Raw genomic sequence first — 72089 nt, forward strand, 5'->3', positions numbered from 1 at the left:
TCTGCAGTGATTTTGGACCACCAGGGAACTCCCCCAATAGGTTAATTTTTGCAGTTTTAATTTTGCAATTTTTCATTCAAAACACAAGAGAAACTCTAAATTGCTTTCAAAAGTATACTGGGTTTAAATCAATGGCAATGGAGAATTGAAAGGAGTATGACAAGTGTCAAAAAAAATATGTAAAAGGGCTTCCCTGGTGGTCCAGTGCTTAAGAATCTGCCTTGTAATGCAAGGGACACTGGTTTGATCCCTGGTCCAAGAGGATCTCACATGCCTCAGAGCCACTAAGCGCATAAGCCACAAGTACTGAGCCTGTGCTCTAGAGTCTGGGAGTCGCACCTACTCAGCCCCTGAGCTGCAACTACTGAAGCCTGTGCACCTGGAGCCCCTGCTCCTCAACTAGAGAAGCTGCTGCAATGAGAAGCCCAAGCACCACAACTAGAGAAAGCCCGCACAGCAACAGAGACCCAGCAAAACCAGATAAATAATAAAACAAATTAATTCAGTAGCTTTAAGAAAACGTAAAAGTAATATTAACAGTAAAGCAGATATCAATGCACTTAAGACCCAAATATACAGCACTCAAGATAATAAATACAAGCTACTTATGAATGAAAACATCTGTTGATTGCTTTAAGCATAAACCCCACTGTTACCTTGAAGAGGAAGAAAAGCCTAAATTCAAATAATACTAAATACTTATTAATACTAAAACTACAACAACAAAAAAGATGGGCATATACAGAGCAAGAAGATATAATGAAGGATGTAATTAGAGGTGGCAATGTTAACATCAATGAGATCTTGATAAAGAATTAATATCAATATTAATGTCATTAACATCCAGGACAATTCAATAAAAACACGTTACATTTGAGAAACAAGGTCAATATACATGGAAATGCAATTGGATCTATAATTAAAATTTAAGAGCATGGAACTAAATTTCAAATATTATAGGAGGTTTAGCGGGGAAAATGCAGCATATGTAGTAACGCAAACAGAAACATGGTAGCAGTGACATTTAGTCCAGTGCTGTAAGCTGGTAAAAAATACAGAAAAATAATAGAGAAAAGAAGGCCTGAAATATGATGTAAAAGACTATAAACCAGAGGTTTATATACAGGGCCACTATCACCCAGACTAGGAAATACAACTTCTATCAAATATTTATAAATCACCCATGAAAGTTATCATATATTAGACTACCCAGAAAATATCTATAATTCCTCCAGAGCAAACATATTATAAGTTGCATGCTCACATCAGAATGCCTGCAATTAATATTTAAAAAGGTAGCATAGTGGTAAAGAGTCAGACACGACTGAAGCGACTTAGCAGCAGCAGTAGCAGTGGCAAAGAACCTGCCTACCAATGCAGATAGACATAAAAGACCTGGATTCCATCCCTAGGTCGGGAAGATCCCCTGGAGGAGGGCACAGCAACCCACTCCTGTATTCTTCCCTGGAGAATCCCTTGGACAAAGAAGCCTGGCGGTCCATCGGTCGCAAAGAGTCAGACACACTGGAAGCAACTTAGCACAAAAGCAATCATTTAGAGATTTTAAATCGTCCTGATAAATTATGGTCAAGTCAGAATTAAAAAATGAGAAATTTAGTAAGTAATGGAAATTCAATCACTATTCTTCAAATTTGCAGAAGCAAAGTTGCAAATTCACAGCCTTGAGTGTGTGCATGCTAAGTTTCTTCAGCTGTGTTTGACTCTTTTGTGATCCCATGGACTATAGCCTGCCAGTCTAGCTAGTCCTTGCCACTAGCGCCATCAGGGAAGCCCAAATTGGCAGCTTTCGGAAACATGAATTGAAAATAGATTCACCTCACTCATTAAAGGGCTTCCCAGGTGACTCATTAGTAAAGAACTAGCCTGACAATACAGGAGATACAGGAGATGCCAGTTCCATCCCTGGGTCGGGAAAATCCCCTGGAGGAGGAAATGGCAACCCATTTCAGTATTCTTGCCTGGACAATTCCATGGACAGAGGAGCCTGGCAAACTACAGTCCATGGGGTTGCAAAGAGTAGGACACTACTGAGCAACTGAGCAGACATGCACATGCTCGTTCAGTCAATAAGAGAATTCAAAAAACAGTAAAAGAAATAGGAAAAGGTAACATTAAACGTTCCCGCTGCACCTGGGACTGTGCTAAACACTTTACAGGAAGTATTTCTATCTTCTGAACAACCCTCCCAAGCCATTAAACAATAACTGGTTCTCTTTAGCATGTCCTTTGATACCCTCATTTACTGAGTACCTACTATGTGCAAGAACAACAGACCATAGGTGCTATGAAGCAGTAGAAATGTGATTCAATTACAGCCAGAACTTTCCCAAATCCATACACATTCCAGTGTGACAGAATTCAAAATCAGATTAATAAACTAATTCATCATGATTAAAAGCAAGAGAGTTCCAGAAAAACATCTATTTCCCAGAAAAACATCTATTTCTGCTTTATTGACTATGCCAAAGCCTTTGACTGTGTGGATCACAATAAACTGGAAAATCTGAAAGAGATGGGAAAACCAGACCACCTGATCTGCCTCCTGAGAAATCTGTATGCAGGTCAGGAAGCAACAGTTAGAACTGGACATGGAACAACAGACTGGTTCCAAATAGGAAAAGGAGTACATCTAGGCTATATATTGTCACCCTGCTTATTTAACTTCTATGCAGAGTACATCATGAGAAACACTGGGCTGGAAGAAGCACAAGCTGGAATCAAGATTGCCAGGAGAAATATCAATAACCTCAGATATGCAGATGACACCACCCTTATGGCAGAAAATGAAGAACTAAAGAGCCTCTTGATGAAAGTGAAAGAGGAGAGTGAAAAAGTTGACTTAAAGCTGAACATTCAGAAAACAAAGATCATGGCATCCAGTCCCATCACTTCATGGGAAATAGATGGGGAAACAGTGGAAGCAGTGTCAGACTTTATTTTGGGGGGGCGGCAAAATCACTGCAGATGGTGATTGCAGCCATGAAATTAAAAGACACTTACTGCTTGGAAGGAAAGTTATGACCTACCTAGATAGCATATTCAAAAGCAGAGATATTGCTTTGCCAACAAAGGTCCGTCTAGTCAAGGCTATGGCTTTTCCAGTGGTCATGTATGGATGTGAGAGTTGGACTGTGAAGAAAGCTGAGTGCCAAAGAATTGATGCTTTTGAACTGTGATGTTGGAGAAGACTCTTGAGAGTCCCTTGGACTGCAAGGAGATGCAACCACTCCATCCTAAAGGAGACCAATCCTGGCTGTTCATTGGAGGACTGATGCTGAGGGGAAAACTCCAATACTTTGGCTACCTCTTGCGAAGAGTTGACTCACTGGATAAGACCCTGATGCTGGGAGGGATTGGGGTCAGGAGGAGAAGGGGACGACAGAGGATGAGATGGCTGGATGGCATCACCAACTCGATGCACATGAATTTCAGCGAACTCCGGGAGTTGGTGATGGACAGGGAGGCCTGGCATGCTGCGATTCATGGGGTCACAAAGAGTCAGACACAACTGAGTAACTGAACTGAACTAATCTGGATCTTACTTCCTGATAAGAGCAACTTTGAAGGAAGCTTTGCTAGGCTTCTTTTAAAAGGTCTTCTTGGAATTGAGCTGCATAAGTTGCTTGTATATTTTTGAGATTAGTTGTTTGTCAGTTGCTTCATTTGCTATTATTTTCTCCCATTCAGAAGGCTGTCTTTTCACCTTGCTTATATTTTCCTTTGTTGTGCAGAAGCTTTTAATTTTAATTAGATCAAAAAATGGGCCAAAGAACTAAATAGACATTTCTCCAAAGAAGACATACGGACGGCTAACAAACACATGAAAAGATGCTCAACATCACTCATTATTAGAGAAATGCAAATCAAAACCACAATGAGGTACCACTTCACACCAGTCAGAATGGCTGCGATCCAAAAATCTGCAAGCAATAAATGCTGGAGAGGGTGTGGAGAAAAGGGAACCCTCCTACACTGTTGGTGGGAATGCAAACTAGTACAGCCACTATGGAGAACAGTGTGGAGATTCCTTAAAAAATTGCAAATAGAACTACCTTATGACCCAGCAATCCCACTGCTGGGCATACACACCGAGGAAACCAGAATTGAAAGAGACACATGTACCCCAATGTTCATCGCAGCACTGTTTATAATAGCCAGGACATGGAAACAACCTAGATGTCCATCAGCAGATGAATGGATAAGCAAGCTGTGGTACATATACACAATGGAGTATTACTCAGCCATAAAAAAGAATTCATTTGAATCAGTTCTGATGAGATGGATGAAACTGGAGCCGATTATACAGAGTGAAGTAAGCCAGAAAGAAAAACACCAATACAGTATACTAACATATATATATGGAATTTAGGAAGATGGCAATGACGACCCTGTATGCAAGACAGGGAAAGAGACACAGATGTGTATAACGGACTTCTGGACCCAGAGGGAGAGGGAGAGGGTGGGATGATTTGGGAGAATGACATTCTAACATGTATACTATCATGTAAGAATTGAATCGCCAGTCTATGTCTGACGCAGGATGCAGCATGCTTGGGGCTGGTGCATGGGGATGACCCAGAGAGATGTTATGGGGAGGGAGGTGGGAGGGGGGTTCATGTTTGGGAACGCATGTAAGAATTAAATATATTAAAATTTAAAAAAGAAAAAACTAAAAAAAAAAAAAAAAAAAACGGTCTTCTTTCTCCTGCCTCTAGATACTCTCTTGGAAGAGCTAATTAGGCGTGAAAGATACCTGAGCTTTATATGCATGGATCTCGCCTTTGGCTCTGCTGCAGAAATTAATAATTTGTCAAATTTGGTTTCATTTGCCCTCTTCAATTGAGAAAATTTCTGAGCACTTACTCGGTGCCAATCATTATGCTGAACTCAGGCTATATCAAGATGATTAAACCTCCAATGTTACCCTCAAGAAGAGTAAAGTGTAGCCACCACTCCTGTCCAGGTGTTCAAGTGGTTAGAATGGCTTGCTGCTTTTGGGGAACCTCTTTGTCTTAGCCAGTACCCTTGTCCTAGCTGTGTCCATGCAATGGTTGTTGCTGTCTTTCAGTCACTAAGTCGTGTCCGACTCCTTGGGATCCCATGGACTGCAGTCTGCCAGGCTCCTCTGTCCACAGGCCTCTCCCAGCAACAGTACTGGAGTGGATTGTCATTTCATTCTCCAGGGGATCTTTCCAATGGTTAAGCAGCCATTTTTTCATGTACTACATTTATATAATTTTCATATTGTTAACTCTTGCTTGGCATTTGTAGTTTCAATTTGTAAAAGGATCCTAAGGATCCTGCAATCTTTTCTATTTCCACTTTGAGGTTTGTTGACAAAAAAAGGGAAGAGAAAATGTAAGTGAAAAGAAGAGGTAGTATATTTCCTCTCCGATTTTTCAAGATATCAGATCTTTCCTCCTTCATTGAACATTGCTGGAAAGTAAAATTAAGTTGTGATCAAATTGCCAACATCCGATGGATCATGGAAAAAGCAAGAGAGTTCCAGAAGGACATCTATGTCTTCTTTCTTGACTATGCCAAAGCCAAGTGGTGACTGTGTGGATCACAATAAACTGTGGAAAATTATGAAAGAGATGGTCACCTGATCTGCCTCTTGAAAAATCTGTATACAGGTCAGGAAGCAACAGTTAGAACTGGACGTGGAACAACAGACTGGTTCCAAATAGGAAAAGGAGGACGTCAAGGCTATATATTGTCATCCTGTTTATTTAACTTATATGCAGAGTACACCATGAGAAATGCTGGACTGGAAGAAACACAAGCTGGAATCAAGATGGCAAGGAGAAATATCAATAACCTCAGATATGCAGATGACACCACCCTTATGGCAGAGAGTGAAGAGGAACTAAAAAGCCTCTTGATGAGAGTGAAAGAGGAGAGTGAAAAAGTTGGCTTAAAGCTCAACATTCAGAAAACTAAGATCATGGCATCCGGTCCCATCACTTCATGACAGATAGATGGGGAAACAGTGGAAGAGTATCAGACTTTATTTTTCTGGGCTGCAAAATCACTGCAGATGGTGACTGCAGCCATGAAATTAAAAGACGTTTACTCCTTGGAAGGAAAAGTATGACCAACCTAGACAGCATATTCAAAAGCAGAGACATTACTTTGCCAACAAAGGTCCATCTAGTCAAGGCTATGGTTTATTTCAGTGGTCATGTATGGATGTGAGAGTTGGACTGTGAAGAAAGCTGAGCACCGAAGAATTGATGCTTTTGAACTGTGGTGTTGGAGAAGACTCTTGAGAGTCCCTTGGACTACAAGGATATCCAACCAGTCCATCCTAAAGGAGATCAGTCCTTGGTGTTCATTGGAAGCATTGATGTTGAAGCTGAAACTCCAATACTTTGGCCACCTGATGTGAAGAACTGACTCACTGGAAAAGATCCTGATGCTGGGTAAGATTGAGGGTAGGAGGAGAGGGGACGACAGAGGATAAGATGGTTGGATGCCATCATCAGCTCGATGGACATGGGTTTGGGTGGACTCTGGGAATTGGTGATGGACAGGGAGGCCTGGTGTGCTGCAGTTTATGGGGTCACAAAGAGTCGGACACAACTGAGCGACTGAACTGAATGCACAAAGGCAAATGGAAAGTTAACACTGACATTGGGGGGAAAAGTGATATAGTCTTCTCCGTGCAAATGACAAAATGTCACTTAACTACAAATCAGGGATGAAGAGCTCTACAGTGTGACAGATTTTAGACCACCCCATGTTGTCATGGTCTTTGTAGACCGGGACCTGGGGACTGGACTCAACGAGAAGAGGGATGCAGGGGACCCAAGTCTCGAGTGAAACAAGGATGCCTTATTTGCAGAAATGCATGTTTATATATCTTCATACAAGGCAGCTTTAGGCAGTAAAAAAATTGAGCAAAAACAAAGTCAAGCAAATAACAATCTTCAAAGGGCCAGAAAGCATTCAATATCTTGAGGAAGAGGGGCATAACTGAATAGATTACACTTAATTAAGGTCACTGAAGGGAGTCACTGAAGGGATCCAAGCAGGTGCCTGCTCTCATGATCTCAGTCGTGAGAACTGCACGCAGCTCTGCTCGCTCCTGTTTTCCAGGAATTAACAAGAAACAGAGAATCCTTGAGAAATGGCACACAAAACAAAAGAATAACATATTGGATCCCTTAAAGCTGAACATCCCCCGACACCAAGTGAGACTGTTTAGCTGCAGACAGAGCCAGAGCAGGGCAGCAGGCTCCAAGGCAGAGTGTTCACCTAAAAGGCTAGTTGTCAGCTTTGCTGAATCTAAGCATCTATTTATTTGTCTCTGGTTTTCACTCCCTATGGAGGCTATCAGATTCTGAGGATGTAGTCCTATTAACTCACACTGAAAAGAGACTGGGGTACAGCCTGGACAGCCACTTCATTCATGTGTGAGAGGTCAGCTGTTATCTGGAAACTACTAGATGTTAGTCGTTTGGACAGGGCGCCAGGTTCGCATAAGAGATGAGATCAGATGTGAACTGAGAATTAAAGGAAGGGAAGAGGTCATCTCAGGGAAATTCTATCCAGTGCCCATAGCTGGATGTGTGAATTTTGCCCACACAGGAACGGCTAAGATGCCTGCTTATTTGTCCAGGCATTGTTAGAAATACGTGAGGCCATCCAATCATCACGACAAGCCAGTGGAATAGACAGGATTATCACTTCCATGTAACTGGGGAGAAAGCTGAGGTGCTGAAGGTCATAGAACCAATGCAGACTGACGCTGGGACATCACCCAGGCAGTCCTGCCCCCGTGCCCACTGTCTCAAGCCCTGGATCCAGCCCTCTCCTCTGACAATGTGCCTCCTGTCTTAGAGAAATACTCAGCAAGTTCTTACTTCCCAATTCCCATTCTTCTCTATCACAAAAGTGCCATTCACCATTCCAAAGACATTACAATCATTACAACAGTACAATTGAAGAGGATGCAGTTCCCCTTACACTTGCTTACTTCCAGTCTTGTCTTTTAGATGGTGTTGTGTTGAGCTCTACACAATCTGTAGAGCTCCTGGTCTGTAGGAGCTCTGGATGTAGGAGATCCTGGTTTGATTCCAAGGTCGGGAACACCTGCTGGAGAAGGGATAGGCTACCCATTCCATTATTCTTGGGCTTCCCTGGTGGCTCAGCTGGTAAAGAATCTGTCTGCAATGCAGGAGACCTGGGTTTGATCCCTGGGCTGGAAGGATCCCCTGGAGAAGGGAAAGGCTACCCACTCCAGTACTCTAGCCTGGAGCATTCCACGGACTGTATATATAGTCCATGGGGTCCCAAGCAGTAAGACACAACTGAGCAGTTTTCACTTTCACTTAAACTGGACCTTTGGTCACTTTCACTGGACCTGTTCCCACCCGAGATATTATTTCTAGAAACTATCCTGAAGGATAAAGCTTCCATTTAAACTTACTCTTACTATCTTTTTTTGAGAAGATGATCATTTTCAGACGCAGTCTTCAAATTCTACATCTACTCACTCTTAGAACTGGCTCTGGGACAGAGGGAGGACTTCCCTGGAGGCTCAGTGATAAAGAATCCTCCTGCCAATGCAGGAGACATGGCTTTGATCCCTGATTTCGGAAGATCCCTTGGAGAAGGAAATGGCAACCTACTCCAGTATTCTTGCCTGGAAATTCCCGTGGACAAAGGAGCCTGGTAGGCTACAACAGTCCATGGGGTCGCAAAGAGTTGGACATGACTTAGTGACCGAACAACAACTTGCTGGACACTCCAGATGTGGCATTACTGCCTTATAGTCTATCAGGGCAATCAGGTGTCACATAATTAAATAAGTTACTTAATTCCATTGTACAGAGTATAGCTAAAGGAGATGCTTAAGATTAATGAGAAGTAACAAGGACACGGAACAGTACAGTGGTAAAATACCACTTATATAATTAATCATGACTTAGTAAATTAGGTAACCTCTCTGAGTTTTCAGTTTCCTTATTTGCAAGTAAGTCCATCAGTTGTGTCCAACTCTTTGCAACCCCATGTACTGTCTGTCTCCTGACAGGCCCCTTGGTCCATGGAATTCTCCAGGCAAGAATACTAGACTGGGTAGCCATTTCCTTCTCCAGGGTATCTTCCCAAATCAGGGATTAAACTCGGGTCTCTTGCATCGCAGGCAGATTATTTCCCATCTGAGCCACTAGGGAAGCCCTCCTTATTTGCAATCATATTAATAGTTACAGCAATTATCTCAAAGGGAAGTTGTAGAGATGAAATGAAGTGTCTGTAAAACTTCCCTGAGAGGTGTGTATAATTAAATGTTGCTACCATTAATATTATTAAAAAAATCTATATCTTACAGATTCAATAAAGATGTATCATTACAAGGTTCGAAAATCATTGCAGCCTCATTCTCCCTGAATATGTGGCAGGATACCACCTCTCAGGGAATATATAAGGAGATGAGATTGTATTGCACAATGACGGAGGCAACTGTAGTTGGTAGAGAAGAGTGAGACTCACATACACAGGCAAACTCAAAAATTTTAGGGAACCAGCACCTAAATGAGTGGCCAGAAGATTATAGGTGCACCATACTTTCCTTTTAACAGATCATCTCAGTGATATTGTTCTCCAACAACGTCTGCAGTGAACTTTAGAACAATTCAGTTGATACTTTTTAAGGTATATACATAATAAACATTTTTAAAGAAGGGACAAAAGGGTCAATAAGGAAAAATAAGAAAAATCAAAGTCTTTTATATTGAATATTTCCTCCTGACCCGGAAAATCCACCCTATATTGTACGAATGTTTCTCCTTTCTCTGACCTTAACTAGACTCTCCTCTCCAGGAACAACACAGGAGGTGGGAGAAAAGTGTTACACTGCTGTGTAGATATCTCAGTGATTTGGAGTCCCGCACCTAGGCACTCATGGCAATAAATGCACATTTTTCATTGGCTTCATAAAAAAAGAGTAGAAAAGGGGAAAAAATGGCAAAACACAGAAAATCAAAGTTTCAATACTCGATGTTTAAAATGCACCCATCTCCCAAAGTCCTCAGAACTTGCTGATACCTCTCCTTCAGGCAATCCTGCAGAGGCCCCCAACTTCCCAATGGTCCTCCCAGTTTCTGTGCTTTAATTACAGAACGTGCTCAGAATGGTACCAGACACTTCTTAACTGCTCCTTACGTATTAGCTCTTCATTTGAATCTGGTTAGGAGATTATTTTCCGATGTGGTCAGGAAGATGAGGCAGTTCCCAAAGAGCTATTCAGACACAGCTTCATGCCGGTTACCCATCACACAGTGAGAGGAGAAATAGCCATTCACTGGGATGAGGAGGCCAAGCCTGTTGCAACAATACCGAGTTCTAGACGGAAACATTCCTACATGGCACACAGGCCAGCTGTCCACAAGGACTCACCCCCATCCTCACTGGATTCTTGGTTCTCCTGGACTTTATGAGTTCAGAGTTTCAGCCAGGAAGATACAGGCGTCTGGCAGGCAGTCAGGAGGATCCTCTGCTCTGAGCACTCAACTCAGCCAGGAGGCCAGGCCAGAGGGGATTCCCAGGCTGGATCCTGAAATCCCCTTTGGCAGCTTGCATTTAGTCTCCTTTTCACTTGTTGCATCAACTTCGTTGCTATTTTTGCCTTCTGGGGTTCATTACGAAATCTCTGATGATGTAACAAAATTCAAGTCACTTGTCAGTTTTAAAGTATGTAGAGGCCTTTGCTTTGGGCTATTTCACTTTAAAGAAGATTCAGAAACTGCCTCAGAGACAGGAAACTCACCCAGAACCCACACCAGGAGACCTGCCCTCATGTCAGCAGCGTGGGGCAGGGGCCCAAGGCTTGTTCAGCAGCTGCAGCCAATGTTGTCCTTTTAACTCTCTTCTCAACCTTAGGTTGGCCAGACTCAATGCAGCCCTGACAATGATTGTGAGAATTAAATGAGTCCAGCTCATAGGACGGCCTGGGATCTGAAGGGAAAAGTAAATGCAGGCTTGATGCAGACGGGCAGGTTGCGAAAGGGCCAGTCTGAGTGTCCAGCAGCAGCGGGTCTAGCAGCAAATAGTGAGAGACAAGGTGTGGGCTGCTCCTGCCTGTTCTGGGCCGTTGACCCTCTGATGGGAGCATTCTGAGGGTGACGGGATGCAGAGTGTAGGATCCTCTGGTTGGTTATGTTCTGGAGGAGTTAGAAGAGCTAGGCAGAGAGGGTCCCCAGCAAAGTACCTAGTTCCAGCTTGATCCTCACGTGAGAAGGACAAACACTGGGCAAAGAGTCTAGTCCAAGGCATATGAAAGACGTGCAGAGCGTGAGGAGGGAGGCCTAAAGGGAAGGGAGAAGAGGCTGCAACCAGAGGCACTTAGATCCCTCTGCATGCTGTCCCTCTCCACACCAGGTGGGAGGCCTGAGGAGGGGCTCTGGGCCCACCAGCTGTTGGCTGTGAGCACAGGGCAACCCCCGCCTGGGCAGAGTCAGCCTCAGGTGCTGAGAGAGGGCGAGAGCGAGGCCGCAGCTGGAAGGCAGGAAGACACGCTCTTCCCTTAAGCTGGAGACAGACTTTCCATCATGGTCCTGAAGCTTCACAGGAGCTCTCTAGGTTGCCAAGCAAAATGTCTCAGTCCAGTTTGGCCTATTTTTAAATTTGTATAAATGATTTATGTTTTTTTTTTTTTGAGTTGAGGTTCTTTTCCTCACTTCTATGTTTGTGCATTTAGTTGTGTTTCTTACATTTTATTGTTAGTAACAACTGTAGTGTAAGCATAGGTAACGTATTTATTCACACAATTTTAAGGGATATTCGGGTTGTTTCTAGTTTGCCATTGTTATGAATATTGTTGGTCTGAATATTCTTTACTTATATCCTGATGCAGATTTACGTGATTCTTTTTAGGTTAATTAAAAGTGGATTTACTGGGTCATAGGCCATGCATATTTTCAGCTTTCCTAGATAATGTTTTTGAAAGTTGTTCAAATTAACACACCAAACAGCAGTTGCTCCATATAGTCATTACACTTGATATTTTAGGTCCTTTAACTTTTTTATTTACAGGCAATGTATTTGTTTATCTAAAAATTTGAAAAATCAACCCAAAATGTTTACATAGTGTTTGTAAAACTGGCCAGAGGGGGGGAAAAAAACCCCAAATTAGTTATTTTCATATGTGTGTGTGTATGAAAATGCAAGGAAAACTTAATAGCAAAGTTTTCTATCTATACTTTCTATTTAAAGTTGCTATTTAAAAAGTAGCAAACATCATGAAAAAATTTCATTAATACTTGCAACAATAATAAAGCATAAATATATTGGAATAAACCTCAGAAAGAATGTACAAGACACATAATCAAACTAGCAGCAAAATTTTATTGGGAGACAGTTTTAAAATAGTTCAAGAAAATGGAAATATTTGTTTTTCTTTATGACATGGTTAAGAAATGTTTGCTAAGTAAAACTTGTTCACTAAATGACTGTTGTTTCTCAGGAGGAGGTGGCCTTGGCAGTCTCCTATTGCACGCTCTGATTTCCCTCCTCACTGAGGGAAGATATGAATAAATAGCTGCTTTCCACCTCATCACATGCTGACATGCCCCCTGCTCCCTTACAAAAAGAGAAGTTGCTTAATCCTCATTAGTGATCAAGATACTGTCTCACTGTAAAAGGAAAAACTGTTATATTTTTCACTGGCTTCTGGCCATCTAATATGAATCACAAATGAAATTATGGACTTTGTCAGTTCAGTTCCTCACTCATGTCCTAGTCTTTGTGACCCCATGGACTGCAGCACACAGGCTTCCCTGTCCATCATCAACTCCCGGAGCTTGCTCAAACTCATGTCCATCGAGTCGGTGATGCCATCCAACCACCTCATCCTCTGTTGTCCCCTTCTCCTCCTGCCTTCAAACTTTCCCAGCATCAGGGTGTTTCCAATGAGTCAGTTCTTTGCATCAAGTGGCCAAAGTATTGGAATTTCAGCTGAGGTTAAATATGAAGATAAAGTGACCTGTCAAAGCTACTTTAAAAAAACCCTGAAATCTACACTTTATTAAGATGTCCTTATTCCACTACCTACCCATTCACCCCCGCTGGTTGGAGTAACTTCATTTTATTTTATTTATTTATTTAAGGCTATGAGAACTGTGGGATCTTATTAAATAGATTCTCAACCAGAGATCCAACCTGGGTGCCCTGCAGTGAAAGCATGGAGTTCCAGCCACTGAAACTCAAGGGAATTCCCAGATCGCCTTAGTTTCTACCGAATATTGTTTTTCTGCTTTGGGATGCTAGTTAGAATAGCACATTTTATTAATTTCCATGTTTCCTTAGGCACCTCCAGGCTGTGACAATTTCTCAGTAATAGACTTTTTATGTTCTTATCAGTGGTATCATTTTGAAATGTCAATTTCCAAGTTTTTATTGCTAGTGTAAAAAGAGGTGATTGATTTTAAAGTTGAACTTCTTTTTGGTGACTTGTTAAATTTATTTTAAAATTCTAATAGTTTATATATTCTTTTGTATTTTTGTATATACACAATTATATCATCTTTAGATAGCAAAAAATTACCTGAGACAGTCAGGAAGGTATTTGAACAGGCCTCTCACAAAGAAAATATCCAAAATGGTCAAACATATGAAAATTGTATGAAACCTTAGAAACAATTAGGCAATATGAGTTACATGATATCTTGATGTAATAAGACATCACTATGCTTCACTAGAATGGCTAAAAGTAAGAAGACAGGCAACACCAAGTGTTGAAAAGAAAGTAATGCAACTAACATCCCATTCTCAGATACTGAGACTGTAAGTTGGGGCAAACATTTGGAAAATATGTTTGTACATCTACTAACTCTGAACATATGCACACTCTCTTACCCAGTTACTTCATCCTAGGCCATATACCCAACAGAAGGCTATAAAAATGTGCACCAAAGGAGAGAAACAAGGATTTTCACCGCAAAATTAATTATACTGACAAAAATCAATATAAACTCCATGAAGGCAATTGAAAGGTGATATAAACTCCATAAAGGCAATTGAAAGAGACTGATTAAGAAGCAGTTCATAAACACAATAGCAGGGCATGGGAGGAGGACAAAGGGAAGAAAGCAGAAAAGAGAATTCTTGTTTACAATTCTGCACCCATCCCCTTCTTCCAGTTCCTCACTCTGGTCTTTCTTTTCAGTCTCCAAGAGATGAGAGCACCTGGGCAGGATTTCTCCCTGCTTCAGTTCCCAACAACATCTGTGCCCATTCTTCTGTCCAGGGCACAACCGAGCATGGCCTACCCTCTTCTCGAATTAACTACAAAGCTACCCTCCGGCATCAAGATTGTTCCTAATACATTCTGAGCTGATTTTCCACCATTGATCCCCTTGATTCTTAGCACATAACTTGTCCACAATTTGAAGCTCCTTCTGTGTGGTCCCTGCAAACTTGGAAATTCTCCTGGCTCTCTGATCAAGCTCCTCCCTCCATCTTGAGCTGTGCTGGCCACCACGACATCAACCACAAGAGGCCAAATGACCACTTGACTAGTCCAATCTCAGCTGTACTATGACTGTAAAAGTATGTACTATATTTTGAAGGAACTATGAAAAAGATGAATGTAGCTATCTCATTATTAATTTTATATTGGTATGTGTTGAAACGATAACATTTGGATATTTCATGTTCAATAAAATACATTGTTAAAATTAACCTCACTTGTTTCTTTTTCCTGTTTTGATGTGGCTACTAGAAAATTTTAACTTAAGAAATTTAAAATTTCTTTAAACTTTGAGGAAATTATATTTCTTCTGAGCAGTGCTGAATACATTCTCTGGCAGCATATTGGAAAATCACATAAAGGATAAAAATAATGTTATCCTTAGTTTCACAAGTCAAACTTAATTCCTATTAAAATGTTAGTATATTTCCTTTAGTTTATTTTTTTCCTATATACTTTTACATAGTTGCAGTGTATCTACAATTTTATGCCCTGCTTTTGAATATAACCAGGTGCTTTTTATTTTCTAATAATACCAAAAAATAAATTCCTTATAGAAAAAATGTAAATGTGAGAAAAGAAAGAGTAAAAATTACAGGAACATTTATTCAGTTCTTTCAAACTAAATTATGAAAATCCCTAAGAATCCTATCTCAGAAATATTCTTTCATTATGAGGAAAAGTTCATGTACAAGCAGTTCCAAAGGTACAAAGTGAAGAGCAAAGAATTTTCCTGCTTGCTGCATCCTTACCCTAGCGTGCAACATCAGATATTTAGATTATTTTGAAGTATGTACAAAATAAATATGCATCGGGCCTCAGCAATTGTCACAAAGGATCCCTATAAGAGGAATCATGGACTTTAAGGCATGGTCTGTGTAACATTCATTTGCCTGCATAGAGATATTCCTTAATCTTTACTTTTTACTTATACCTGGACTAGTTTGAGATTGTCAATAAAGCAATAAATTTTGGTTGATAAAGTTATGCAATATCTTGCTGCTTATGGCTGAGGCCTACAAAATATTTCATCAACTTAGCTTATATCATTCTATTTTAGATATAAAAAATATATATTTTTCTAAAATCTTAAACTTTTAGAAATAAAGCACTTTCACAGAATCTAATAATATGAAAAAACAAAGACAAAATCTTTTCTCAATGAAAGAACCCTGCTGTAATTCAAATTGATTAGGCTACTTTTTTTTTTTTTAGCATTTATCAATTCACTGAAAATCTACAGAAACATTAGAAATTCCTCCAGACTGTATGAAAAGCTAGGAGCTTAAAAGAACAAGAGTTTTAGAGGTAACTAATCATTTAAATGACACGGGGGGAAAAAAGGAGAACTGAAAGTGGGAAATTCCTCTCAAGAAGAAAGGAGAGCCATCCTGTATAAGTAGCCCACACTCAAGGAGGAAGGACATTCACTCCGCAAACTCTTGAAGACTCAGCTTCAGCACCTACTAGCAGAACAGGCAGCCCTGGGCCTGATTTCACCATGACCTACCGGTGCCTCCTCCAGATGGTTCTCCTGCTGTGTCTCTCCACCACAGCTCTTTCCAGGAGCTACAGCTTGCTTCGATTCCAACAAAGGCGGAGCACTGCGGTGTGTGAGAAACTTCTGCAGCAGTTACCTGCAACTCCTCAACATTGCCTGGAGGCCAGGATGGACTTCCAGGTCCCCGAGGAGATGAAGCAAGCACAGCAGTTCCGGAAGGAAGATGCCGTATTGGTCATGTATGAGATGCTCCAGCAGATCTTCAATATTCTCACCAGAGACTTCTCCAGCACTGGCTGGTCTGACGCCATCATTGAGCACCTCCTTGAGGAACTCTATGGGCAGATGAGTCGTCTGGAACCAATCCAGAAGGAAATAATGCAGAAGCAAAGCTCCACTATGGGAGACACGACCGATCTTCACCTGCAGAAATATTACTTCAACCTCGGGCAGTACCTCAAGTCCAAGGAGCACAACAGGTGTGCCTGGGCAGTCGTGCAAATGCAATTGCTCAGGATCTTTTCTTTCCTGAAGAGCCTAACAGGTTACCTCCGTGACTGAACATCTCCCACCTGTGGCTCTGGGAAGGGACAATGTGACTTTGAGGTGAGACTCTTCAGCAGCAGAGGCTCTTGAAGTAAATGACTATGCAAGGCACTGATTTCAATGGACAGTTAAAAACTGTAAGCAATTTTTAAATTGATTTATGCATTATGTATTTATTTAAACTTTTATATGAGAAATAAATTATGAAACAAAAGTCAATGTGGCCGTTTCAATGTCAACTTGATTTTTGTGACAACACATATTAAAAATTGCAGAGCACTTTGGAGACATTCATTGCAAAACAAGCCTGCAGAGTAGTAGAGTTTCTGGCCCCTGCCTTTGAGGAATTTAAAATACAAGGGAGCTGTGTGGGATGCCCGAGTTATATGCATGCTCTCCATGTATCCATACAGCCTACCTGCACTTGTCTTGTTCACGTCTTTAAATGTACCAGACAGCTCATGCTGGAGGGCCCCTCTATATGATGTGGGGTTTTGGTCTCTCTCTTTTTTTAATTGGGGTAAAATGTACACCACCTTACATTTGAGAGTCTTACAAGGTAAGCCTTCTTTATGCCAATAAAATTTAGCAAATTCCACTTAATTTATAAAATACTTACTAAAGTAAATGAAAAATTCTGACCTTCTAAATGTCCTCAGTTGTTTGTACACTCCAACCCTTATTTCCAACAACGTAGTCCTCAGAAAGAGGTTTCAGGAACATCAGTCGAAAATTACTTAAGACTGTCTTGGGAGTCGTTAGGAATTGTCAAAGATGGTAATTCACTCAATTAAAAATAAGAGAAAAGTAATCATGAAAATATTGTTTACTTCCGTGAAGGATAGAAAAGTAAAACGATATTAAATACTTGTTTCAGTACACAGAAAATATAGTTTAAAGCTTCATAAAATGCTACTGTTATATACAAAATATATTTTAATATTCTATGCTTAATAGTTAAAATATCTTCTATAGATTTATTATAAAATGGGAAACGTGAAATAGTTCATTTACAGTAAGTATATAATTCAATATAAAATTAATTCAAAAAAATAAAGTGCTGCGCTTTTTAAAATATTCCTAGTTTTCAGCTATTCGACACTTATTCCCGCCACTTCAACGCCCAATCCTTGAAAGACCCTGACAATTCCAGAGCATTCCAGGGGCGCACACTTCTTTGGTCCCTGACCCAGGTGGTGGCAGCGTTCCTTCTCACCCCCAGAAATTCCCCCAAACCGTCCCATGCTTGTCTCCTGGCCACCGCTGACTTCTCCTCTGGCTGCAACGCACTCCCAGGGTCCCATGGCCAGTCTCATCGCCTTGGCTGTTTCTCACGTTGTCCAAAATGGCTCTAAGCCTATAGCCTCACTGACTCCCCCTGGCTCTGCTTTGTGCTCAAGGTCCTCCCATCGTCCCATCTCTCACAGTCTCACCCCCACCGCCCGGTTTAACTTGGTCCACGCCGCGGTGCCACCGCCCCAAGCCGATTGTCTCATCACCTGTGCTCGCTTTCACTTTGTCTGCAAAGCCCTCCCATCAACTCAAAGCCAAAAGCCTCAGCGCTGCCACCGTGTTTCATTGTGTGCCCAACGCCTTTCCATCCTGCCACAGCGAATAGTCTCGTCGCCACTTCCAGGGTCCCCTGTGTGGACCACACCCATCCGTCGTCCGGTGGTCTCATCCCTCCGCAGGGTTTGACTTTGTCTCAAAGCTGTCCATAGTCCCACCACCAGCAGTTTTTCGCCACAGTCATGTTTCACTTTGTCCAAAACGCGGACTCCTCGTCTCAGAGCCAAGCAGGGCTCCCCTGTGTGAGAAACGCCCGCCCGTCGCCCCACAGCCAATAGTCTCATCGCTTCCGCTGTGCTTCGCTTTCAGCGCAAAGCCCTCCCATCGTCCGACCGCGAATAATCTTACCCACCGCGGCATCTAAAGTGAGGCAACGCCGCCCCCAGTGCCCACAGCCTCTTGTCTCTTCGCGACGTCAGCCTTCACTCTGTCCGCAACACTTTCCAACCGTCTTATCTGCAACAGACTCACCCACCGCCCACCGCCGCCGGATTTCACTTGTTGCAGGACTCTGTCCCAGCGTCCTATCGCCAATATTCTCATCGCCTCCGCTGTTTTACAGAAGCCGCAAGGCCTCCGACTTCTCAGGGCAAACACCGATAGTTTCATCGTCATCTCAGGGTCCTCCTTTGTCCGGAACGCCGTCCGACGGTCCCATCGCCCAAGGTCTCAACTCCCCTGCGGGGCTGAAATGCACTCTGTTCGCAACGCCTTCCCATCCTGCCATAGGAATGCTCTGCTAGCCACCAACGAGTTCTCTTTTGTCTGCGATGTTCTGACAAGGTCTCATCGCCCATAGGCATCGTCCCAAAGCCAATAGTCTCAAAGCTGTCTATCTCAACGCCCCTGCTGGCTTTCGTTTTGTCCCCAACGCTATCTATCCTCTGAAAACCAAGACTCCTTGCCACCGCCGACTTCCCCTTTTTGCCCAACGACCTCCCATGGTCCCAGCGCCGATAGGCTCATCGGCAAAGCGGTGTTTCACTTCAACTCCAAGGACATCGCCCAAGGTCTCATCCCACCGCCCTGTTTCACTTTGTCCATAACGCCCTTCCATCGTGCCATAGGGAAGAGTCTCCTGGCCAGCGCCAGGCTCCCTTACATGAGCAACGCCCTCGCATAGTCCCCGTAGACAAATGTCTCATCGCCGATGCTGGCTTTCACTTTGTCCGCAACGCCGTCCACTCTTCTCAGAGCTACCGCCACTTTCCCCTTTATGCCCAAGGTCCGCCCGTGGTGCCATCGCCTGTAGGCTCACCGCCGCCCCCGGTTTCTCCTTTGTGCACCACATCGCTGTCCTGCCTTCCCATCGCCAAGAATCCCATCTCCACCGCGGTGGTTCACTTTTCCTCAAAGCTGTCCCATACGCAGATCACCCAAGGCCTCATCCCCACCGCCGGGTTTAAATCTGACCTCAACTCTTGACACTGTCCCATAGCAAATGGGCTCATCGCCACCGCCAGGTACCGCCCCGTAGCCGATACTGTCATTGTAGCCACTGTGTTTCATTTTGTTCCGAACTCCCTCCCACAGTCCCACAGGAAATAGTCTTCGCTCCACCGCGGGATTCGACCGTCCTACCCCTACTCCGCCCCCCAGTCGTGGTAAAGCCAATAGTCTCATCGCGGCCACTGTGTTCCACTTGGTGCCGAACGCTCTCCCATCGACCCACAGCAGAGCGCCTCCTAGCCACCGCGGGATTCGACCGTGTGAGCAACGCCCCAGCAGGTCCCACAGCGAATAGTCTCTGAGCCGCCGCGCTCCGTGTGCGCAACGCCCACTCCCCCGTGTTTCACCTGGTGCACGACCCCCTCCCATCCTTCCTCAGCTTATCCTCTTTAAGCCAACGCGGGATTCCAGCGTGTTCGCCGCGCTCCCTCCCCCCCCCGCCCCCACCCCAGACACTGTGTTTCACTAGGTCACCAAGGGCTCATATGAGCCGGCACCAGTAGTCTCTTGCTCACCCTCTAGTTTCACTTGGGGCACAGCGCTGTCCATCCTCGCATCGCCAATAATCCCATCACCGCTGCCGGTCCCTTTGAGCTGTGGGTTCCCTCGCGCCTGAAGCGAGCGCCAATTTATAAAATCAGCCTCATCTCACTCGAACCCCTGCCTTGGGGGTTCATTTCCTCAAACATGGCCAGTTCGGGTTGACATGTGGAAAGAAAGCCCACTACGCAGGCGATCTCTCCGAAAATGCAATATTTTGCTTCCCTACTCGGGACAGCGGAAACCAGGCCTTTTCCACAAAAGGGCTAACGATATGCGCACTCCTGAATCAGTGCTCCTATTAAAAGCTCTGTGGAACGTTTGTGTTCTGTCTCTCCAGCAGCCCCACTAGAGTCAACTGCAAACTCTCCCACCACTGCTATTCGAAAGCCGAAATGATCGAACCGCTTCGTGCCTGCTCTCGCGGTCGCCTGGAGAAGCAGGCGGTCTGCGGGTCCATCTCCTCGCTCTTTCTCATCGTTTCGCGGTGCTCGCGCGCCCCCTGCCGGCCGTCAGCAGAAGCACTGACATTCTCTATGGCCCACATCCACTTGCTGGTGGAAGGAGCTGCTGCATCCCTGCTTGCTCTCTTCGCTGGAACGAGCCTGGGATCCACTGCCAGAAACACAAGGAAATCTTCAAACACCTGAAATAGATACAAAGGATTCGCTCTCAGTCGCGCCCAATGGACAGAGCCACTTCAGATTTCCTCGGAAAAGAGAGATGATCACTCCAGTGCAGATGACTCAGGGCCCCTGAACCACTATCTGATGCTCCAGCAGAGCTTTCAACTCTTCACCACGGAGGACAGCCGTGCTACCCTGCAGCCAGGATCAGAGCCTGAAACAACTGGAGCCGATGGAAGGAGACAGTCTGTGCTGTTCTCACGGGACTTCCTGCCCGGGAGTATTTCCAGGGCATCCATCTCTACCTCAGGAAGCTGGAATACAGCCACTTTGCCTGAGAGGCTGTCAGAGTGGAAATGAAAAGTGCCTTTCCCTCATGTAGGAATCCTCAAAGAAATGGCAACAATAAGAGTGCTTATATTTGTAACACTCGCTAATGGATTCCATTATTGTTTGCTTCCTGATCCAAAGCAATTGCAGCTCATACTTCCTCAGGCACTAAAACGGAAATGAAAATCATGATTTTCCAGAAGCAGGTGTGGACAGCAGAACAGAATGTCTTTTCTTGGATAAAGATCTTGTGATCATCATTGAAAAGATCTCTTGATGTCTGTGGGGCTGGTATTTTCTATACTCAGTGTTCAGAGTTTCTTCTCATGGACAGGTTTTCAGGATCCTCTGTTCTTAAATATCTTTTTCAGTTAAGTCTCGGTGCTACAGAGATAAAGAATAAACTGTGTGGATTTTCATCATCATAGAAACTTATCTTTCCTTCTCTGAAGAGCACAATGCCCACCTTCCCTATCAGATGAACCTTCTGGTTTGCTCTCATTCAAAGGGTGATTCAGGGACATGGGTACCTTCTGTTCTCTGGCTTTTTCCATCATCAATATGTCACTCCAAGTTTGTCTCTGCTACTTCGATCTAGTACACTCGGCAGTAAAGGGATGAAATCTGGTGGCTCACAGGGGATGCTTCCAAGCACCAGGACTATACAGGGTGAGAGCACTTCCTGTCACGTTCCACTGCCTGGATTTATCCTCATGGGAATCTCACTGCAAGCAAGTTGGGAAACTATTGGGTGATGAATGGATGAAGAGATAAGTTCAGGGTGCTGACTTTCAAAACTGCAAAATTGAAAGTTAAGTGTCTGGGGGGCAAAATGAGGACTGCAGCCCAGGAGACAGCACCTCAGATAGCTCTGAGAAGCTGCTCCAAAGACACACAGAGGGATATCTGTGATTTTGGTGAAGGGGCAATACATGCAATCAGGTGCCTAGTTTTTGTGCAAGTTTTCTGCCAGTGTCGTGAAGGTTTCTTGCAGTCACAAGAAGCAGTCATCAGTCACCATGAAGGGTTTCCATGCTTCTCTAGATGTGAGAAGACAGAAGAACAATTGAGTTAAAATGGGCCCCTGAAAACAGCTCACCTTCTGAAGACTTGTTCTGCCAGTTTTCCCTGCACACAGAATGCCTCACTTCTGCTTTCCACCCGAGATTCCTTTCCAGGGGTGTTGAAACGCAGCTGCAAGAGCACATGATTTAATCCTTGTAGGGAGATGGCAAGTGCCAATGGCACATGCTAGTTTGTACTTGACAGGGCACGAGACCAGGTTTCACCTTTGCACTATTTGTTCAAATGAAGTTCTGGGTAGGGGTCGAGGGGAACAAGGATTGTTCTTGCTTGCACACACTTCCTTAAAATACAGTCTGACCCAGATCTTTTCTCCAAGTTCAGCTTTGGGAGAATGACAAGAATGCCTGTCATAGTTCACAGTATCATCGGTTGTTTGGAAGAAACGTCCAAGCTGATCCCCGAAGGCGTTGCCTGCAGGGAAATATCCACAGTGTAGACACATTACAGGCTGTTTCCTTGCTACTTGAGGGAGACAAGAAAAGGATAATCAGGCAGTTCCTTGCAACTAGGTGAGGATGACTGAAGAAAAAGTGATGAGTGAGTCATTCATTTGGGTCCAGGCCCAAGAGCCTCATCCTGATCTTCTAAATATTGGAAATGGAAAGTGGAAGACAGTCTTTCTAAAAATGATCTTCGAAAAATATCTCATACATGCTGTGTGTGAGGTCAAATAAACAAAAACAAGTTTTTGTATCCACAAAGAGTTAAGAGATAAAATTAATCGCAATTGATGAAATACTACATAAAGTATTTGACACTTTACTATGGTTAGTCTATTAATACCACTAACAGTCATTGTATTAGTCTTGCTGTTATCCTGCTGATGAGGTAACATGGTGCAGGAAAATAAATAATAGAGGATAAGATAGCAGTTCAATAAACATTTGCTCTTCACCCCTTTATGTTAAAAAGACTTCCTGGGTGGCTCAGATGGTAAAGCATCTGTGTACAATGCGGGAGACCTGGGTTCGATCCCTGGGTCAGGAAGATTCCCTGGAGAAGGAAATGGCAACCCACTCCAGTATTCTTGCCTAGAAAATCCCATGGATGAAGGAGCCTGGTACAGGCTACTGCCCATGGGGTCGCAAAGAGTTGGACACGACTTTCACTTTCACTTACATGTTAAACTAGCAGCACACATGTGTATATTTATTTAATATATATTGTACAAGTGTGTGTATTTATATATGTGTATATATTTTTGTTCAGTCGCTTAGTTATATCCGACTGTCTGTGACCCCATGAACTGTAGCATGCCAGGTGTCCCCGTACTTCACTATCTCCCAAGTTTGCTCAAACTCATGTCCGTTGAGTCAGTGATGCCAAGCAACCATCTCATCCTCTGTTGCCCCCTTCTCCTCCTGCCCTCAGGCTTGCACAGCATCAGGGTCATTTTCAAAGGGTCGGTTTCTTCTCAGCAGATGACCAAAGTACTAGAGCTTCAGCTTCAACTCCAGAACTTTCAATGCATATTCAGGGTTGATGTTCTTAAGGAGTGACTGGTTTGATCTCCTTGCAGTCCAAGGGACTCTCAAGACTCTTCTTCAGTACCACAGTTCAAAAACATGAATTCTTCGGCGCTCACTTTCTTTATGGTCCAAATCGCATCCGTACATGACCACTGGGAAAACCATAGCCTCGACTACATGGCCCCTTGTTGGCAACGCGGCATCTCTGCTGTCTAGCACGCGGTCTAGGTTTCTCACATAATTTCTTCCAGGAGAAGAGCCTTTAATTTTGTGGCTGCAGGCACCATCCGTGGTAAGTTTGGACCCCAAGAAAATGAAATCTGACAGGGTTGCCACTTCTTCCCCATCTATTTGCCATGAAGAGATGGGACTGTGTGCCATGATCTTCTTTTTTTTGAATGCTGATGCAACTATATATGTATATGTACAAGTATTTTTGGGGGGGGGGGTCTGGTTTAGCTGTGCCTCAAATTGGTTCTCTAAAAAGGTGGTTAATTTAGGTCAGGGAAACAATAGATGTTATAGAGAGTCTGTTTTACACGATGGCTGAAGATTTTCAAAATTTGAATTTTTGAAATTGCTATTATAATGGAAAATTTATTTACTGAGGTTGGCATATTCATTCCAAAGAATCCTCTCTGTTTTGTTTTCCATGCATGCAATCTGAATCGTGATACACAGAACGAAATAGTCTAAATACAAAAGAAATGTTTCAACAATTAGAACATTTAAATAGAATTTGGGACTACAACATTTCCACGTTAAATCCTGATGCTTTTCTAAGTTCAAATTAATGAAACTCTCTGTGAACTTCCAATTTAACAGATGAGATGGCACTAGTGGTAAAGAATCTGCCTGCCACTGCAGGAGACAGGGATGCGGGCTCCATCCCTAGGTTGGGAAGATCCCCTCTACAAGGAAATGACAACCCACTCCAGGATTCTTGCCAGAGGACCCTGAGTCAGAAACGACTGATGGACTAAACAACAACAACCCTGCAGAAAACCATAAAACTAGAGAAACACAAAGGAACGTTTGTGTGTGATTTTAGATGTTATTATGTTTCACATAAGAAAACAGTATACCTCTTGGAGTTCACAAGTTATCACTGGAAGTCCCAATGCTGGAATGTTTCTACATTTAGTTAAAATATAACGATGAAAATGATTCAGTGTCTTATATGTGTAATAAAACTCAAAGAATGTATACTCCTGCGTGGAAACCATGTTAGATCTGAAATACTGTCAAGAACATGAGAAAAGTACTTTATTTTTTACATTGTACATCATTTGTGGCTCATCAGAAACAAATATATGAGTCAAGTATGTTTCATCAAGAAAAATAATAAAACAATAGAGAAATAATGAATTCACTATATGGAAGTGAAAAATGGATAGGTTTAATGTATGAAATTGATACATTGGAAAAAATGATATGGCCATAAAATGTCCATGGCTAAGGATATAAAAATAGAGGAAAAAGGCAAATGCATGTAATAATGAAAATCCATTTTTTCCCATTATTGAAAAAGAAGATGAATATGTGCATCTAAGAACGTACATTTCACGTTACTAGAATCACCACTGTGAATGAGAATTGTGTTTTCTTCACTTCTGTATTTGCTGCTTTGTGTTTAAATTTGCAGGACAGCTAACTGTTTCTGATTTCTAATTTCCTGCTTTCTTCCCAGCTGGAGTTCAGAGGAAACAAATATAGCCAATCTCTAAGCTCAATATGGGACGGGGGAGCCTGGTGGGCTGCTGTCTATGGGGTCGCACAGAGTCAGACACGACTGAAGCAACTTAGCAGCAACAGCAGCAAGCTCAATATGCCAGGAAATTTGGAAAACACAGCAGTGGCCACAGGACTGGAAAAGGTCTGTTTTCACTCCAGTCCCTAAGAAAGGCAATGCCAAAGAATGCTCAAACTACTGCACAATTGCACTCATCTTACATGCTAGCAAACTAATGCTCAAAATTCTCCAAGCCAGTCTTCAACAATCCATGAACCGTGAACTTCCAGATGTTTGAGCTGGTTTCAGAAAAGACAGAGGAACCAGAGAATAAATTGCCAACATCCACTGGATCATTGAAAAAGCAAGAGAGTTCCAGGAAAAAACATCTATTTCTGCTTTGTTGACTATGCCAAAGCCTTTGACTGTGTGGATCACAATAAATTGTGGAAAATTCTGAAAGAGATGGGAATACCAGACCACCTGACTGCCTCTTGAGAAATCTGTATGCAGCTCAGGAAGCAACAGTTAGAACTGGACATGAAACAACAGACTGGTTCCAAATAGGAAAAGGAGTACGTCAAGGCTCTAAATTATCACCCTGCTCATTTAACTTATACATAGAGTACATCATGAGAAACACTAGGCCAGATGAAGCACAAGCTGGAATCAAGATTGCCGGGAGAAATATCAATAACCTCAGATATGAAGATAACACCATCATTAAGGCAGAAAGTGAAGAACAAAATAGCCTCTTGAGAACGTGAAATAAGAGAGTGAAAAATGTCAACATTCAGAAAACTGAGATCATGGCAGCCGGTCTCATCACTTCCTGGCACATATGGAGAAACAGTGGAAACAGTGGCTGGTTTTATTTTTCTGGGCTCCAGAATCACTGCAGATGGTGACTGCAGCCATGGAATGAAAAGCTTACTCCTTGGAAGAAAAGTTATGACCAACCTAGACAGCATATTAAAAAGGAGAGACATACTTTGCCAAAACGGTCCCTCTAGTCAAAGCTATGGTTTTTCTAGTGGTCATGTATGAATGTGAGACCTGGACTATAAAGAAAGCTGAGTGCTGAAGAACTGATGCACTTGAACTGTGGTGTTGGAGAAGATTCTTGAGAGTCCCTTGGACTGCAAGGAGATCCAACCAGTCCATCCTAAAGGAAATCAGTCCTGAATGTTCATTGGAAGGACTGATATTGAAGCTGAAATGCCAATACTTTGGCCACCTGATGTGAAGAGTTGACTCATTTGAAAAGACCTTGACACTGGGAAAGATTTATGGAGGGAGGAGAAGGGGACAACAGAAGATGAGATGGTGGGATGGCATCACCGACTCAATGGACATGAGTTTGCATAAACTCCAGGAGTTGGTGATGGACAGGGAAGCCTGGCGTGCTGCCGTCCATGGGGTTGCAAAGAGTCGGATATGACTGAGCTGATGACTGAACTGAATGGAACTGAACTGAAGCCAGTATTTGACCACAGCACATAGGTGGAAGTGTAACTCCAGCTCCTGTTTGTTCATGACGGCATCACTCACTAGTCCACCAAGACCGCAAGCCTGAGGACCTAGAGCACAGACGGAGGTGCCGCAGATCCTCATTCTCTCAGTCCTGTAGCTTGCTCCTTGCTCTAGTCCAACGCTGGATAACGGATCCCTGAAGAAAGGCCACTAGAGACTTCCAGGAACAGGTGGAGAGCCTGGTGTGGTGAAGGAAGCCCTGCCGCTAAACTCTCCTCTCAGACCTCACCTGGTTCACCTGCTTCCTTGGTTAAAGCTTGCGGGGTAGTTTTATGAGAGAGTCTATGTGACACTGAGTGTAGATTTTCCCGTTGTTTCCTTAGTTGTACGTGTACCTGGATGCAGCCTCGATAGATGTCTTGAAGAACAGGTCAGGAGACGTGATGTCTAATGATGGCAACAGCATCGTCATCACTCAAAAAGATTTTTGACTCCCAGGATGAGAACGCCTTCAGAGCAAGTTTACAAGCTAGATAAGAATATGAAACTCATTGCTATATCCTCATATGCTTCACCTTAGAGTGAGAGTTGTTTCATTCAAGTTGATTAGGGCCTTACTAACCACTGGACTCCAAAAATTTCCAATCATCATATTTAGAATACATGGCACTCATTTTGCAGACTGCATCCAACTTCCATCATTCTAACAGCATCAAAATTAATGTGTTTTCATTTTCTTAAATAAACAATATGTTTTCCTTTAACTTTTAGACATTCCTGTGTTTACACTTGAACATAGCTTCACATGCATCTCTGTTCCTATCAAGTAACTTGTGAGCATTTGCTGTGTTGATTAAAAGCAACAGTCCTAGTAAGAACTAGAAGTGACTAGTCACATCAGTGGAAGTTACTTTAAGGAGTTTGTTATTATTTTGGCTATGCCACATGGCTTAAGAGGCATTAGTTTCCTGACTGGGGATTGACCCCAGGCCCACAGCAGTGAAAATATTGAGTTCTAACCACTGAAAGACCAAGGAAGTCTCAAATTACTTTAAATTTTGCAGTTTTAGTTGTTCAGTTTTTCATTCAAGGATTCAGAGAAACTCTACATTGCTTTAACATTATATATTTACTAAAATAAATGACTGTTGGAGAACTGAATGGAGTATGACAAGGTTCAAAAAACATGTAAAAGTCACGTTAAAAGTAAGGCATAAACATTTGAGGCATAAACATTTGAGACCCAAACTGACAAAGGTTAAAATGATAAAATATTAATAGAAACTGCTTAGACATAAAAGATGCTATTGATTGATTTAATACACAAACTCCATTATTACTTGGAAGAGGAAGAAAAACCTAAAATCAAATAATACTAAATACTTAATAGCAAAACAAGGGCAACATAGAAGGGGGCCAATACAGAGCATGAAAATATAATGTAGGAAATAATTAGAAGTGGCAATGTTAATATCAACAAGATCTTTGTCATTAATATCAATATTCATACACTTGAGAATTCCAGAAATAAACACATGAGAAAGAAATTATTCTTTGTGAGAAAGAAGTTGAATATACATAAGAAACACATTGAATTTATAATTAAATTTTTTAAATGCTTGAGCTAAATTTCAAATGGTATGAAACAATGAGTAAAAAATATAACATTAAATAGCAATGTGAACAGAAACACTGCAGCACTGAAGTTTCCCCTGAATGCTGTGCTTGAGCTGAGTCGCTTCAGTCGTGCCTGATTCTTTGGGACTCTGTGGGACTCTGTGGACCATAGGCTGCCAGGCTCTTCTGTCCATGGGATTCTCCAGGCAAGAATACTGGAGTGGGTTGCCATGCCCTCCTCCAGGGGATCGTCCTGACCCAGGCATCAAACTGGTGTCTCCTCTTGTCTCCTGAATTGGCAGGCAAGTTCTCTACCATTAGCGAGACCTGGGAAGCCCCGTACAGTGCTACTAGTCTATAAAAACCCATACATAAAGTAGTAAAGAGAAGAATTGAAACTACGATTATGAGGAGGAAATTAGTGATTAACACTCTTGGGCCCTTAACCTAGAATAGAAATATAACTTGTTTCAAATATCTATAAACCATCCATGAAAATTATCACACATTGACTTCACATAAAATCTCCATAATTCCTCCAGGGGAAAAATATTTGTATAATTGTGTGCTCAGATCACAATGCCTGCAATTAATTTTATTATTATTTTAAAGCACCATTTCAAGATGTAACATCATCCTGATAAATTATGTCAAGTCAAAATTAAAGCATAAAATTAGAAATTTTGTAACTCACAGATATTGAATCACTACTCATCAAATTTTCAGAAGCAAAGCTACACACTGAGATGAATTCATATCCTGGAAATGTGAATTGAAAATAGATTGGCCTCATTCATTAAAGTCAACAAGAATATTCGTATACATTAATAGAAATAGTATAAGAAAATATCTGTCAAATGCCCACTTCTGAGTGACCGTGATTTGACTGTCATTCTCTAGAGTAAAGCTTGATTTTATCAAAAGAGTGGTAGATTAGCTCGTAACTCAAATAATCGTCATCCAAGGGCTTCTCCTGAGAACAGTCACCATGCGTGCAGCGGACGTGCTTGCCACACAGCATGTCAACAAGACTACAACGGAGAGGATTTTTCAAATGTGTACTCCAAAGTGAAGATTTCATAAAATTCATCATCTTGCTGTTTCACTAGGGATCTTCTTACGGGAAACTGTCCTTTTTTCAAACTTCAAGTATATTATACGTAAGAACAGGACAATCACTAGGCGCTGAGGTGCCCCTGCTTTGACCCACACCACAGCACTGGAGTCTCACCCAGCGCTGCATCTGTGCCACCAGGAGAAGTTGTTCCCGTGGCGACAAAGACAGATAAGATCTTGATATCACTCTAATAATTATTGTACCTCATGAATCCCTGTAGAGTGTCCTGGGGATCTGCAGGGGCCCACAGACCACACTTTGCGAACTGCTGGTTTCAGGAATTTCCCTGCATCTGCTTTGGTCCCAGTGGCTCTGTAGCTTTAAATTCGAAAGTAATTTCCTTGGTTCCTAAGGTAAAATCTGACATCATTCAAAAGTCTCTCGCTGGGCCCTTTTCCATGTCTCCAGGGCCATGCCATGCTACCCCCTGCAGGCATCAGTACAGTCTACCGACTCCGGTCTTGTTCACGCCTTTAAAAGCACCAGAGCCATTCCTGCTGCAGGGACACTCTACGTGCTGTGCTTTGTTGTGTATTATTGTTTTCTTATTTTGCTCTTCATGAGTTACTTGGCAAATTCATGCTCATTCTTCAAGTCTCATACTTCGGATAACTTCCCTGGGGAGACAGCTACTGCTGCTGCTGCTAAGTCGCTTAAACGTGGTCTAAATGAGCTTCCCAGGATACTCACTGCCATCAGCATCTGATACTTCTTCTGTGTAGCCCAGCGCCCAGATGTGAATACCTAATTATCTTATGCCCACTTCTTTCATGGCGGTGTCCTTGCTCCAGTGTGAGCTCTGTGCGGTCGGGGCCTCTGCCTCTCACACTCGAGACTCTCTGCACAAGGCCCGCAGATAAAGGAAGGAGCGGCTCAGCACCTTCTCTCTGTCGCTTCACAGCATTCGGCCTCTGGGAAGAGACCCAAAAGGGAGAGGAGGAAACGTGTCTTCAGATAATGTCATGAGTAAATAAAAGGTACATTTTATTAAAGAAAATTATATATTCTTATGGAGTAAATTGGAGAAAGGAAAGGCAACCCACTCCAGTATTCCTGCCTAGAGAATCCTGTGGACAGAGGAGCCTGCTGGGCTGCTGTCCATAGGGTCACATAGAGTCGGACACGACCGAAGCGACTCAGCATGCATAGCACGCATGCATGTAATAAATGGAACATAGAAATGCAAGTGCCATGAAAATAAATTAATTAAGATAAATAAATGAGTTACACTCATACAAAAACATGTTATTCCATAACATTCAGCCAGAGGGCATCAGATATATTTCCTCTAATTCTAAAAGCAGCTGGTATTGATATTCTCAACATTAATGCCAATATCAATTGTCACTCAAACTCTTTCATCGCTGAGGCAGAAATCAGAGTTTTGGAAATGACTGAACCTTGAAGTGTCTGAGCTAGGACATGAGCCACTGAGGATCAGGTTCCTTCTAACTTCCTGAGTTTTCTTAGGAACTTGTTGACACAGAAAGCAACTCATGATTTCCACTCTGACAGTTTCCCAGGCGCAGTCGCTGTATCCCTTCTCTTGCAGGTAGACATGGATGCCCTGGAACTACCTCTTCAGGTCCAATGTGAGGTTGTCCTTCCCAGGGCAGAGTCTTCCTCTCCCGTCTCCTGCCCCAGGCAGGCATCCAGGTGGTCCAGCTGCTGATGGAGTCCAGTGCGGAGCTGCTCCAGGAGGGTGGTGTCCCAGGCAGCAGACGAGCGTTCTGTGTGGAAGAGGTTGAAGCTCTGCTGGAGCATCTCGTGGAGCACAGAGACGGCCTGGGCCTCCTGGAGCTGGCCGCCACTCACCTGCTCCTGAGGGAATCTGAAGTCTTTCCTGTACCCCAGACAGGTAAGAGAGAGATTGTGTTTATTTGATCCAAATGTGAAGGTCTGCTTTTCCAAGTCAAGGCTCTGAGGCAGTTCATAGACTCAGAGGATGAGATGGGGTTACAGACGAGCATCATGAGTGTCATCACTGAGGAGATGAAGAGCCATTGGTCAATTCCACAAGGAAGCATTCCAGTTGAGATGAGCGATTGTGAGCTTTGTTTCATCTTCATTTCATCTAAGGATCTTCTGTTGTGTGCCTCTTAAATATGAAGTCCAAAATTTTCAATTTCTGAGTTTACCCAGATTCATGTACTACGTCCTTTTGGGCATGCCTTTTACTTCAAGAGCCTGGAAATCTGTCATGAGTTTCTGCTCTTCTGTATCCTTACATTGAAGTAAAATGTATTCATTAAAAAAGTAGACGTTCTAATTCAATGGAATGCTTATCATCTCAGTATCTTTGAACTAGTGATATATTAAGAGTTATTGGATCTTTCTTCCTAATGCTACGATCAACTTTTAGGGAAACTTTGTTAGACTTCTTTTTAAATCTTTTTCTGCTGCCTGTGCATGTTCCTCTTGAAAGACTTGATCAGATGTGAAAAATATCTGAGCTTAATCTGCACGGAGCTCACCTTCTTCTCTGCAGCAGAACTTTTAATTTGCCAATTTTGGTTTTATTTACTGTCCATAACTGAGAAAATTACTAAACATTTATTAGGTGCCAATCACTATGCTGAGCTTGTTACAGAGGCCAAGTGGCTCTGCTTGCAGCAGGGTAAATCAGTGAATCCAAGACGAGGTGTTGGGATCAGGAAAGGACTTCATTCGGGAAGTGGCTGACTGAGAAGATGAAAGGCCAGTGCCTCAAATTAACCATCTTGTGGGGGTCCTGGATGTCAGATTCTCTTTTCAATCAGAGATGGCGGGAGGTGAGGAAACAAAGTAAAAGACTTTTATTTCCCAAAAATATCTCCCAGAATAGCAAGCAAGCCCCAGGGAGGAGGATGTGTTGATTGCACTTCCTTACAGTCACTTCATGGGTGGTGTGAAATGGAATATCTCATGTCATGTCAACAAGGATGTCCTATCTATCTGTGATTCTGGCCTTCCCAAATGTGAATTTCTGGGATGAAAAGAGTTGAAGTCACAGAAGCAGAACCAGTATAAATTCAAAATTAACTCTTCCTGGTTACAAACTAAGCTTATACCAAGATGATGAGTCCTCCAAAGTCACTCTCATGGAAATAAAGTGTAACCACCGCTGCTGTCCAAGTGTTCAGTGGTTAGAATGCGCCTTCTTAGCCCAGGCCAGTGTCCCGCCACGTCAGGGAACCCGCTTTTTCCTTAGGTACTTTTATGCAGTTTTCATATTGCTGCCTCTTCTTTGTCATTTGTATTTCAGTTTGTAAAAGCTGTGCTAATGCTCCTACAGTCTTTTCTATTTCCACTTTGAGGTTTATTGCAAAAACAGGAACAGAAAAAGGAAATGAATGGAACAGTTAATGTGTTTCCTCCATGATTTTTCAAGAGATCCAAACTTTCCACTCATTCAACATTCCTAGAATGTAAAAGTAAGCAGTGAATGAAGAAGTAATGCACAAAGGTAAAGAGTAACGAAATGATGAAGTTGAAAAACCTACAGTGACATCTCTGCCAAACAACAAAATATCACTTAACTACACAAACAGGGATGCAGAGCTCTACAGATGACAGATTTCAGAGCAGCTGATGTGAAACTGTTCAGCTGCAGACAGAGCCAAGGAGGGTAGCAGGCTCTTAGGCACAGTGTTACCTAAAAGGATAGAGGACCGCTCTGCTAACTCCCAGTATCTATTTATTTATCTTTATTTGTATCTTTATTTGTCTGTTTACATTTCTCACTCTTCGTGGAGGTTATTGGATTCTGAGGATATAGACCTATTAACTCACCCTGAAAAGAGACTGGGATACGGACTGGACGGTCACTTTATTCATGTGTGAGAGGTCAGCTGTTCCCTGGAAGCTACTAGATGTAGTGTTTGGACAGCACATCATGTTCACGCAGAGATGAGATTAGATTAATAATGTTGACCAGTGAGCTGAGCGTTAAGGGAAGGGAAGGAAGCAGGTCATCTCAGGGAAATTCTGTCCAGTTTCCATAGATGGACGTGTGAATTTTCTGCCTCGTGGGAACAGTTAACAGATACTGAATGCTTATATGTCCAAGCATTGTCAGAAGTACGTTACATCCTACAATCTTCAGAAAAACCCAGTGAAACTTCTGTCATGATAAGTTCCATTTAAGAGGAGAAACCGTAGTGCCGCAGGTCACACAGGCAGTGAGGCTGGAGCTGTGACATCAACCCAGGGATCTTGCCCCACGTCCACTGTCTCATGCACTGGACCGAGCTGTCTGCTCTGACAAGGTGCTTCCTATTTTAGAGGAACACTTAGTAAGGTCTTCCTTTCCAATTCCTGTTCTTCATTATCACAAAAGTGCCATTCGCTCATTCCTGGGATGATACAATCATTAGACGACAGCTGAGTACACGGTTCCCTTTGCACCTGATAACGTCCAATCGTTGAGTGTTGTTTTGTTGAGCTCTACAGAGGAGCCTGGCATATTATGGCAACTAAACAACAACTCTGAGAGTCTCTGTTTCTACCTGAGATAATAGTTTGAGAAATTATCCACAAAGTTAAAAATTCCATTTAAATTTACTCTATCTTTGTTTTCAGAAGATTCTCATTTTCTGAAACAGTCTTCAAATCCTAGATCTACTCAAACTTTGGTGTGGATAGTTCTCTAAGAACTACTTCTGGGACAGAGCTGAAGCTCCAATACTTCGGCCGCCTGATGGGAAGAGCCCACTCACTGGAAAAGACGCTGATGCTGGGAAAGATTGAGGGCAGGACGAGAAGGGGACAACAGAGGATGAGATGATTCGATCACATTGGATCGACTCAATGAACATGAATTTTAACAAACTCTGAGAGATAGAGAAGGACAGGGAAGCCTGGCGTGCTGTAGTCCATGGGATCAAAGAGAGTCGGACATGCCTTAGTGACCAACAGCCATGGGACAGAGACCCCTCTGTGCACTTCCTCTGGGACAGACACCTTCCTGGATTCTCTGCATGTGCCATTATTGCCTTTACGGAGCTTACAATCTATCAGGGCAGTCAAATGGTACATAATTAGAGGGATTACTTAATTGCAACTGTATGTTATGTAGCTAAAGGAGAAGGCTTAAAGTTAATGAGGAATAATGTGGAGGCTAAAGAGTATAATGGTCAAGTACCACTTATGCAGTTAATCTCGACTGTTAGCAAGTTAAGTAATCTCTCTGAGTTTTCAGTTTCCTTACTTGCAAACCGGAGAAGGCAATGGCAACCCACTCCAGTACTCTTGCCTGGAAAATCCCAGGGAGCCTGGGGGAGCCTGGTGGGCTGCCGTCTATGGGGCCGCACCGAGTCAGACATGACTGAAGTGACTTAGCAGCAGTAGCAGCAGTATTTGCAAACATGTCAATAATTATAGTAATTATCTCATAGGAAAGCTGTGAAGATTAATTCATGTTTATTAAAAACACTTTGCTGAGAGGCTGCATACAAAAATTTCTGTCGTTAATATTAAAAATTATCTGTACCTTACAGAATTGGTAAAGACATGCATTACAAGGAGAAATGTAATTGCAACCTCAGTATCCCTGAGTGTATGGTAGATTATCACTTCCCCGTGAAATATCTAAAGAGATGAGATTATCTGCACTATCACACAGAGACTGAAGCAAAGTATCCTCTGAAATATTGCAGTGGTAGAGGAGAAAGAGAAATAAACACAGGCAACCAGCACCTTAAAAAGTGCCTTGTGGATTATAGTTGCAAAATAACTCACTTTTAACAAATGATATCAGTGATATTGTTCCCTATAATGTCTCCATGGAGCTTAAGGCCTACTCAGGTAGCATCATAAAGGTACCTACAGAACCAAAATTTTTTAAAGAAGGGGGAAAAGGGTAAATGAGAGAAAAATGAGAAAAATCAAAACCTTCTCTTATAAGCTCTTTTCATACTGAACATTTCTTGGTGACCTGGAAAAGCCACAATTGTATGAATATTTGTCCCTTCTCTGACTTTGATCAGACTCTTCTCCCAGAAGCAACTAAGGAGGTGAGAAAAGCATAATATATGTCAGCGTAGCTATCAACCACGGTGGCACGCATGATTTGATGCCCACCAATAGGCACTCATGGCAAAAATTAGCACTTTTATTGATTTCATTACAAAGAGTAGAAAAAGAAAGGAAAGGGAAAAATGGAAAAACCCAGGAAATGAAAGTTTCTCGACTCACTCTTTAAGAGCCACTCATCACCTCAAGTGCTCAGAACTTGCCTAGACCTCCCCTGCAGGCGGTCCTGCAAGCCCCCAGCATCCCAATGGCCCTCCCCGTCTCTGTGCTGCTGGCCCTGGTGATGCTCTGCTCCAGCCCCATGTGCTCCCTGGGCTGTGAGCTGCCTGCCAGCCACGGCAATCTGGAAAGCTTCACTCGTTGGAGTCAGATGGAGAGAGTGCCCACTGTGTCCTGTCTGAGGGACAGGACTGACTTCAGATTCCTCAGACCCTGGTGCACGGGACCAGGCCTGAGAAGACAGAAGCCACAGCTGTTGTGCACGAGTTGCTCCAGCAGACCTTCCAGCTCTTCAGCACCACGGGCTCTTCTGCAGGTCGGGACGAGAGCCTCCTGGACAGATTCCTCGTGGGACTTGATCAGCAGCTGGAGGACCTGGACGCGTGTCTGAGGGAGGGAAGGACACTGGAACAGTTACCTCTAGGGAGTGAGAACTCCAGATTGGCTGTGAAGGGTTACTTCCAGCGAATCAGTGTGTATCTCAAAGAATACAGCCGCTGTGCCTGGGAGGTTGTCAGCATGGAAATCAGAAGGTGCTTGGTCTTAGCCGACAAGCTCATCAGAAAACTCAGGAAATAAAGAAGGCGTTGAATCTGAAACAATTCATCTGGTCAACTAAATGGCTATTTTCTAAGACTCAAAGTGCAACCTTTAACTCTATTTTTGTGTCCGATGAAACATAAGTAATAGCTAATATATGGGCTTATTTAAATGTATGTTAAAGGTTTAGTTACCGTAATTGTTTAAAACAGATTTAAGAATCCATTTTCCATATCATAAAAGGATGTAATATTTATTTATTTATTTAAATTATCAGAAATATTTAGGCTGTTCATAGAGTTTAAATCTTTATCATTCATAAGATACTTGCTTTGTACTATATTTTGTACAAGACTACTCTTGTTTTTTAGTAGAGAAAATAAAAGCAATTCGAAAAAAACCAACGGGCTTGCACACATCTTTGAATAAAACCTGACCCAAAGCCTGATCCTACAAGATAAACTTATACTGAATTCACCTTAATAAAGAGAGAACGGGGTCACCCACCCTGGGTCATAGAAGGAACAATGGAAAATTTGAGGGGGGATTGAATGTGATTCTTGAGACATAGGCTAGAGGTGGGAGGCAGATGGGTGGAGAAAAGCCCAGGTCATGGACTCAGGTGCCTGCTTGGGGCCTGGAAGAACCGGAGCACCTTCAAGGGTTAGTGGAGAACCACATACATCATGCAGAGAAGGCAATGGCACCCCGCTCCAGTACTCTTGCCTGGAGAATCCCAGCGACACGGGAGCCTGGTAGGCTGCAGTCCATGGGTCGCTAAGAGTCGGACACGACTGGGTGGCTTCACTTTCACTTTTCATTTTCATGCATTGGAGAAGGAAATGGCAACCCACTCCAGTGTGCATGCCTGGAGAATCCCAGTGACGGTGGAGCTAGTGGGCTGCCGTCTATGGAGTAGCACAGAGTCAGACACGACTGAAGCAACTTAGCAGCAGCAGCAGCATATCCATCATGGGAGGTCAATCTGCATATGTGGAGTCTAGGATCCTGGAGTAGAATGAGGAAGGGAGAGGAAGTTTTCTACACTTGGCCATTCCTGAGAAAAGAGTCTTCCTGAACTCTTCAAATGGAGGCAAGAAAAACAAGGAAGGCTGGGGACTGCAGAGACAGCTAAGAGAGGCCATGCAGAACCAGTAGCTGCCATGAGAAATGTGACTCTAAGGAAGTAAGAGGTTTTCTCAAGCTTATTTATATATATTAAACACATATATCATTGCTAAACTTTGAATAATTCAATCAAAGGAATGCGTACCCTTGACTTCTAGGAGGATGCACCATAATCCTCAGCACTTCCTCCCAGTGCAGAAATCCCCAGCGTGCTCTCCTCATTCACTCTGCATGAAGGCGTCCTCTCCATTCATACAGCTGTGTCCTTCTCCATTACGGTTTCTGGTTGTCAATTTCCCCTTATGACTGCAAACCACCAACTCAAAGCAGAACCAGAGTGAAAGTTCTAGCTCTGTCAGACACTCTCCTATGACTTCACCTGCTCTGCCTGCCAAGCACTCAGGTCCAGACTGTCCAGCCTCCCAGAGAAACATAGTAAATAGAGGGAACCCCGCCCCACAGTGAGCAATGGTGGAGACACCAGGGGCTCCTCTGAGTGTGCACCTAGGTTATTTCATGTGCAGGGCTTTTTAATACATTTAATACATTTAGCAACAGGGGGACAGAGCTTTCCTCGCAGGACATATGTTAGTAAAGTGAACACTGGAAGAATACAATTTCTCAAAGTAACAAAGATCTTTGTGGGAATTCATGTATTAATGTAGGCAATCTTCAGGACATTGATGGATCAATCATCTTTCTCTTCCTTCCAGTTGGGACATACCGCACTCAGTAGCTATATGTAAAGTCAGAGGGACTTTTGAAATAATTTTATTCATTTATTCATTTCTCACTGTGCTGTGTCTTCACTGCCGCACGGACTTCTCTCTAGTTGTGGCAAAGGTGGGTCCTCTCTAGTTGTGGGGCACAGGCTTCTCACTGTGGGAGCCTCTCTTGTTGGGGAGCTCAGGCTCCAGTGCACTTGGCTTCAGTGGTGAGGGCCCGGGGTCTAGAGCACAGGGCGGTAGCTGTGCCCCCAGGCTCACTGTCCTGCAGCACGCGCATCCTCTAGGTCTGCATGTGGTCCTGTTGGCAGGTGGACTCCTCACCACTGAGCCACCAGGGAAGCCCCTCAGGGAACGTTTAAGTACATTGAGAGGTTTGTAAACCTTCCTGAGGATTACGGTCCTAAACAAGTAAAAAACATTCCGATATTACTGTTAAAAATACCATTTCATTAACAGATTATTTTCTAAATAACCTTTCATTCAATACTATAGTATTACCTGAATGAATAGCCTGGTTCTCACCATCCTTCGTTCTCACAGGAAGAAAGAGACAGAGGAACAGAGATGCCCAGTGGAAGCAACTGCCTGAATGAATGACTGAAACTCACTAGATTCTGTGACATAAGTCTCCAGTGAGAGACACCATCACTGAATGTCCTTCCTCCAGCTCTGAACCTCTGAGCAGAAACGTGCTGAACAGTGTAAAAATAAGTGATGAATAATATAAATATTCTCATTTAATTGACATATACAATTGGATGGGTACATTTGAAATTATTGGGAAATAGGTAAAATTAATACTTTAAACTGATGACACTTTCTTTGATCATATTGTGAATACATAAGTGAAAATCAAAAAAGGAAGTGAAAGTGTATTAAAACAATTAGAAAATGAAAATTACCATGTTCACTATTTAAAGGTCTCGCTTAGAAAGCATGGCATCAGAGAACCTACCTCAAGGTTCCACCAGACGCCGTCTCAGCCAGTCCATCAGCAGCTGCGTCTTCCCCATGGCCTTCGTGCTCTCTCTACTGATGGCTATCGTGTTGGTCAGCTACGGCCCGGGAGGATCCCTGGGCTGTGACCTGTCTCAGAACCATGTTCTCATTGGCAGGAAGAACCTCAGGCTCCTGGGTGAAATGAGGAGAATCTCCCCTCGCTTCTGTCTGCAGGACAGAAAAGAATTCGCTTTCCCCCAGGAGATGGTGGAGGGCGGCCAGCTCCAGGAGGCCCAGGCCATCTCTGTGCTCCACGAGATGCTCCAGCAGAGCTTCAACCTCTTCCACACAGAGCGCGCCTCTGCTGCCTTGGACCCTGCCCTCCTGGATCAGCTCCGCACTGGACTCCATCAGCAGCTGGACGACCTGGACGCCTGCCTGGGGCAGGTGATGGGCGATGAAGACTCTGCCCTGGGAAGGACGGGCCCCACCCTGGCCGTGAAGAGGTACTTCCAGGGCATCCATGTCTACCTGAAAGAGAAGGAATACAGCGACTGCGCCTGGGAAACCGTCAGAGTGGAAATCATGAGATCCTTGTCTTCATCAGCCAGCTTGCAAGAAAGGTTAAGAATGATGGATGGAGACCTAAACTCATCTTGATATGACTCTCACTGACTAAGAGGCCATATCACCCTTGTACGCTCCCCTGAAGTCATTTTAGAAGACTCTGATTTCTGCTTTAGCCACCATGTTTCCTGAATTCAATCAATAGTACTTTCTCAGTAGCAATAAGCAAGTAGATAATAAAAAGTATTCAACTGCACAGGGATCAGTCCATAAGGGATGACTGCCATGATGTTATTTATGTTTATTTATGTATTTATTTTATCTCATCATATTTATATTTTCATGTAAAAATGTTGTTTTGCATTGTAATAAAATTTAGAAAATATGTTCATTTCCTTAATCTTCTAATTTGTTTTATTTATTAATTTCTTATGAAAGTAATTACTGTTTTCATTATGAAGATCTAAATACATATTTGGTCTACATAAACCTATCATAGAATAGCATTTGTCCATTTATACTACAGAATACTTGTATCACTTTTCAGGAAATGATTGTCAAAAGGTAGAATTTCTGGATCCCTGGCAGTCCAGTAGAATGGACTCCATGCTTCCAGTGTGAGATGCTCAGGTGCCATGGATACCTGGTCAGGGAACTAAGATCCTGCAAGCTGTGCAGTGCAGCCCCCTCCACCCAAAAGAAACAGGTAGAAAGGAGTCTCTGAAATGGTGGTAGATGAGTAGTTCTGAAGTCACAAGTATAACTAGTTTATACCCAATCAACAGAGAATGGTTGGTGTCAGTATGTGGGGGGAGGACTCCCGGCCTCCAGGGAAGCTGCGAACATGTGGTGCTGACTGGCTGAGCCTGACACCTGTTACTCTTCCTCTCGCCTTCTCCTCGGTCCTGCTTTACTGAACAATCCACTCCCTTACACTGTATCTTCACTGCCTCCAACACAGGAGCTCTGTTCTGTGATGGTTTCTGGCTTCAAAGTTTCTCTGAGTGGAAATCACTGGAAGAGAGCACAAGTGAAAGGAGAGTTCTAGAAGTTTCAAAACCTTTGAATGCAGCTCTGCTATTTAACAGCAGTGTGACCCTGAAAAATATCACAAACACTAAGGAGATGGATATGGCAACCCCCTCCAGTATTCTTTCTTGACAATCCCATGGACAGAGGAGCCTGGTGGGCTACAGTCCATGGGTCACAGGAGCTGGACCTGTCTGAACCAACTTAGCATGCATGCAGGCATGCATTCTGTCTTGATCTTCTTCTCAAATATGGGCAAAATAACAGTAGTTTTTCATGGGACTACTGTTTGGATCAATAAGTCCATATTACAAGAAGCAAAAACGTATGCTTGGCACAAATAATTAGGACAGTGAGAGTCCCAGAGTAGCTGCCCACAGGGAGCAGACTGGTCAGCAGGCCTGAGGCAGTGACTGAAAGGCAATACCGGAAAGATACTAGGTCTTTGGTAAAAATATTTAACTTGGGGGCTAGTTTCACAGGATATTCAGTGTGTGAACTCTCCTGTGCTCAATGCTGAAGACAATTCCAATTTCTGTGTTTCAGACTTCTAGAAGTATTCTTAGGAAGTCATAGAAATTCTTTGAGAAAGAAGGATTAGTAGAAAATGCTTTGATCTACCGTAAAAATGAATAATAGGGAAATCATAGAGATTTCTGCATTCCCATGAATGCAGAAAATCACACACATTACTCCTTAATCATGTTTCTTGCTTCTTTAGTGTGAGTACTACTCTACTACTTCTTGAAGACATTTCTAAAATCACCTAATCAACTTTCTGTTGGGTTTCCATCTTTCAGCAGCAAGGCAGAGGCAGGAAGAAAAGAGCAAGGGCCATGCAGTGTGAGGTTCTGCTCTACAGTCCTGGGCTGTCCTGGGTTTGATCCTCGTCGTTTTCCATAAAGACTTCAGTCCCTAAGTGCTGGCAGGGTCACCTCCTAGAGTCGGTCCTTCTCAGAAATCAGTGCCTTTGAGGAGAGACTGCTACAAGTGTATGCAGGTGTCTTATAACGGAAGCGAGAGTCTTTCTCTGAACAAGGGGCCACGAAGTCAATATTATTGGTCAAAACACATAAACCTTGCACATGCATACTGCCAGCTGTCCATGATAACAATGGCTACATTAATCTATATTCAAGACCATATAAGTCCCTATATGTTCTAACATATTGACCAAAACAGGATCTTATCATCCTTTATAGTTTTTGCCAATCTGACTGGTGACACAGAGCATCTAGCAGCAATCATTAGTTTTCCTTTTCCTAATTGATGGTGGTTGTCATCAGTCATACTCCAGCCTTCTCGTCCATCTCTTGGAATTGGTTCAGAGAACTCTGAAAGAAAAGCAATCTGCAGGCAAAGGAGAAATGTACTGAAAACAACTGGAGCCCCAGCATCCCAGAGTAGAGCTGAGAAGAGCTGTGGAGTTGAGACTTTCATTTTAAGACCAGGACGCTAGAGGAGGTGACAGCCTTTCTCTCTCATATCCACTGGAAATGCAGGTTTCTTCTGTGAATTTCTGATCCATAGGCAATGAACCCTCTGCTCTTGCATTGTCACTTTACCCAGGTAAGTTCAGTTCAGTTTAGTTCAGTCGCTCAGTCGTGTCTGATTCTCTGCGACCCCATGAATAGCAGCACGCCAGGCCTCCCTGTCCATCACCAAATCCCAGAGTTCACACAGACTCACTTCCATTGAGTCAGTGATGCCATCCAGCCATCTCATCCTCTGTCGTCCCCTTCTCCTCCTGCCCCCAATCCCTCCCAGCATCAGAGTCTTTGCCAGTGAGTCACCCCTTCACATGAGGTGGCCAAAGTACTGGAGTTTCACTTTAGCATTTTTCCTTCCAAAGAAATCCCAGAGCTGATGTCCTTCAGAATGGACTGGTTGGATCTCCTTGCAGTCCAAGGGACTCTCAAGAGTCTTCTCCAATACCACAGTTCAAAAGCATCAATTTTTTGGTGCTCAGCCTTCTTCACAGTCCAACTTTCACATCCATACATGACCACAGGAAAAACCATAGCCTTGACTAGACGGACCTAGTCGGCAAAGCAATGTCTCCGCTTTTGAATATGCTATCTAGGTTGCTCATAACTTTCCTTCCAAGGAGTAAGTGTCTTTTAATTTCATGGTTGCAGTCACCATCTGCAGTGATTTTGGAGCCCCCCAAAAATAAAGTCTGACACTGTTTCTACTGTTTCCCCATCTATTTCCCATGAAGTGATGGGACTGGATGCCATCATCTTCATTTTCTGAATGTTGAGCTTTAAGCCAACTTTTTCACTCTCCTCGTTCACTTTCATCAAGAGGCTTTTTAGTTCCTCTTCACTTTCTGCCATAAGGGTGGTGTCATGCATACCTGAGGTTATTGATATTTCTCCTGGCAATCTTGATTCCAGCTTGTGTTTCTTCCAGTCCAGCGTTTCTCATGATGAAACTCTGCATATAAGTTAAATAAGAAGGGTGACAATATACATAGAGCCTTGACGTACTCCTTTTCCTATTTGGAACCAGTCTCTTGTTCCATGTCCAGTTCTAACTGTTCTTCCTGACCTGCATACAGATTTCTCAAGAGGCAGGTCAGGTGGTCTGGTATTCCAATCTCTCTCAGAATTTTCCACAGTTTATTGTGATCCACACAGTCAAGGGCTTTGGCATAGTCAATAAAACAGAAATAGATGTTTTTCTGGAATTCTCTTGCTTTTTCGATGATCCAGCGGATGTTGGCAATTTGATCTCTGGTTCCTCTGCCTTTTCTAAAACCAGCTTGAACATCAGGAAGTTCACAGTTCACATATTGTTGAAGCCCGGATTAGAGAATTTTGAGTATTACTTTACTAGCGTGTGAGATGAGTAAAACTGTTTGGTAGTTTGAGATTTCTTTGGCATTGCCTTTCTTTGGGATTAGAATGAAAACTGACCTTTTCAGTCCTGTGGCCACTGCTGAGTTTTCCCAATTTGCTGGCATATTGAGTGCAGCACTTTCACAGATTCATCTTTCAGGACCTGAAATAGCCAAGGAGTTCATAGTTCATTTTTGTTCAAACTCCGTGATCTCCAGCTAGAAACACACAGATTGCAATGTCCTCAAGCAGATCCCAGGCTCCACACTCACCCTGCACTCCTGCCATCTGGCTGGAATCCAGTCTGAGTTTCATTTCTGACAAAGACACTTGTAGTTTTCCTGTGTTCAGGGCCCAGAACTGTTTTCCGGTCAAACTCATGAACTAGGTCATGACCTGCTCTAGTTTTCAGGGCTTTAAAAATCTGTCTTGATGGTGATGCCTTTCAAAGATGCATGCTGGAATCATATCCCCAACTGCCTATTTCACAGCTGATACCTACTGACCACACATTATGCTGAAATCAAAAGCATTTTGATTGCACGTGTTTAAGCAACTAATCCATATGATTTGACATTTCAAAAAAGTTAATGAAACTCTCCAATAAAAAACTGACTACATAAAAAAATGGATGTTTAATAGATGATTCCTGATGAAAAGACATGAGAGGAAAAAGGAATTTGTTAGTTGAGATTTGTTATTTGAGAGAAATATCAATAACCTCAGATATGCAGATGACACCACCCTTATGGCAGAAAGTGAAGAGGAACTAAAAAGCCTATTGATGAAAGTGAAAGAGGAGAGTGAAAAAGTTGGCTTAAATCTCAACATTCAGAAAACGAAGATCATGGCCTCTGGTCACATCACTTCCTGGGAAATAGATGGGGAAACAGTGGAAAGAGTGTCAGACTTTACATTTTTGGGCTCCAAAATCACTGCAGATTGTGAATGCAGCCATGAAATTAAAAGATGCTTACTCCTCGGAAGGAAAGTTATGACCAACCTAGATGGCATATTCAAAAGCAGAGACATTACTTTGCCAACAAAGATCCGTCTAGTCAAGGCTATGGTTTTTCCAGTTGTCATGTATGGATGTGAGAGCTGGACTGTGAACAAACCTGAGTGCTGGAGAATTGATTATTTTGAACTGTGGTGCTGGAGAAGACTCTTGAGAATCCCATGGACTGCAAGGAGATCCAACCAGTCCATCTAAAGGAGATCAGCCCTGGGTGTTCTTTGGAAGGAATGATGCTAAATGCTCCAGTACTTTGGCCACCTCATGGGAAGAGTTGACCCACTGGAAAAGACTCTGATGCTGGGAGGGATTGGGGGCAGGAGGAGAAGGGGACAACAGAGGATGAGATGGCTGGATGGCATTACTGACTCGATGGACGTGAGTTTGAGTGAACTCCGGGAGTTGGTGATGGACAGGGAGGCCTGGAGTGCTGCAATTCATGGGGTCGCAAAGAGTCAGACACAACTGAGCAACTGAACTGAACTGAACTGAACTGACCGGGTCATAATTTGTCAAATATGGCATTCCCTCAGTGAAGAGAGATATATACGAAGTAGCAATTTTGAAAACATTACTGATGATTTTGCGTCCATTAAAGCCAGCAACTTACAAGTACTGTTGTGGCATAAGGAAAATATTTCAACTTGATGTGAGTTTAAGACGTATATATTTAAAAGATTTTTCAGACAATTAACATTACAGGAGAAATTTACCTTTTATATTAATAGTGATTGAAATAATTTTCTTTTCCCTTGGGACGCCTTTAAGTCTCAGTCTTGTCCCCAAGTCTTCCTTCCCACTGGAGGGTCACAGTATCAGGCAGATTTCTGTCCGGACGTCGTCTTCTATTCTTCCAGTCATTTCCCGTATTCAGGTAATTTGGTAGCAGCAAGTATGCTTTACCTAGAGCCACAAGTACCGTCAGCTTGGAGTTTTCTACAGAGGATTCACTGAATTGTTTGTAATCTAATCTGAGCAGGGGTCATCACTCTCAAGGATCTTGTCCATCATGTATCTCAATTTTATGGTGAGGATCACTTAACAATCTATGAGTCATCTTGGACAGTTAAATGCGATTATTTTATACTTATTAGAATTATTAATTTTGTCAAGCACAGTTAGACTCTCAGTAATAACTACCACTTGATAATTTCAGTTTGCTTCTTATACAAAATAATCAGGATACTTTGTAAATCGCTCAGCTTATCGAGAATTTGGAGGGAGACATTAATGGAAATAAGAGATTTGTAACACTGAGGTATGAAACAACAAAGGGACAGCTTGTGTTAGAAGCAAAAGAGGGAAATAAGTGAGAGTTCAGGACATGCAGTGGGCTCAGGTGTTTATGCTGTGGATGGGAGTGTGGAATCTGACCTTCATTATTAGATTAGTTCATTCACATAAAGTCTTAGCAGGGGGCTCTTGGAAAGGAGAATATTAACTCATTTCACTATGTTGGAAGGATTAAGTGAGTCCCTTCAGAGGCTGAGGAATTTGTAGCTGTTGTCACTGTCATTTTTGATGAACACTGAGTGTCTGGGGAATTTGTCTGGTGAAAGTGTTAGTGGCTCAGTCGAGTCTGACATTTGGTGACCCCGTGAACTGTAGCCTGTCAGGCTCCTCTGCCCATGGAATTCTCCAAGCAAGAATACTGGAGTGGGTTACCATTTCCTTCTCCAGGGAATCTTCCCAACTCAGGGATTGAACCCTGGTCTCCTGCATTGCAGGCGGATTCTTTACCATCTGAGCCACCAGGGAAGCCTGGTAGGTCCTTGGTAATTAGGTTCACAGTATAACATTTATAACATTTAATGAGCAAACAATCCAGGATGGATATGCCATAAAAAGTGAGGGTAGCATCAGGGAATGTGTTCTTTCTCCTCAAATAAATACCAAGAATGAAATAGATCCTAAGGAATCCTTGCCATAGACACAATACATTGGTATCTTCTTATTACCATGTCACAGACTGAATGTGTGTGTGTTCCCCAAATTCATATATCGAAACCCTCCCCCTCGAGACTCCCTGATGGTCCAGTGGCCAGGACTCCATGCTCCCGCAGCAGGGAGCCTGAGTTGGATCTCTGGTCAGGGAACTAGATCCTGCATGTGGCAAGCCAGACTTCCCATGGCCCAAGTAAAAATCCTGCATGAAGCAAGGAAGATCCAAGATCCAGCATGCTTCAAATAAGACATGGCCCAGCCAAATAAGCACATAAAATAAATATTTTTAAAAATTACTAAAAACCCACAGAAACCCAACCCATCAATATGATCCTATCACAAACTGGAATATTAGGGAGATTGTTAGGGTACAGCTCAGTTCAGTTCAGTCTCTCAGTCGTGTCCGACTCTTTGCGACCCAATGAACTGCAGCACGCCAGGCCTCCCTTTCCATCACCAACTCCCGGAGTTCACTCAAACTCATGTCCATCGACTCGGTGATGCCATCCAGCCATCTCATCCTCTGTCGTCCCCTTCTCCTCCTGCCCCCAATCCCTCCCAGCATCAGAGTCTTTTCCAATTGGTCAACTCTTCCCATGAGGTGGCCAAAGTACTGGAGTTTCAGCTTTAGCATCATTCCTTCCAAAGAACACCCAGGAATGATCTCCTTTAGAATGGACTGGTTGGATCTCCTTGAAGGCCATGGGACTCACAAGAGTCTTCTCCAACACCACAGTCCAAAAGTATCAATTCTTCGGCGCTCAGCTGTCTTCACAGTCCAACTCTCACATCCATACATGACTACTGGAAAAACCATAGCCTTGACTAGACCGACGTTTGTTGACAAAGTCATGTCTGTGCTTTTGAATATGCTATCTAGGTTGCTCATAACTTTCCTTCCAAGGAGTAAGCGTCTTTTAATTTTAGTAATCAATAAAATTAGCTATTACTTTTAATATCATAATTTTACTGTTACCCAGATTAAGATCAGGATCTTTTGGAATCATTTCATTCCCTGTCATTCTAGTTTTTCTGAAGCATCTTCTCATTACCCGAATGGATTTATCAACTACACAGATGCTAGGCAAGGCTGGTCTCCTAAACCCTGCCAGAAAGGGTTTATGTTCTAGCAAATGGGGTTCTGAGTGCCCGTCTCTCTTCCTTCTCCGCTTATACTGATGACATGTGGATTAAAGAAAAGGAAAATCAGCTAGCTGGTCTTACAAAGCTGAGGGCAGGCAACTGACTCAGGACTTGGCCTTCATTGAGCTTCTGTAAGAAGCAGCCCTGTCCCAGTCTTTCTGTTGTTCATGTTGGCCTCATCCTTCCCCTCTGCCACAGCCTGCTCCCCAGCTGTGCTGCACTGCAGTTTGCTAACTCAGAATAATACATCATTACCTCAGGGGAAAACCCCTTCCCTTCTTTCATACTCAGGACATTGAGGCTTACCCTTGTTTTCTTCTTGCCCACAAAACAACTGTGGAAGTTTACTTTCTAGGAAAGTTGCAAAGAGAAACAAAAAAGAAATCTAACGTCTTGAAAGTGAAAGAGATGCAGCCTCTCTGGCTTCTTTACTTCCCTTTCTTGTTCTCACCTCATCATGAAATAGAACCAGAGCAGAGGCAGGAATACCAACATTGTCCAATAAGTCACTAAGTGTGTATATAAAATGTTTAAATGAAAAATTACACTCGAGTAAAGGAAAGAAGGCTATTTCTTGTGATCTAGTGCCCCGGATCTCACTGCCCTGCAATCTCAGAGGAGACAGAAACAGAGGAACAGAGATGCCCAGTAGAATCAACTGCCTGAATCAATGACCGAATCTCATTAGATTCTGAGACATAAGCTTCCAAAAAGAGACAACCCCATCACTGAATCTCCTTCCTCCAGCTCAGAAACTCTGAGCAGAACAAGTGTTGAAGAGTTTAAGTAAAAGTGTTGAATAATAAAACCTATACCTGGCAAAGTCAATATTATTTATCTACTAAAAGGAAAACATTTGCAGTTGGAAACTCCTCCACTAACTTGCACAAACACACTTCTGCCCTCAGCATCTGAGCACTGCTGACACTTTAGAGTCCTGGGGACACGGGTCAGGAGAAGAAGAGGTCACCACTGAGCACTAGGGTCCTTCACACAAAAACTCCAGGGGAGAGGTTGGGGTTTCGGGAAGACGATTTATTTTCCCAACCAGTCAATAAGCCCTCCACAGAAAGGAGATTTTCGAGTCCACAGGATGTGGTGAGCGTGCTCTCAGGGAAGGAGAGAGTCCAGCAGGTGAGGAAGGGGGACTCTGTCACTGCAGAGGACAGGGGTGGCTCCATGTGATCTCTCCCTTGTGAGTGAGGTGCTGCTGGGAAAATACAATTATCCTGGATGTAGAGTCTCCTCACCCATGTTCCCTGAGAAGAACCAGGATTCTGGTGGGGGTATTGGCCCAGTCTGTGGAGGACGACAGGTCTCCAGCAAGAAAATGGTGGAAAGAAAGGGTGATGTCTGTAATGGCCCTGACCTTGTGGTTCCCTAAAACACAGCCACATGGACCTGCAGGAACGTGTTCTAGAAGGAAGAAAAACGTGGGGTGAGCTCATGGACTGATAATAATCAGCCTGCTCTTTATATCAAACACTAAGGAAAACCCATCCTTCGTTTCAGTGAGATCAGGAGCCACAGTGATCTGCTAAATCCCTAAATAAATATGGAAACCATAGGGCTGAGGGGCCTGGCTTCCCAGGCAGAGTGAGAGGGGAAACGGAGCCCAAGATGAGGGCTACAGGTGTGTTCCCGGAAAAGAGGAAGGAACATTTATGCCTGAGAAACAGGGAGCAATGATGTGTGTAATCACAAATGCACTTCAATTCTAACATAAGACAAAGACCTTTCTCATCTGATGATGAATATCCATTTGGATAAGCACATCTGAAGTTACTGGGAAAGGTAAAATTAATAGTTTAAATAGATGACAATTTCTATGACCATATTCACAATACATAACAGAAAACCAAATTAGGAAGGAAAAGTGTATAGAAATGACTAGAAAATGAAAATTACCATGTTCCCTATTTAATGGCCTCGCTTAGAAAGCATGGCATCAGAGAACCTACCTCAAGTTTCACCCAGACGCCGTCTCAGCCAGCCCAGCAGCAGCGACATCTTCCCCATGGCCTTCGTGCTCTCTCTACTCATGGCCCTGGTGCTGGTCAGTTATGGCTCGGGAGGATCCCTGGGCTGTGACCTGTCTCAGAACCATGTTCTCATTGGCAGGAAGAACCTCAGGCTCCTGGGCCAAATGAGAAGACTCTCCCCTCGCTTCTGCCTGCAGGACAGAAAAGACTTCGCTTTTCCCCAGGAGATGGTGGAGGGCGGCCAGCTCCAGGAGGCCCAGGCCATCTCTGTGCTCCACAAGATGCTCCAGCAGAGCTTCAACCTCTTCCACACAGAGCGCGCCTCTGCTGCCTGGAACACCACCCTCCTGGAGCAGCTCCGCACTGGACTCCATCAGCAGCTGGATGACCTGGACGCCTGCCTGGGGCAGGTGATGGGAGAGGAAGACTCTGCCCTGGGAAGGATGGGCCCCACCCTGGCCGTGAAGAGGTACTTCCAGGGCATCCATGTCTACCTGCAAGAGAAGGGATACAGCGACTGTGCCTGGGAAATCGCCAGACTGGAAATCCTGAGATCCTTCTCTTCATTAACCAACTTGCAAGAAAGGTTAAGATGATGGATGGAGACCTGAACTCACCTTGACATGACTCTCACTGACTAAGACGCCACATCACTCCCAACTGTGGTCATTTAAGAGACTCTGAATTCTGCTTTAGCCAAAATATTTATTGAATAAATCAATAAATTCTTTCTCAGTAGTAATAAGCAAGTAGGTATAAAAAGTATTCAGCTGCACGGGAATCTGTGCATAGCGATGACTGCCCTGATGTTATTTATATGTTTCTTTATGTACATATTTTCATTTATTAGTTTATCTCATCATATTTATATTTTCATTTAAACTTTTTGTTTACATTGTAATAAAATTTAGAAAACATGTTCATTTCCTTAATCTTCTAATTTGTTTTTATTAAATTCTTATGAGGGAAAACTTGTTTCTTCATTCTGAAGACCTAAATCTTTATTTTGTCTACATAAACCTATTGTGGAATAGCATTTGTTCATTTATACTATGGAATGGTTCTACTACTTCTCAGCACTTGATTGTCAAAAGGTGGAATTACTGGAATTCCCTGGCAGTCCAGTGGTTTCGACTCCACGCTTCCAGTATAGGAAGCTCAGGGACCATGGATTCTGCAAGCTACGGAGTGCAGCCCTCCATTCCACCCCTCCAAGAAGAAAAAAGGTAGAAAGGAGTTCTGAAACTGTGGGAAATGATTAGTCCTGAAGTCACAGATAAACTAATTTATAGCCAGTCAGCAAAGAACTGTTGGTGTCAGTATCTGGGGTAAGACTCATCTCGTCCAGAAAAGTTGCCAACATGTGGTGCTGAGTGGCTGAGCCTGACACCTGTTACTCTCCTGCTTTACTGAACAATCCACTCCCTTACACTATATTTTCACTGCCTCCAACACAGGAGCTCTGTTCTGTGATGGTTTCTGGCTTCAAAGTTTCTCTGAGTGAAAATCACTGGAAGAGAGCACAAGTGAAGGGAGAGTTCTAGAAGTTTCAAAACCTTTGAATGCAGCTCTGCTATTTAACAGCAGTGTGACCCTGAAAAATATCACAAACACTAAGGAGATGGATATGGCAACCCCCTCCAGTATTCTTTCTTGAAAATCCCATGGACAGAGGAGCCTGGTGGGCTACTGTCCATGTGTCACAGGAGTTGGACACCTCTGCACCAACCTAGCATGCACGCAGGCACGCATGCTGTCCTGATCCTCTTTTTTAACATGTGGAAAATAACAGTAGTTTTTCACAGGGTTACTGTTAGGATCAATGGGCCCATATTACAAGAAGCATAACAGTGTGCCTGGCAGAAATGATCAGGACAGTGGGTCCCAGAGTAGCTGCCCATGGGGAACAGACAGGACAGCTGGCCTGAGGCAGTGACTGAAAGGCAACACTGGAAAGATGCTGGGTCCTTGGTAAAAATATTTAACTTGGGTGCTAGTTTCACAATTTAGTTTGTGAACTCTTCTGTGCTCAATGCTGGAGACAATTCCAATTTCTGTGTTTCAGACTTCTAGAAGCATTCTAGGAAGTCATAGAAATTCTTTGAGAAAGAAGGATTAGTAGAAAATGCTTTGATCTACTATAAAAATGAATAATAGGGAAATCAGAGAGATCTCCTAGGACTGCAGAGAATCACACACATTACTCATTAATAATGCTTCTTGTTCTTTAGTATGAGTAGTCCTGTACTACTTTTTAACCTATTTCTATAAGCACCTTCTCAACCCTCTGCTGGGTTTCCGTCTTTCAGCAGCAAGGCACAGGCAGGAAGAAAAGAGCAAGGGCCATGTAGTGTGAGGTTCTGCTCTCCAACCCTGGGCTGTCCTGGGTTTGATCCTAGTTGTTTTCCATAAAGACTCCAGTCCCTAAGTGCTGGCAGGGTCACCTCCTAGAGCTGTTCCTTCTCAGAAATTAGTGCCTTTAGAGGAGAGACGGCTACAAGTGAATGCAGGTGCCATACCCTAGTGAGAGTCTTTCTCTGAATAAGGGGCATGAACTCAATATTATTTGTCAACATATAAATCTTGCACATGCATACTGCCAACTGTCCATGATAACAATGGCTACATTAATCCATATCAAGACCATAGAAGCTCTTATATGTTCTCACACCTTGACCAAAACAGGGTCTTATCATCTTTTTTAGTTTTTGCCCATCTGACTGGTGACACATAGCATCTAGCAGCAACCATTAGTTGTCCTTTTCCTAATTGATGGTGGTTGTTATCAGTCATACTCCAGTCAGGAAAACAGAAAATTCCTTCCAGCCTTCTAGTCCACCCTTGGAACTGGCATGGGAAAGAAAAACAATCTGCAGGCAAAGGAGAAATGTCCTGGAAGGAACTAGAGCCCCAGCATCACCGAGTAGCGTTGAGGAGAAGAGCTGTGGAGCTGAGACGTTAGTTTTAAGACCACTGCACTAGAACAGATGACCGCCTTTCCCCATCATATCCACTGGAAGTGCAGGCTTCCTCTGTGAATTTCTGATCCATAGAGAATGCACCCACTGCTCTTGCACTGTCTCTTTACCCCGGTAAAGGAGCTCACGAATCATTTTCGTTCAAACTCCGTGATCTCCAGCTAGAAGACACACAGATTGCAAGGTCCTCAACCAGATCCCAGGCTGCACACTCACACTGCACTCCTGCCATCTGGCTGGTATCCAGTCTGAATTTCATTTGTGACCAAGGAGTTTGTGGTTTTCCTGTGTTCAAAGCCCAGAACTGTCTTCTGTCCAAACTGATGAACTAGGTCATGACCTGCTCTAGTTTTCAGGCCTTTAAAAATCTATCTTGATGATGATGTCTTCCAAAGACGCATGCTGGAATTATATATCCAACTGCCTATTTCACAGTTGGTGTCTACTGAGTACACATTATGCTGAAATCAAAAGCATTTTAATTGCAACTTTTAAACAACGTATCCACATGAGAAGACATTTTGAAAAAGTTCATGAAACTCTCCAATGAAAAACTGACTAAAAAAAAATGCTTAATAGATGACCTTTGGTTAAAAGAAATGAGAGGAAAAAAGGATTTTGTAAATTGAAATGAGCTATTCAAAATAGTTACTGGTTCATAAGTTTGTCAAATATGGCTTTTGCTCAGATGAAGAGAGAGATACAGAAAAGTAATATTGAAAACATTATTGATGATTTTGCTTCCATTAAAGCCAGGAACTTAAAGTACTGTTGTGGCATAAAGAAAATATTTGAATTTGATGTGAGTTGAAGACTCATACATTTTAAAACATTTTCCAACCAATGAACATGACAGGAGAAATTAACCATTTCTATTAATGTTCAATGAAATAATTTTCCCTGTACTAAGGAGCTTCTTTTGAAGTCTCAGTTTTGTCCCCAAGTCTTCCCACTGGAGGGTCCCAATATCTAGTAGATTCCCATCCAGATTGTAGATACCTTTCCCCTTTCCCTGAATTACTCCTTTGCCCCATAAACAAGGGCTTCCCTTGTGGCTCGGCTGGTCAAGATCTGCCCGCAATGAGGGGACCTGGGTTCAGTCCCTGAACTGGGAAGATCTCCTGGAGAAGGGAAAGGCTACCCACTTCAGTATTCTGGCCTGGAGAATTCCATGGACTGTGTAGTCCATGGGGTCGCAAAGAGTCAGACACGACTGAACGACTTCCACTCACTCCAAAACAACCCTGAATCTGAAAACATACCACAGCATGCTGTGATTTCCAGCCGTCAATCGCGGCATTCAAGGGCACCGGTGTGAAACGCTCTGGCTAAAATCTTCTCCCAGGAAGGGGAGGATGGACGCAACGGTAGCTTATCTAGACTTTGGAGGTGCAGAAATCAAAGGCTCTGAGCGACGCGGCGCAAAGCTCGCCTGGGCCGTGGGGCCCGAAAAGGAAGTTTCCTCTCTGTTCCCGCGGCCCCAAGCTCTCCCTGGGCCCCGGCGGCGCCTCGCTCCGGTCGCGGCTCCTGCCCACGGCCACCCGCGAGTTCTCTCCGTGGATCTGATGCCCCAGGGGGCAGCCCTGCAGGCGGGTCCCGCTGGGTGGGCGGTGCGGGTCTGTCAGTTACTGAGAGATCGGGCGCCCCCTCCCGGCCGCTGGGGCGCAGCAAAAGGAGTTTGGAGGGCTCCGGAGTTTAGAGCAGGACCTGAACTGCTTCAGAGAGGCCCAGGTGAAGTGCTGAATTTCTGCGCTCCTGGTCTCCCTGCTGATGGCAATGGGGAGGCTCTGCTCCATCCCTCACATTTCACCCGTTAGCATAGGTCGTCTTCTATTCTTTTTGTCATTTGCCAAATTCATATAATTTGGAAGCAAAAGTTTGTTGCTGAACCAGGAAAGACACCAGGATTCTTGGCCTCCGGAGGAGAATTCAATCCAGGGCCAGTGACGAGGCTTGATCGCTCAGCACTTTTGTGTAATGAAGTTTTATTAAAGTATAAAAGAGATAGAGAAAGCTTCTGACATAGACATCAGAAGGGGGCAGTAAGAGTGCCCATGCTAGTCTTCAGCCAGATGTTATATAGCTGCTAGCAGTCTGCTAATTAGAGAATGGAAATGTCTCAAAACTCAGAGAAGGGCACCGGGCCCCTCACCCACAACATGCATTGAGACAACATTGGCACCAGGTGAGTCATCCCCGGCCACAAAGTGATGGACGTGAATCTTGAAGAAAGGCAGATTTCCAAACAAATATACAGTTTCATTAACACAGATTAGGAGAACAGGGTATGAGTATAACATACTGGTTTGTCAAGTCAGTTCTGAGCCTTTAGGTGGAACTGACTTAAACACAGAGTCTAGGGTAAATACACAGTACATTAACAGCTTAAGAAAAACATTTCCATAAGAAAAATGCATTGGTCAGCTCAAGGTTTGGGAAAAGTTAAGTTCAGGTGGAACCAGGTGTCATTATGGCAACACAGAATTTTAAGAGAAACCTCTTTTTAAATCTGTATAGAGAAGTGAAGTCGCTCAGTCATGTCTGAGTCTTTGTGATCCCATGGACTGTAGTCTACCAGGCTTCTCTGTCCATGGGATTTTCCAGGCAAGAGTACTGGAGTGGGTTGCCATTTCCTTCTCCAATGCATGAAAGTGAAAAGTGAAAGTGAAGTCGCTCAGTCATGTCCGACTTAGCGACCCCATGGACTGCAGCCTTCCAGGCTCCTCCATCCATGGGATTTTCCAGGCAAGAGTAAAGAGATCAAAAATGTCTCACACTTGCAGCCTGTTTCCTCTGTTTGGGGACCCCCAGTTTTCCTGTCTGTTACCCTCTCAAAAGCATTAAGTATTTTTTTTTAATTACAGTCACAAGAACCATCAGCTTGGTGTTATCTACAGAGGATTCACTGAAATGTTTCTAACCCAATCTCCTGCTGGAGTCAAAACTCAAAGGATCTTGTCCATCATGTATCCCCAATTTATGGTGAGGATTCATTCCACAATCTATATGAATCATCTTGGACAGTTAAATATGATTGTTTTATAATTATTAGAATTATTATTTTGTCGGTCACATTTAGACTGTCAGTAATAACTACCAGTTGATAATTTCATTTTGCTTATTATACAAAATAATCAGATACGTTGTAAATTGCTCAGCTTATCTAGAATTTGGAGGTAGATGTGAACTAATGGAAATAAGGTTTGTCACATCGAGGTATGAAACAACAAGGGTGCATCTTGTGTTAGAAATAAACTAGGAAATTAAGTGAGCGCTCAGTGCATGCAGTGGGCGCAGGCGTCACAGTCTAGATAAGCAGTTTGGAATCTGACATGTAAGGATTTGAAAACTGGATTTGCCATTTCATTCTTAGATTATTTTATTCCAATAAAGTCTTAGCAGGAGGCTCTTCGAAACAAAACTATTAACTCAGTTTCAACTATGCTGGAAGTATTGCGTGAGTCCCTCACAAAGGCTAAGGAGTTTGTAGTTGTTGTCACTGTCGTTTTTGATAAACACTGATAGTCTGTGAAATTTTTCTGGCAGGTCCTTGGTAATCATGTCCACGGTAGTCTTGTAACATTTAATTAGCAATCAATTCAGGATGGAGGTGCCATAAAAAGTGAGGGCAGCATCAGGGAACGTGTTCTTACTCCTCATTAATATCAAGAATGAAATATATCCTAATGAATCCTTGCCATAAACACAATACCTTGGTCTCTCCTTACTACCGTGCTACAGGCTGAATGTGTGTGTGTTCCCCAAATTCATGTATTGAAACCCTCCCCCTTGACTTCCCTGATGGTCCAGGGGCCAGGACTCCATGCTCCCAAAGCAGGGAGCCTGAGCTGGATCTCTCGCCAGGAAACTAGATTCTGATTGGCAAGCAGGACTTCCCATGGCTTAAGTAAAGATCCTGCATGAAGCAACCAAGATCCAAGAACCAGCATACATCGACTAAGACATGCCACAGCCAAATAAACATATGAAATAAATATTTTAAAAATTCTTTAAAAAGCCACAGAAACCCAACCCATCAATGTGATAGTACCGAGAGCTGGAATATTAGGGAGATCATGACGGTTAGTAATCAATAAAATTCAGTTATTGTGTTTAACGGCATAGTTACTATTAGCTAGACTAAGATCAGGCTCTTTTGGAATCATTTAATTCCCTTTCATTCTAGTTACTTCAAAGCGTATTCTCTTTGCCCAGGTGGATTTATCACCTACGTAGATGATCAGCAAGGCTGGTCTCGTCAACCCTGCCAGAGAGCATTAGTGTTCGAGCAACTGGGGCTCTGATTGCCTGTCTCTTGTGAGCTGGTGAGTGTGACTTCTTCCTCCTCCCCTTATACTGACCACATGCTGATTCAAGAAAAGAAAAATTAGGTGGCTGGTCTTACAAAGCTGGCGGCAGTCAACAGATCAAGGACTTGTCCTTCTTTGAGCTTCTGTAAGCAGCAGCCCTGTCCCAGCCTTTCTGTTGTTCATATTGGCCTCATCGTTTCCCTCTGCCTCAGACTTGTCCCCAGCTGTGCTGCACTGAAGTTTGCTAACTCAGAACACGTCACTGGGTCAGGGGAAAACCACTTCCCTTCTTTCATATTCATGACATTGAGACTTACCCTTGTTTTCTATTGCCCACACAGAAAAATGTGCAATTTTACTTTCTAGAAAAGTTGCAAAGAGAAACAAAAGAACTAACGTCTTGAAAGGCATAGAGATGCAGCCCCTGTGGCTTCTTTACTTCCCTTTGTTGTTCTCACATCATCATCAATTACAACCGCAACAGGAGCAATGAGACAAATCTTGTCCAATAAGTCAGTCAGTTCAGTTCAGTTCAGTCGCTCAGTCGTGTCCGACTCTTTGCAATCCCATGAACTGCAGCGTGCCAGGCCTCCCTGTCCATCACCAACTCCCGGATAAGTCACAAAGTGAATATAAAAAGTTTAAATGAAAAATTACAGTCAAGGAAAGAAGACTATTTCTCCTGATCAAGTAGGCTGGGTCTCACTGCCCTGCATTCTCAGAGGAACAGAGATGCCTGGTGGGATCAACTGCCTGAATGAACAGCTGTAACTCACTAGATTCCGTGACATAAGCTTCCAATAAAAGCCTGCCCTAAGGGAGGGAGTCCAGCAGGTGAGCAAGGGGACTCTGTCACTCCAGAGGACAGGGGGTGGCTCCATGTGATCTCTCCTGTGTGAGTGAGCTGCTGCTGGGGAAATACAATCAATTATCCTGGAATTAGAGTCTCCCCACCCATTTTATCTGAGAAGAACCAGAATTCTTGGTAGGAGTATTGGTTGGGCCAGCAAAGGACAATAGGTCTCCAGTATGAAAACGGTGGAACGCAAGTGTGATGTCTGTAATAGTCCTGACTTCGTGGTTCCCTGAAGCACAACCACATGGAGCTGCAGGGACGTGTGCTAGAAGGAAGAGAAACATGAGGGAGCTCATGGACTCATAATAATCAGCCTCTTCTCTAAATCAGACACTAAAGAAAACCCATTCTTTGTTTCAAACAGTTTATTTGCTAGAGTGACCTGGTAAATCCCTGATAAATACAGAGCCTGCCTTCCTAAGTAAAGGAAGAAACAGAAATTGAGCCTAGGATCAGGGCCAAAAATGTGTTCATGGAACAGAGAAGAGCTACATTTACACATGAAGGAGAAAGAGTGGTAATGTTTGTACATAGAAACATACATCATTTCTGATGTCTGACAAAGACCTTTCTCATTTGATTGAAAAATATCCATTTGGATGGGAACATTTGAAGTTATTGGGAAATAGATAAAATTAATAGTTTAGACTGATGACAATTTCTTTGACCATATTCAGAATACATAAATGAAAATCAAAAAAGGAAGTAAAAGTGCATAGAAATGACTAGAAAATGAAAACTACCATGTTCCCTATTTAATAGCCTCGCTTAGAAAGCCTGGCATCAGAGAACCTACCTCAAGGTTCCACCAGACACCGTCTCAGCCAGCCCAGCAGCAGCCGCATCTTCCCCATGGCCTTCGTGCTCTCTGCTCATGGCCCTGGTGCTGGTCAGCTACAGCCCAGGAGGATCCCTGGGCTGTCACCTGTCTCAGAACCACGTGCTGGTTGGCAGGAAGAACCTCAGGCTCCTGGGCGAAATGACGAGACTCTCCCCTCACTTGTGTCTGCAGGACAGAAAAGACTTCGCTTTCCCCCAGGAGATGGTGGAGGGCGGCCAGCTCCAGGAGGCCCAGGCCATCTCTGTGCTCCACGAGATGCTCCAGCAGAGCTTCAACCTCTTCCACACAGAGCGCGCCTCTGCTGCCTGGAACACCACCCTCCTGAAGCAGCTCCGCAATGGACTCCTGGACCAGCTTGTCGACCTGGATGCCTGCCTGGGGCAGGATATGGGAGAGGAAGACTCTGCCCTGGGAAGGATGGACCCCACCCTGGCCGTGAAGAGGTACTTCCAGGGCATCCATTTCTACCTGCAAGAGAATGGATACAGCGACTGTGCCTGGGAAACCGTCAGAGTGGAAATCATGAGATCCTTGTCTTCATCAACTAGCTTGCAAGAAAGGCTAAGAATGATGGATGGAGACGTGAACTCACCTTGACATGACTCCCACTGATTCAGATGCCCCATCATCTTTGCACACTCATCTGTGGCCATTTCAGAAGACTCTGATTTCTATTTTACCCACCAAATTGATTGAATTACTTCAGCCAATACTTTGTCAGTAGTAACTGAAGATATATAAATTTTCTTGGGTGCAGGTGCATCAGTCCCGAAGTGCAGACTGCCCTGATTTTAATGTTTGTTTGCTTATTTATTTTGTTATATTTATTCTTTGATCTCCTCCTATTTATTTTTCTATATAAAATATTTTTGTTTACATTGTATTAAAATTTAACAAATACAGTCACATTTTTATTTCATTACATTTGTAATTTGTTTTATTTATTAAATATTACCAAGGTGAACTTCTTGAATTTTTTACTGTTTTATGTTTAGTTGCTAGGTCAAGTCCGAATCTTTTGGGACCCCATAGACTATAGCCCACCAGGCTCCTCTGTCCATGGGATTCTCCAGGCAAGACTACTGGAGTCTGTTGCCATTTCCAGGGGACCTTCCCAACCAAGGATGGAAACTGGAATCTGCATTTCAGGCAGATTCTTTACTGTCTGAGCCACAAGGGAAGACCCTTGGTTGAAAGAAATGAGAGAAAAAGGGATTTTGTAAACTGAAATTAATTATTTATGACAGTTACTGGGTCATCAGTTCAGCTCAGTTCAGTCACTCAGTCGTCTCTGACTCTTTGCAACCCCATGGACTGCAGAACGCCAGGCCTCCCTATCCATCACCAACTTCCAGAGTCCACCCAAACTCATGTCCATTGAGTTGGTGATGCCATCCAACCATCTCATCCTCTGTCGTCCCCTTCTCCTCCTGCCCTCAGTCTTTCCCAGCATCAGGGTCCTTTCAAATGAGTCAGCTTTTCCCATCAGGTGGGCAAAGTATTGGAGTTTCAGCTTCAACATCACTCCTTCAGTCAACACCTAGGGCTGATCTCCTTTAGGATGGACTGATTGGCTCTTCTTGTAGTCCAAGGGACTCTCAAGAGTCTTCTCCAACACCACAGTTCGAAAGCATCAATTCTTCAGCGCTCAGCTTTCTTTATAGTCCAGCTCTTACATCCATACATGACCACTGGAGAAACGATAGCCTTGACTAGATGGACCTTTGTTGACAAAGTAACATCTCTACTTTTTAATATGCTGTCTAGGTCGATCACAACTTTCCTTCCAAGGAGTATGCTTCTTTTAATTTCATGGCTGAAATCACCATCTCCAGTGATTTTGGAGCCCCCAAAAATAAAGTCTGACACTGTTTCCACTGTTTCCCCTGTTTCCCCATCTTTTCCCATGAAATGATGGGACCAGATGCCATGATCTTCGTTTCCTGAATGTTGAGCTTTAAGCCAACTTTTAACTCTCCTCTTTCACTTTCAAGAGGCTCTTAGTTCTTCACTTTCTGCCATAAGGGTGGTGTCATCTGCATATCTGAGGTTATTGATATTTCTCCCCACAATCTTGCTTCCAGCTTGTGCTTCTTCCAGCGCAGCATTTCTCATGATATACCCTGCATATAAGTTAAATAAGCAGGGTGACAATATACAGCCTTGACATACTCCTTTTCCTATTTGGAACCAGTCTGTTGTTCCATGTCCAGTTCTAATTGTTGCTTCCTGACCTGCATACAGGTTTCTCAAGAAGCAGGTCAGGTGGTCTGGTATGCCCATCTCTTGTAGGATTTTCCACAGTTTATTGTGATCCACACAGTCAAAGGCTTTGGTATAGTTGATAAAGCAGAAATAGATGTTTTTCTGGAATTCTCTTCTTTTTCAATGATCCAGCAGATGTTGGCAATTTGACCGTTGGTTCAAAGTAGCATTAAAGCTCCCCTGGGCGGTGGGACCGAAAAGGAAGCTTCCTCACTGCTCCCGCGGCCCCATGGGCTCCCCGGGCTATGGCGGCGCCTCGCCGGGGTCAAGGCTCTTGACGGGGACTCCTCGGGTCTCCCCTGGATCCTGCGCAGGAGTTCGCAGCGCTGGACCTGGAGGCGCGTCCGGTCCATTACTGAGAGTTCAGGTGCACATCCCGGCCGCTGGGGCGCAGCGAAGGGAGCTTGGAGGACTTAGCTTAGTGCAGGACCTGAGCTGTTTCACTGAGACCCGGATGAAGTGCTGAATTTCTGAAACTCTGGTCTCCCTGCTGATGGCAACCGGGATGCTCTGTTCCATCCCTAACGTTTCACCCCTTAGCATATGTCGTCTTCTATTCTTCCAGTCATTTCCCATATTCATGTATTTGGTAGCTTCAGGGGCTTCCCTAGTGGCTCAGAGGGTAAAGCATCTCTCTGCAATGCAGGAGACCCGGGTTCGATCCCTGGGTTGGGAAGATCCCCTGGAGAAGCAAGTGGCACCCCACTCCAGTATTCTTGCCTGGAAAATCCCATGGACTGCGGAGCCTGATAGGTTACCGTCCATGGGGTCACAAAGAGTCGGACACGACTGAGTGACTTCACTTCACTTCACTTGGCAGCATTAAGTGTTTTTAACCTAAATCCACAAGAGCTCTGTCAGCTTGGTGTTTTCTACAGTTCTCATTGTTTAGTTGCTAAGTCTTATTGGACTCTTTGTGACCCCATTGTCTGTAGCCTGCCAGGCTTCTTGTATGGGATTTCCCAGACAATACTGGAGTGCCTTGCCATTTCCTCCTCCAGAGGACCTTCCCAATCCAGGGATCTAACACCCCCGTCCTGCATGGACACATGGATTCTTTAATCCACTGAGAGATTCTTTCCCACCAAGGAAGCCTGTTTCCTACAGAGACTCACTGAAATGTTTGTAATCCAGTCTCTTATTCTCAAGGGTCTTATCTATCATGCATCTCAAATTTGTGGTGACGGTTAATTGCGCAATCTATATGAATCATCTTGGACTGCTAAATATGATTCTTTTATACTTATTAGAAAGATTAATTTTGTCAGTCACATTTAGACTCTCAGGAAGAATTACCAGTTGAGAATTTCATTTTGCTTATTACATAAAATAATCAGGATTCTTTGTCAATTGCTCAATTCATCTAGAAATTTGGAGGTAGACGATAAACTAATGAAAATATAGAGTACTGTAACAGCAAGGTATGGAAAACAAAGGCACTAACAAAGTGTGTTAGTGAAATAGGAAAATAAGCGATGCTTCAGTACAGACAATTTGCACAGGAGTTTATGGAATGGATAGGGAGGTGGAATACGGAATTTGACATGATAGGTTTTGAAACCTGGACTTGCCATTTTCTCTTTAGATTGTTTTATTCAGATCAAGTCTTGGCAGGTGGCTCCTGGAAATGAGAATATTTACAACTCAGGTTCAACTATGTTGGAAGGATTAAGTGTCCCTTTGAAGGGCTAAGGAATTTGTAGTTGCTGTCAATGTCATTTTTTATAAAGACTGAAAGTCTGTGGAATTTGTTTGGCAAGTTCTTGGTGATCATGTGCACAGTAGCATTGTAACATTTAATTAGTAATCAATTCAGGATGAATGAGCCATAACGAGGGATGACAGCATCAAGGAATGTGTTCTCCTCAAACAAATATCAAGAATGAAACATAGTCTAATGAATCTTCAATAAACACAATGCCTGGCTATCTTCTTGTTACCATGTTACAGGTTGAATGTGTGTGCGTTCCCCCACCATGTGATCATATCAGGAGGTGGGATATTAGAGAAATCATTAGGGTTAGAGGAGATTATGAGGGGGGATTCCTCATGCACAGGATTACTGTCTTCATGAGGCTCACAAGACTCTTTGCTTTGTCTCTGCTCTCCACCATGTGAGGACATAGAGAGACGCTGGCAGTCTGCAACCCAGAAGAGGGTTCTCACCAGAATTCCACCCTGCTAGCACCCTGATCTCACACTTGCAGCCCCCAGGATTGTGACACATAAAGTTCTGCCACTGATGAGCCACCAGATGCTGGGACCTTGTTAGAGCAGCCTGAACTAAGACGCAGGGCATGGCACATTGAGCTCCTGCAGTCCACTAGTTGAGGTTGTGTGTAAATACTTCATGTTCAAAGCATACATGACAGAGAAGAAACTGTCATGTGTAATTATTCTCAATCCCCTTCTTCAGAAAGAAAACTGATAATCTGCACTCACAAGTAAAAACCATAGAGTCTGAATCAGAGAGAGAAGAATGATGGCCCATCGGAAGGACATCTAAAGGACATTAAGAGCACTGATGAAAGAAAGGAAACAGCAAGAAAAATGAGGCAACAGGGAAAAATGTCCTGCCTTCTGGTTCTTCCCAAGGGATAATGTGGAAAACATACCTAAAATAATTTTTATTTTAATATATTTTGAAAAACACTTGGATATTTAAAAAATCATTTAACCATTTAGCCAATTGTTCCCTATCCATGCCTGGATCCAAATATTTGCGTGAACCATTCCTTTAATCAGTAACCAGTCAGAGAGGGGGCAGTGAAATTAACCAATTTGCTTAACTTCATGTTTTGGTGAAAGTCAGTAAATTTCAGTATCTTGAGAATTCAAATATTTCCCCTTAATTCCTGTGTTTGCCTGCCAACTTGTTCAAGAAGAAATCTGTTGGTTTTATGTTCTAAATTTTTTTTCTTATGATCCATGAATAGGCCAGGAAATATTTTTTTTAGTTTAATCTGTACAGGGATAAATATTCTGAAGGCAGGAAGTAACAGCTCCCGGTCCTTGGCGCTGGTGGAGGCCGTGCTCTTACTCACTCCCAGGACATCCTGGACACCTTCCAGGGGTCCCATCACCACCACCAGGTTCCCTGTCTCTGAGCTGTGGCTGGATGGCGCCAGAAGGGACCCAAATCGGTAAAATCGACCCCAACTCGCTGACTCCTTGCCTGAAGCCCTTCAGTAAATGGAATCCTTCCTGGAAAATAAAGCACAAAGCTCTAGAGAAGGCTTGGAAAATGCAAGGTTCTGAGCTTCCAACCAGAGAATACTGTTGCTGGCAGGGCTACAAGGCTCCCTCTTCAGCTCTCAGCTGAAAACAAGAGTGAAAACAAAGAGTTTCTCCCAATAGTAAATCAGGATCAAAAGACTCACTGAGGATGCTGTGCCCTGATGGTCTGCAGAGCCCAGAACTGCAAACTCTCCAAAGTGGGCATCCCAAGGGAACCCAACAGAAAGAGCTCTTTGGCCCTCCTACAGCTGTCTGGAGAAGCGCACTGTCCAGGGCTCAAGGGAAGGATATTTTACTGCTATTTTTGAGTTGCTAAATACAGTGCTCAATCCTGTCTGACTCTTTGCAATGCCATGGACAGCAGCACGCCAGGATTCCCTATCCTTCACTATCTCCTGGAGTTTGCTTAAATCCATAACCACTGAGTTGGTAATGCCATCCAACCATTTCCTCCTTATTGCCCTCTTCTCCTCCTGCCCTCAATCTTCCCCAGCATCAGGGTCTTTTCCAATGAGCTGGCTCTGCACATCAGATAGCCAAAGTACAGGGCTTCCCTGGTAGCTCAGATGGTAAAGAATGTACCTGCAAGTGCGGGAGACTCGGGTTTGATCCCTGGGTCAGGAAGATCACCAGAAAAGGGAATGGCAACCTACTCCAGTATTCTTGCCTAGAGAATTCCATGGATAAAAGAGCAACTGGCTGGCTACGGTCCATGGGGTCACAAAGATCAGACACAACTAAGCAACTAACGTTTACTTACTTATTGGAGCTTCAGCTTCATTATCAATCCTTCCAATGATTTTCAGGGTTGATTTCTTGACTGGTTTGATCTCCTTGCTATCCAAGGGACTCTCAAGAGTCTTCTCCAGCACCATAATTTGAAAGCATTGATTCTACTGCACTCAGCCTTCTTTATGGTCCACCTCTCACATCCATACAAGACCATTGGAAATACCATAGCTTTGACTATACTGACGTTTGTTGTCAAAGTTTTGTTTACTCTTTTTCACATGCTGCCTAGCTCTGTCATAGCTTTTCTTCCAAGGAGCAAGTGTCTTGTAATTTTGTAGCTGCAGTCAATGTCCACAGTGATTTTGGAGACCAAGAAAAGAAAACTTGTCACGGTTTCCACTCTTTCGCCATCTATTTGCCATAGATGTCAGAAGCCTAGGTGTTTTGATGTTGAGTGTTATGCCAGCTTTTTCAGTCTCCTCTTTCACCCTCATCAAGAGGCTCGTTAGTTCCTCTTCACTCTCCACCATTGGATTGGTATCATGGTATTTTATTATTTATTCCTCTCAAGGTTGTTAAGAACATCCGTAAGTATGTCAACAGCTAAACAGAAAGCAATGTTATAAAATTGAGATGAATATTCAGCAGACAGGGAATTAAAAATTGATTTGTGAAAGGAAACAAAGTTAAAGTACTTCAAAATAAATATGAAGAAAAATAACCTAAGATTTTCAATGATTTTGAGTTTTGAAAGATTTTCAAGTCTATCCATATTGTGGTATTATTATATATTTTTATATGAATTTCATATGAATATGTAATTTGGTTTATTACTATTTATATAAGTAAATATTCTCCATTACAAGTCATTCTGCAAAATCATTCATAACGTTAAATAAAATTCAACAGCTTTTACATTTAATGTACACCTTTCATCTTATGGCATTGTTAACCCTAGGGTGAATACAACAAGGAGTTTTGCATTTTTTTTCCTATGTATAAAGATATGCATGGAGTACAAAGATGGATCTACAGCATAACTGTGTTGTCAAATTTCATGGTGGGGTAATTAAGAAAAAAAATCTCAGAAGACTTTGTCATTAGGGGAAGGGAAGGCAATAATGAAAAGAATGTTTGCGAAACACTGTCCTAACCCATTTGGAGAGTGCAAATTGAAAAGCAAAAACAAAAGTAGAAACTAAGAGGGAACTTTCAGAAAATGGAAACCATGGGCTCCTGTTTAAGCCCCAGGCCTGAAGGAAGGGCTTCAGAGAACCTAGAGAGCAGGTTCACAGAGTCAGCCACCGCCCCAGGCCAGCAGCATCTGCAAGGTCCCCGATGGCCCCAGCCTGGTCCTTACTCCTGGCCCTGCTGGTGCTCAGCTGCAACGCCATCTGCTCTTGGGGCTGCCACCTGCCTCACACCCACAGCCTGGCCAACAGGAGGGTCCTGATGCTCCTGCGACAACTGAAGAGTGTCTCCCCTTTCTCCTGCCTGCAGGACAGAAATGACTTCGCATTCCCCCAGGAGGCGCTGGGTGGCAGCCAGTTGCAGAAGGTTCAGGCCATCTCTGTGCTCCACAAGGTGACCCAGCACACCTTCCAGCTCTTCAGCACAGAGGGCTTGGCCGCCGTGTGGGACCAGAGCCTCCTGGACAAGCTCCGCACCACACTGGATCAGCAGCTCACTGACCTGCAAGCCTGTCTCAGGCAGGAGGAGGGGCTGCGAGGGGCTCCCCTGCTCAAGGAGGACTCCAGCCTGGCTGTGAGGAAATACTTCCACAGAGTCACTCTCTATCTGCAAGAGAAGAGACACAGCCCTTGTGCCTGGGAGGTTGTCAGAGCAGAAGTCATGAGAGCCTTCTCTTCCTCAACAAACTTGCAGGAGAGATTCAGGAGCAAGGACTGACACACACGTGGTTCAACACGGAAATGATTCTCATGGACCAACAGACCACACTTCCTCCTGCGCTGCCACGTGGAAGACTCATTTCTGCTGTCATCACGCACTGAATTGAATCAATTTGTCAAATGATTTCAGGTATATTAAGCGACATCATGATCTACTCTACAGGCACTACCCTGTCGCAGATACTCAAGATGATCCATCTACTTATTTATCTACTGGGACATTTATTTATCTAATTTAATATTTATCTATATATAAAGAATTAAATTATTTTGTTCATAAAATTATGTATGTATGTAAGGGAAAAATATATTTTGTATATATATATATTATATATTTATTTATTAAATCTTACTATAAAAAACTTCCTGTGTTTTTCTTTAAAAAAGAAACATCAAGACTGAATGTGCAACTTTATTAAGGGTTGCATTTTACAATTCCTTCACCCATCTTTGTGATTTGCACATTACAAGTAAATATATACTATCTCTAGCCAGGTTGTGTGTTGCTCTCATGACATAGACATGAACATAATTAATCCAATCATTTTTGTAACTTTGATTTTTTTTAATGGAAAGTAACCTAAAACAATAACGAGTTAATTTAAAATAAAATGTTAACTTTTTAAAATAGTATAATTAGTAGTAGAAATGACTATCAGCTTGAATGCTACAATGAAAGGGAGAAAAATGGAATTCCTCAGGTAGAAGGTGGATCAAGCTGTGAGAGGATGTAAAAACAAAAGGTAACTGCTTACAGTAGACATTTCAGTGCAAATGTTCAATGGATATTGGAGATGGCAATTTACAAGCAATTTCATAAAGTGTAAGGCATAACAGGACAAATAGGACAAGAGTACAGATGAGAAAAGGACTTAAAATGGAGCCCCATGACCTCAGTCTTAAAAGGGAGGGAATGCCCCAAAGGAATCATGATGGAACGGCCATGTGTTAGCAGCACAAGAGGGCAGTGGGATAAGGGAACCCAGGAGATCAGCTCTGCAGGTAGCTTCCTCAGCTTTAATATGGGGACATGAGTGTCGTTTTCATACAATTACTGTTTGGATTCAGTGAGTCCATATCACACAAGAGGCATCACGCGCTCCTGGCAGAAATCATCAGGACCGTGAGAATCACGGAGTGGCTGCCCTCAGGGAGGAGACAGGACAGCCGCCCTGAGACAGCGCCTGGAGGGCAGCATGGAGAGGTGCTGGCAAAGGTATTTTCTTTTCATCTTGGGTGCTAGTTTCAGAGTGCTTTCAGTGTGAGGACTTTTCTTTGCTGTATGCTGAAGAGAATTCCAATTTCTGGGTTTCATACTTCTAAAAGCATTTCTATGAGTTTGCAAGAAACTCTTTGAGAAAGTAAGATTAGTAGAAAATGCTTTGATCTAAGACAAACATGAATAATAGGGAAAGAATAGAAATCTCATATCAATGCAGATAATCAAATACACGAAGAGGCAGGAAGCAAAGAGCAGGGGCTGTGAAGTGTATGGTTCTGCTCTCCAGTCCTGGGCTGTCCCGGGTTGGATCCTAGTTGTCTTTTCCACAAAGTCCCTTGTCCATACTTGCTGGTCATGTCACCTCCTGGAGCCTCTGCATTGCTACTGAAAGACCAAAACCCAAAGAGTTCAGAAGCCAATTTTTGTCCTTCTTGTACTACAAAAGTAAGAAACTTTATTAATGAATGAAGTGTTTGGTTTTCTGCAGCCTCCAAGGGGACTCACCCCGAGGGGCGCCTTCCAGGATTGCTGCTGCCAGTGCCCTTGTCCCCACAGGAAGCCCCTGCTGACCCACCTCCACAGGAGACGCCTGCTTTAGCATGTAGGTCTGGTTTGGTGTCCTGTGGGGTCCCTGCTCCTTTCCACTGGGTCATGGTGCACTCAAGATTCTGTTTGTCCCCTTTGAGAGTGGAGTCTTTTTCCAACAGTCCTGTGGAAGTCCTGTAATTAAATCCCACTGGCCTTCAGAGTCAGATTCCTTGGGGATACCCAGTCCCTTTGCCAGATCTGCAGGCTTGGAAGCATGGCATAAGGCTCAGAGCATTCACAACAGTGGGAGGACTGTTTTGGTATTATTGTTTTCCCTTTTGTCAGTTTCCCATCTGGCAGGTATGGGACTTATTTTTATTGTGATTGAGCGCCTCCTTCGTCTCGTTACAGTTTCTTCTTTGTCTTTGGACGTGGGGAATCTTTTTTGGGTGGGCTCCAGAGTCCTCCTGTGGATGGTTTTCAACAGCTAGCTGCGAGTTCAGTGCTCTCACAGGAGGAGATGAGTGCGTGTCCTTCTATTCTGCCATTTTGAACCAGAAGCTAAGACAAAACTTTGATATTTCACCATCTGAAATAGGCTGAACTATCTTATGCACACCCACCATATCTTTTATTCACCGCCATGGACGTACTTTGGCTGAGATTTGAACAGAGGGTTAATTACTGGAAATAGGTATGTTGCCTGTCATCAAATAGTATGATTTTCTAAGAAAGATCTTCAAAATCAAATGTCAATGTGCTGTACAGATAATAATGTTATAGAGGCATATCCAAGTTCCTGCAGTAACAAGTCAGAGTTCATTTATAAAAATTGATCAACAAAGATCCCACCAATTTATACATTTCCCATATTTCAACTTTTATTATTTTAAGAATTTCTTATAGTCTGTAGTTTACAAGATCAAAGTCTTTCTTTTCATTTTAAACTCCCCTCCCCCACACACATCCTCTATCCAGACCTTCAGAGAGTCCCTTAAATGGGGAGGAATTGACTCCCCAGAGCAGGAGGAAGTCTCCATTTCTTATTCCCACCCAGTATCCTGCACAATGGTAGGATACTACTGGTCCTCAGGGTTGTCAATAAAAGTTTAAGTGTAACAATGATAATAATAAGAATGATAAGCTTAAAAGAGTTTTACCAGTTAAACTGTTCGAATAAGACAATCTTGCTACATTCTTTGTGGGTTACTTTTGTCTTCCCAGGTGACCAGTATATTTGTTACCTGGGCATCTCTTTAGTTCTCCCTCAATTTCCTGCATCATTTAGTCCAGCCGATTCTCCTGTCTTTGCTACAGTTTTCTCGGCTTTAAAAAAGGGATATGAGAGTGGATATACGTGTATTTATAGTTGATTTACATTGTTGTACAGCAGAAACCAGCACAACATTGTAAAGCAATTTTTCTCCAATTAAGAACAAAATAGGGATAACAGGAATACTGTAGTCCATTAATATATCATCTCATGTTCTGTACTCTATATGATGTTAATATAACAACTTACACAATTATCTTAAATGAGTAGATGATATAAAGCATCAGGGACACATTAAACAGCTGTGAGAGTTGTCAGCGTGACAGGTGTATACAAAGCTTTCGCCATTATTTCATGTCTACCCTAGAGATGATTATGCCATATCTGTGCCTTGCTGGGCTCTCATTTTTAATGCAAAAATTTGGCCTCTGCAAATTAGAATAGGTTAATCTTTTCTAGTATTGTATAAAGCATATCTACACATCTTGAAATTTTACTAACAAATAAAATAATCTCATGGCTGTACCAAGCACACCGAGATATTTAGTAGGCATCAGATCAACAGGCAATCAGTTCCTCTGGCATATAAGATGCTTATTAAGTAGCAAATGGTATATTAAGTGTAAACCTACATTATGCTGAAATAAAAAACATCCTGATTATGAATTTTAAAGCAACTTCTCTATATGAAACAACATTTTGGAGAAATGTCTATTTAGTTCTTTGGCCCATTTTTTGATTGGGTCGTTTATTTTTCTGGAATTGAGTTGCATAAGTTGCTTGTATATTTTTGAGATTAGTTGTTTGTCAGTTGCTTCATTTGCTATTATTTTCTCCCATTCCGAAGGCTGTCTTTTCACCTTGCTTATATTTTCCTTTGCTGTGCAGAAGCTTTTAATTTTAATTAGATCCCATTTGTTTATTTTTGCTTTTATTTCCAGAATTTTGGGAGGTGGATCATAGAGGATCCTGCTGTGATTTATGTCTGAGAGTGTTTTGCCTATGTTCTCCTCTAGGAGTTTTATAGTTTCTGATCTTACATTTAGATCTTTAATCCATTTTGAGTTTATTTTTGTGTGCGGTGTTAGGAAGTGATCTAGTTTCATTCTTTTACAAGTGGTTGCCCAGTTTTCCCAGCACCACTTGTTAAAGAGATTGTCTTTACTCCATTGTATATTCTTGCCTCCTTTGTCAAAGATAAGGTGTCCATATGTGTGTGGGTTTATCTCTGGGCTTTCTATTTTGTTCCATTGGTCTATATGTCTGTCTTTGTGCCAGTACCATACTGTCTTGATGACTGTGGCTTTGTAGTAGAGCCTGAAGTCGGGCAAGTTGATTCCTCCAGTTCCATTCTTCTTTCTCAAGATTGCTTTGGCTATTTGAGGTTTTTTGTATTTCCATACAAATCTTGAAATTATTTGTTCTAGTTCTGTGAAAAATGTGGCTGGTAGCTTGATAGGGGTTGCATTGAATTTGTAAATTGCTTTGGGTAGTATACTCATTTTCACTATATTGATTCTTCCGATCCATGAACATGGTATATTTCTCCATCTATTAGTGTCCTCTTTGATTTCTTTCATCAGTGTTTTATAGTTTTCTATATATAGGTCTTTAGTTTCTTTAGGTAGATATATTCCTAAGTATTTTATTCTTTTCGTTGCAATGGTGAATGGAATTGTTTCCTTAATTTCTTTTTCTACTTTCTCATTATTCGTGTATAGGAATGCAAGGGATTTCTGTGTGTTGATTTTATATCCTGCAACTTTACTATATTCATTGATGAGCTCTAGTAATTTTCTGGTGGAGTCTTTAGGGTTTTCCATGTAGAGGATCATGTCATCTGCAAACAGTGAGAGTTTTACTTCTTCTTTTCCAATTTGGATTCCTTTTATTTCTTTTTCTGCTCTGACTGCTGTGGCCAAAACTTCCAGAACTATGTTGAATAGTAGCGGTGAAAGTGGACACCCTTGTCTAACTAAAACAGCTAACAAACACATGAAAAGATGCTCAACATCACTCATTATTAGAGAAATGCAAATCAAAACCACAATGAGGTACCACTTCACACCAGTCAGAATGGCTGTGATCCAAAAATCTGCAAGCAATAAATACTGGAGAGGGTGTGGAGAAAAGGGAACCCTCCTACACTGTTGGTGGGAATGCAAACTAGTACAGCCACTATGGAGAACAGTGTGGAGATTCCTTAAAAAATTGCAAATAGAACTACCTTATGACCCAGCAATCCCACTGCTGGGCATACACACCGAGGAAACCAGAATTGAAAGAGACACATGTACCC

General features: G+C 43.0%; 4 protein-coding genes and 2 pseudogenes across 4 annotated transcripts; all 6 read left to right on the forward strand.

Annotated features, from left to right (window-relative positions):
• Positions 1-15995: 15995 nt before the first annotated feature.
• Positions 15996-16556, forward strand: LOC138432675 (interferon beta-2-like). Its single transcript, XM_069574130.1, has one exon. It carries the CDS (start codon positions 15996-15998, stop codon positions 16554-16556), a length of 561 nt encoding a protein of 186 aa, XP_069430231.1.
• A 19252-nt stretch (positions 16557-35808) lies between these two features.
• LOC138434604 (interferon alpha-2-like) lies at positions 35809-36359 on the forward strand (annotated as a pseudogene).
• Positions 36360-39187: 2828 nt separating this feature from the next.
• On the forward strand, positions 39188-39775 carry LOC138434603 (interferon omega-1-like). Its single transcript, XM_069579414.1, has one exon. It carries the CDS (start codon positions 39188-39190, stop codon positions 39773-39775), a length of 588 nt encoding a protein of 195 aa, XP_069435515.1.
• Positions 39776-49673: 9898 nt separating this feature from the next.
• LOC138434605 (interferon omega-1-like) lies at positions 49674-50234 on the forward strand. The gene has a single exon (XM_069579415.1). The coding sequence runs from the start codon at positions 49674-49676 to the stop codon at positions 50232-50234; it is 561 nt and encodes a 186-aa protein (XP_069435516.1).
• Positions 50235-58634: 8400 nt separating this feature from the next.
• Positions 58635-59220, forward strand: LOC138434606 (interferon omega-1-like; annotated as a pseudogene).
• Positions 59221-66195: 6975 nt separating this feature from the next.
• On the forward strand, positions 66196-66765 carry LOC138434607 (interferon alpha-1-like). Its single transcript, XM_069579417.1, has one exon. It carries the CDS (start codon positions 66196-66198, stop codon positions 66763-66765), a length of 570 nt encoding a protein of 189 aa, XP_069435518.1.
• The last annotated feature ends 5324 nt before the right edge of the window (positions 66766-72089 follow it).

This window comes from Ovis canadensis, chromosome 2 (genome assembly GCF_042477335.2).
Source record: "Ovis canadensis isolate MfBH-ARS-UI-01 breed Bighorn chromosome 2, ARS-UI_OviCan_v2, whole genome shotgun sequence".
Lineage (NCBI taxonomy): Eukaryota > Metazoa > Chordata > Mammalia > Artiodactyla > Bovidae > Ovis > Ovis canadensis.

Bases quoted from the DNA above. Each gene is read 5' to 3' on its own strand.
- LOC138434605 (XM_069579415.1), top strand. From the start codon at position 49,674: ATGGCCTTCGTGCTCTCTCTACTCATGGCCCTGGTGCTGGTCAGTTAT.
- LOC138432675 (XM_069574130.1), top strand. From the start codon at position 15,996: ATGACCTACCGGTGCCTCCTCCAGATGGTTCTCCTGCTGTGTCTCTCC.
- LOC138434603 (XM_069579414.1), top strand. From the start codon at position 39,188: ATGGCCTTCGTGCTCTCTCTACTGATGGCTATCGTGTTGGTCAGCTAC.
- LOC138434607 (XM_069579417.1), top strand. From the start codon at position 66,196: ATGGCCCCAGCCTGGTCCTTACTCCTGGCCCTGCTGGTGCTCAGCTGC.